Below are 72,089 nucleotides of genomic sequence, written 5' to 3'. Positions count from 1 at the left end.
TCTTGCCAGAAGTCTCACAGCTTAGATTCGTTCTGTCCCAATAGCAAAACCACTGAGAGCTACATTAAGATTTTTATAAAGCCATCTTGTAGAATTACACACCCTGGGTCTTCACCAGCACTAAATGGAAAACAGGACACTTGTTGAAATCAGTGCTCCCCGGCTTAGCTCAGTACACCTGGACACAAGTATGCGGGTGGGGGTGGGGCTCACGCCTCTGCCTCTCCCACAGTGCCACAGACCCTGCAGCCTTCTCTAGGCAATCACCAAGTTACAAACCTCCGATTTAGCTACAGCCTGTACTTATGACCAGAGGCTATTACAGGTTAGGTAAATATACCTGTTCCCACTCACGTACAAATTCAATTTCAGAACAAACCTATGGAATCTATCTTGTTGGTAACACGGAGACCGCCTATATAGACAGTTACCATCAACTGAGAAAAATACAGTTTCAGCCGCAGCTACCCATTTTAAAGGCCCTTTCAGGAGAGGACCAAATTTGACTCCTCAGTGGGACAGGAGTAAGAGGAGCAGGCAAGCAGGATGACATTGTTCTCAGTATTCGCACCGTGTCCCTACCCCCCAGGAACTCTCTGCTGGCCTTCCGAGGCCCCCAGCTGGCCGGTGCCACCCTTCACTGGAGCACTACCAGAGGCAGGCTGAGGAGCTGGTTCAGGCTGGGAAGGCGCCAGGTGAACCACCCGGTTCCAAAAAAGGCAGAAGGAGATCTTTACCCCCTAACTTCTCTACCCTTAGGTGGCGGTCAACTAGCTCCCCCATTTCCTCCTGGGCGTCCATAAGCGCGTCTGGCTTAGCACAGTAGTTTCCGAAAGGAACTCAAAGGGCAAATGGGGACAGGCTATCCCACACATCCCAAGACAGTCCCAGGTAAATGGCCACAGTGCCCGGCTCTCAGAAAGCCAGACCACGAGCATGGTTCGCGGTCTCCCTCCAGTACCCCCCTACAGTGCGGGCAGACGGAAGGGCTGATGCAACCGTCCTAAATGACACGGTTCTCAGCCGCACAAGGGTCCTGCGAGCTTCCACTCCAGCTGGAGGATACTGCTTGAGACAGCGCTCAGAATTGACAAAGAGAAGCCGCCACAATTTGGCTCAGGCCGGGGCTGGGAGGAGCTGCGTTCCCCGGGAGCTCCGGGCAGTCGGCGCCCGACCTCCGCAAGCGCCTTCCCTGAGGCAGTGGCGCGGGAGGCAAAGGTCGGTCTCCCCCAGTGGAGGTTTCCGGCTTAACCACGAGACTGGGTTTTCGCTCTGAGCGAACTTTTCGGTCACTTGGAATTGTGTGAAGATTGCAGATGAGTAGCCAGGCTGCTGTGCGGGACCTCTCTCGAAGGCCCTTTGGCTGGAGCCACACAATCGCGCCGCCCTCGGCCCGCTTCCTTCTCCTCCCGCGCGGTGTACGGACCGGGTCCAGCTCCCGGCTGTGCCACAGCGTCCCTGTCCCCAGCGCGCCACTCAGAATCCCTCCCGAGCGGCCGGACTGCAATTCCCGAGTTTGTCCTGGCCACCTGCTCCCGCCCCAGAGACAGCGCGGGACCTCGGTGCGTCTGGACCGCGGAATGCCCTGCAGGACCCGGTTCGCCAGGGACCACCACGGCTGGGCACCCTCACCGGGTCCTATGGCCTCCAGCGGTCCGGGTCCCTTCCCGCGCCAACTCTCCTAGGCTTGGCGGTCCCGGGGCGCTGGGCGCAGCCGGGCGGGCTCACCTGTGTTAGGACCGAGGAGCTGCGGGGCGGGCGGCGAGGTAGCTCCGCGGTGGTGGCTGGGCCTGGGCGGCCTCAGCTCTCGCTGCCGGGCGCTGCGGGTTCTCAACACCTGTCTCCAGTGGGGGCGCCTTTTAACCGCGAGCTGCACCCCGCCTCTTCCCCGGAGCTACTCAGTTACGGAGGGGGCGGCTCCTTGTCGCCCCACCACCCCTAGCGCCGCGGGCGGGGCCCTCCCAGCCTCCCAGGTTCCTAGATCTTCCCCGACCTTGGGAACCCGGAGCGATATCCCCTCCCTCGCCGAGGCCTCCGGGAGCCCCACGCCCCCGACCCTCCAGAGTCCATCGGCGGTCCCGGGCGAGCGGGGAGAGGCTGAGCGTCTCAACTCGAGGAGAATTCCGATCCCCGGCTTCAGCGCCTCGCGTCTTGGAGAGTGGCTGGGTTTAAAGGGTAGTCGCAGGTTTTGCTGTCTCGTCCGAGTTAGGCAGTAGTGCACTGAGAGTTCTGCTTAATTTTTTTTTTTTAAATTAGAAAAACACGTTCATCCGGCGATGTGAAGATTGCTGCTGTAGCTGAGGCTGCAGCGCTGGCGAGGATGTAGCTGCGGAGCGCCTGGTGCTGGGCGCCGGGCGCCGGGCGCAGGTGCAGCTCACTCTGGGATTTGGGCGTAGAGTGGCCAAGGAAGTCCCAACTTCTTTCTACCCTCTAAACTTTACTAGCCAACTCGACAAGCCCCTCCGCGGATTTCCAATCTGATTCTGTCACTTTCAGCAACGTTCCCAGGGCTACTGTGGGGGTGGGGGAGGCCGTCGGGCTTTTGCAGAGGCTGGTGGCAGCGTCTCTGCAGGCCTTGGACTGCGCGGCAGAGGTCTGCAGTGGGGAGGGCGCCTTCCTCCTGCCTGCCCGCTTCTTAGTGTTTGCACAACTGGGGTACTGCGAGGAGGTTTGGGGTCGGGGAGGTGGAGACCTAGATTATTCAGAAAGGAAAGTACAGTGAAGTTTGCGACCCCTCCTCCCACAGTGCGCACACCGCACACCGCGAAAGGAGACTTGGAGCGGACTTTTGGAAAGACGGCGGGTCGCAAGTTCCGCGCAGCTTAGCTCTTTCTCAGGGAAGCTTGATCTCGGGCTACCGGGGTCGGATATTTTGATGTCTTGAGATACAAGTGACAGAACGTGGATATGCCCAGAGCAAGTGGATGAGGAATTAAAATATCAAGAGCCGGCAGCGTTTGGAGGCAGAGTGTTCGGCCTGGGTGCCTGCACCTGCTTGCTTGGTGAGTCCCGCAACCAGGAGCCAGTGCGGGGGGCTGCAGCTGCTCGCTCTCACCCTCAGGCTTTACTCAAGTCAGTTTTACGTTAAGTGAAGACAATGATTCAGCCTGAACGACAGATCTGGCCTCAAAGACGGATTTCCCATGATTGCCACCTGTAGCGTGAAGGCGCTGGCTTTTCCCGGTAAAACTGGCTCCCTAGCAACAGGGCCGCCAACCGAGCTGTCCCTGTGTGGGCAACGTGAGCTTTGTCTCGTGGCTACCTCTCCACCTTCCAGCTCTAAGTCTCAGTCCGACAGGGAGTGTCTGCTCCATGAAAAGACAAAGCCCCACGGTCTGCCGGGAGCCCCAAGTGACCCATCCAGGAGCTGCTGAGTCGGCAGGTTACAGACTGCGCACCTCCCTCAGCTGGGGCAGAGGCGACTGCGGGTGGGGCTGCTGGCCGGCTCTTTCTGTTTCTCAGGGGAGTTTGTTGGAGCCCCTGCTTGGGTCGAAAGGAAGCATAGTAGGAAGCTGGCAGGTACGGACGGTTTGGAGATTGAAAGTTGACTCACTCTCTCTTCTCCATTGAAAAATTTCACCTTAGGTTTTAATGCCTGTATCTCAACTTTCTTTTTCTCATTTTCCCTGACTTGGTTCTCCCAGTTTGCATAATTATCATGTGTTGTTGGCTAATGGTTTTATCACAGCCATTCTGTATCTTCAGGATTTAAAGTTAAAACTCCCACAGCTCTTAGGTCTTCACTCAAAATTCAGCTCTTGATTTTATTGTCTTTTGTATGATATCTGCTTTTTTTCTATGTGCTGATGTTTTCTTCCCAGATTGGGGGTTCCTCTGGGACTATATATATATATATTTTTTTTTCTTTTTTGCAGTTTTTTGCCCAAGGTTGGGTTTGAACCCGCCACCTCTGGCATATAGGGACGGCGCCCTACTCCTTTGAGCTACAGGCGCCGCCCTGGGACAATAATTTTTATATATGTATTTTTTGTATCCTCCAGAGTAGATAGAGGAGACTGAGGAGAGGTGGAGGAAAGGGTGGGAAAAGTTTGAATATTTGAAGTTACTTACAGAGGGGCTCAGATGTGAATTTAATTAGCTGATTACAGCACATATTTTTAACATAAAATTTTTTCTTTAAATTAATTAAAAAGTAAACCCCATAATTATTTTGTAAACAACACAGTCACATTGCTGCATTTTTTTCTATTAAAAGCAATACTATTAACAGAAATGTAAACGTTGGAAATAAAGCATGATTTTCTCACCCAGCTTTCTCTAGCCTTCTTCTTTTGACATACCAGCCCCCAGAGAAGCTCGGCCCCAACCTGCACCCCAGCTGACCCAGCTCCACAGTGAGCACACAGCAGGAGGTCAGGACATCCCTGCTGCCTGACTGGGACACCTTCGTCTCACTAACCTGTGGGGACTGACCAGTTTGAGGATCAGTTTTCATTTGGGTTGGGGGAAAAAAAAAACAAAACAACCCTCTGGCATCTTGCCAGGTTGCTCTTGAATGAAGAGTGGGCACTTATCAGGTAGCTATTGATGATTAACTGATGAGGGCCTGTTAGAGACACACCTTGTCACTTCAAGTGTCAGAGCTATGTATGAGTAATATTTATCACACATGCCTAGTACCAAGGAGGTAAATTCCAGGTGATTATAACTGAGCTGGACTTTTTTGTAAACATCGAAGGTGATGCACTCCTAAGATAAGGTGAGCATGCTAATGTTTCAAGCTATGTGACATTTTGATTTTGACAGTTGTTTTAGAAATAAGCCAAAACAAAAGAAATTGCCTTTGTGCAAGAAATCAATGGGAGACAAATCATGTTTCTTAACATTTTTTGTGAGTTACTGCTTGCCTTTTCAATTCCCACTGGGAAGGATGCTCTGATTGTGTATTAAAAATGTCTCAGTTAAATTTCAGACTCACAAATCATATGTAAGTGATGGCAGAAAATGTTGCAAGATGAGAAGAGACTTGTAAGAGAATGGAGCTCCCGTCCTACCAGTTGTCAATTTTAGGGCAAGTCAGAGCCATTGAATGTCTCTTCGGGAGCCATTAGCTATTGACCACACCCCTTTTCTTGGCTTTGCCATAGAAATATTAACCATAATATTAACTGGCAAAAAAGAAAGAGAAAATTGAGCCATCCTCAAAATAGCACTTGGAAACTGAAGCACCCCTCCCCCCATCTTTGACTAATTAATAACAAACTTACATGTGACACTGTAATTTGAGTGCAGGAGGGGCCTCTCTGGAATCATTTATGGGTAATTATTACAGTGAACACCATTTCACAACAGTTTCTCTCTGCATCATTAAATCAAACCCTTACTTATGTTTTCTGAAAATTAATATCAAATCATTTAGTAGAAAAATTAAGTTGTTACATTCAAAGAGTGAAAAAGAAAAAGAGTTCAGCCTTCAATACATTCATTGTTTTTCTTCACTTCTGAAATTAGACATTCATAAAGATTCCAATTTTTAACTTATGACTGAAAGTGTTATTGACTTTTAAATTTTCCTCATTCTATTTTTATTTTCCACACATAATATTTTGAGGAAATTCAAATTGCTCACTGTGTCTCAAAGCGGAAGTAAAGTCAGTCAGCCAATATCCTTGGCTTGTCAATACGTCCATGAAGGTCTTTTACGTTTATTTAAGCAGACTATGAAGAAATTACAAAGATATTTCCAAATGTATTTGTTTCAAAAACACATTTTGGTCAGAAATTAATCCAGAGTTATAACTCCATACAATACTTACTGGTAAAAAATATTTTACTTACATTGAATATAAAAAGTAAATTCTGTAAGTTACAGTGGTTTGTCAAAATGGAATTTCCATGTCATTCCCAAAGGCAAAAGTGATTTCTACATTCTAGTTCCCATTACAACAATATTGTGTTGTCTATTATCTTGAAGGGCTTTTGGAACAATAGTAAAAAAATTACAGACATTATAGAATTGACAAAGGGCCATAGAGCAAGGACTCCCTGGCTGTGTTGCATTGGATAGACTACTTCAGCTCTGCAGCCTTTTATGAAGTAATGGTTGAGAATATCTCAAATTTAAAATTTTTATTTTCTAGAAATCTCTTATTGCATGGTCATTTTTAGCTCCTGGTTCCCATCATAGGGGTATTCTGTAGCTTGTAATGCCCCTCTTTGGGGACTGGATGTGAAGTCCTTGACTTTAGAATTCAGAATTGGGCTAACGTGTTAGATACTCATTTAAACTGTTCCTCAAACCACTTTCAATTTACGGAAAGAAGTTTTCTGTGTTCTCTGATTTAATCTCCTTTAAAAATAAAATTTCTGCCACGGGGAAAAAAAAGGCACTTACAATACCCAGAGTTCACAGTAGATGGCACTAAAGAGACTGGACGGGAAGCTGTGTGCAGTTACGGGGAAAAAAACGGCCCTGACCTCAATCGTGGGCTGCGAAATAAATGTCTTTCTTTTTCTTTTTATGAATTGGAATGGATTAGAAAAGAGAATATCAGAATTCCTTGCTCTCAGCAAGTGTAAGTAATGCGTCAGGACACGGTTGTTTTACGTGTGTGCTTTCATACTCTTGAGCATCCTGGACCCAGTGTAAGGGGTGCTCCTTCTCACAGAAGAGACAGAAAGTGTCTGTTCTATTCCATTTCCAGGGCAACAAAACAGACACAGACTCCAGGTGAAATGGTGCTCCTAAGAGGGGAGACATCTCCCAGTCTCTGCTGTGCTTGAAGCTCACAGCCCAGTGAGCTCAGAAACCCCAATTTGGAGAGATTTATTTGTGGGTGGGCTTGTGCGAGAAACTTATGTCAGGTTGGAAGAGGAAATACCTCCACAGACTTTTTTTTTTTTTTTTTTTAACTAGGGCTCCTCTTATCCAAGAAGCAGTAGCAACATCTGGTTAGATCTTTAACTTAATAAAATTATTTGGCTACAAGGGGATATGAATACTGCTTTGGTGTCTAGTATGATTGAAGGTCATGGATCAGCCATTTTTTTTTTTTTTTGGATCAGCCATTTTAATAGATTATGCATTTAATGTCAAAGGAGGCAATAACATAATGCCCTTTAAAGCCCTTATTGGCTTTGAAATGAATCCATGGTGGTGGGGAATTTAGAGGATGAGGCCATTGTTGTTAACGATGTGGGGAGGTGAGGCTGACAATAGGTGAAGGTGGGATTGGTCAGTCCTCAGGATCTTGATCTTATCATATCAATTACCATCTGGTGGGAAACATTCACTTATTCTTGAAAGCCATGTGACATTGCATGTAGGTTATTATGTTGATAGGCTTTGAAAAGACACAGCCTTTCCTTCCAACTTACAGTGGTCGCCTTTTATCCTTGGGGGATACCTAGACCTCAAGTGGATGCTGCAAAGCTTGGATAGTACTGAACCTTGTATACACTATGTTTTTTCCTATACAAACATACCTATGATAAAGTTTGATTAACAAATTAGGTCCAGAAAGAGATTAACAACAGCAACAATAAAATAGAGTGAATGTGCTCTTTTTCTCTCTCAAAGTACTGTAATATTTTCTTTTTTAAAAAATTTTCTATATACATTTACATGTGTTTATTTGGTTTCTACTTTTTGCCTTCACAACATTAAAAAGGCTTAAAATTTAATAACGATAACAATGTTTAAGATAAGGACTAGCAACAAAAACCTCGTAAAGAATGAACAAAGATAAATACATTCAGAAAAGGAATCAGACAATTGCTACATTGAAATATTAATCAATAATAATAATGCAAAAAAAGCAACACTCACATTGTCAGATAAAAGTATGTCTATCATAGACTGCTTTGACCCTCAGGTTCAGTAAGGAATCATCAGTTAACTTCCCTTTTTTCCCCCAAAGTCTCAAAAAATAGACAACTAATATTTATAAATAAAAATAGAAGATAATTTCAAAAAACAGATCATGCCAAATCTTACAGATAATACAAAAATAAGAAATACTTCAAAATCATTCTACTTCATCTGGATATACCTGACATTAAAATTGGAAAAAGTATATTATTATAAAGGGAAATTACAAACATATTTCACTTATAAATGAGGATGCAATATCCTAAACAACATATTAACAAGTTGAATTAAAAATTATTGTTCAAGGGGTGGTGCCTGTGGCTCAAGGGCGCTGGCCCCATATGCCGGAGGTGGCAGGTTCAAACCCAGCCCCGGCCAAAAACTGCAAAAAAATTATTGTTCAAATAATGTACTTTGATGAAAATTAAATCCAATTTATGTGAGAATTAGTCACTATTTTCCTTTTCTTTTCTTTTTTCCCCCTTACCCCTCTTTCCTCTATCTGCTCTCCCCTTCCCCCACCCCCACCGTGTCATTAATTGTCCTGATATCAAAGTTAAATACATAGGATTCATGCTTCTCCATTCCTGTGATGCTTCACTAAGAATAATGTGTTCCACCTCCATCCAGGTTAATAGAACTGCTGCAAAATCTCCAATTTTTAAATGGCTGAATAGTATTCCATGGTATATATATGCCACAACTTGCCAATCCATTCCTGGGTTGAGGGGTATTTAGGCTGTTTTCACATTTTAGCAATTGTAAATTGAGCTGTGATAAATAGTACAGTACAAGTGTCTTTATAATAAAAGTTTTTTTTTTTTTCCTTCTGGGTAGATGCCCAGTAATGGGATTACAGGATCAAATGGGAGTTCTAGGTTGAATTCTTTGAGGTTTCTCCATACTTTCTTCTGAAAGGTTGTATTAATTTGTAGTCCCGCAAGCAGTGTAAAAGTGTTCCCTTCTCTCCACATCCACGCCAGCATATGCAGTTTTTTGAGATTTTGTGATATGGGCCATTCTCGCTGGGATTAAATGGTATCTCAGGGTGGTTTTAATTTGCATTTCTCTAATAATTAGGGATGATGAGCATTTTTTCATATGTTTGCTAGCCATTCGTCTGTCTTCTTTAGAGAAGGTTCTATTCATCTCTCTTCCCCTATTGATGTATGGGATTGTTGGTTTTTTTTTTAATGTGGATTAATTTAAGTTCTCTATAGATCCTAGTTATTAAGCTTTTGTCTGATTCAAAATATGCAAATATCCTTTCCCATCGCGTAGGTTGTCTATTTGCTTTGGTTGTTGTCTCCTTAGCTGTACAGAAGCTTTTTAGTTTAATTAAATCCCATTTGTTTATTTTTGTTGTTGCAATTGCCAGGGCAGGCTTCTTCATGAAGTCTTTCTGCAGGCCGATATCCTCCAGTGTTTTTCCTATGCTTTCTTTGAGGATTTTTATCATTTTATGCCTCAAGTATAAGTCCTTTATCCATCTTAAATCAATTTTTGTGAGAGGAGAAAGGTGCGGGTCCAGTTTCAGTCTTTTACATGTGGATATCCAGTTCTCCCAGCACCATTTATTGACTAGGGAGTCTCTCCCCCAGTGTACATTCTTGTTTGGTTTATCGAAGATTAGGTGGTTGTAAGTTGTTGGTTTCGTTTCCTGCTTTTCTCTATTCGATTCCACATGTCTATGTCTCTTTGTGCCAGTACCATACTGTCTTGACCACTATGGCTTTGCAGTACAGCCTAAAATTTGGTATGCCGTTGCCCCGGCTTTGTTTTTATTACTAAGAACTACCTTAGCTATACGGTTTTTTTTCTGGTTCCATACAAAACGCAGAATCATTTTTTCCTAGCCTTGAAAATAGGATGTTGGTATTTTAATAGGGATGACATTGAATTGGTAGATTGCTCTGGTAAGTATACACATTTTAACAATGTTGATTCTTCCTAGCCATGAGCATGGTATGTTCTTCCATTTGTTAAAGTCCTCTGCTATTTCCTTTCTTAGGGTTTCATAATTTTCTTTATAGAGGTCCTTCACCTCTTTTGTTAGGTTTATTCCTAAGTATTTCATTTTCTTTGGGGCTATGGTGAAGGGAGTTGTGTCCTTAATTAGCCTCTCATCTTAGCTGTTGTTGGCATATACAAAGGCAACTGACTTGTGGACATTGATTTTATATCCTGAGACATTACTGTATTTTTTGATGACTTCCAAGAGTCTTGTGGTTGAGTCTTAGGGGTTCTCTAAGTATAAGATCATGTCGTCAGCAAAGAGGGAGCGTTTGACCTCCTCTGCTCCCATTTGGATGCCCTTTATTTTCTTGTCTTGCCTAATTGACGTAGTGCTATTTAGCACTATTTTGTATAGTAATGGTGACAGAGGACAACATTGTCTTGTTCCAGTTCTAAGTGGAAAAACTTTCAGTTTAACTCCATTCAGCAAAATATTAGCGGTAGGTTTGTCATAGATAGCTTCAATCAGTTTAAGAAATGTGTCACCTATGCCTATACTCTTCAGTGTTCTAATTAGAAAAGGATGCTGGATTTTATCAAATGCTTTTTCTGCATCTATTGAGAGGATCTTATGGGCTTTGTTTTTGCTTCTGTTGATATGGTGAATAACATTCATAGATTTACATATATTAAACCAGCCTTATATCCCTGGGATGAAACCTACTTGATTATGATGTATGATTTTTTTGATGATAAGCTGTAATCTATTGGCTAGGATTTTGTTGAGAATTTTTGCATCTATATTCATTAGTGAAATTGGTCTGAAGTTCTCCTTTTTAGTTGGATCTTTTCCTGGTTTTGGTATGAGGGTGATGTTTGTTTCATAAAACATGTTGGGGAAGATTACTTCCTCCTCAATTTTTTTGGAATAATTTCTGCAATATAGGAATAAGCTCTTCCTTGAAGGTTTGATAGAATTCTGGTGTGAAGCCATCTGGACCAGGGCATTTTTGGGGGAGGCGAGATTTTTTATTGTTTCTTTAATCTCAGTGCTTGAAATTGGTCTGTTCAAGAGATCTATTTCATCTGAGCTAAGTCTAGGGGGAGTGTGTGATTCCAAATATTGATCCATTTCCTTCACATTGTCAAATTTCTGGGCATAGAGTTTTTGGTAGTATTCAGAGATAATTTCTTTTTTTCCCTTTTTTTATAATTATTAAATCATAGCTGTGTACATTAATGCAATCATGGGGCACCATACACTGCTTTTATAGACCATTTGACACATTTTCATCACACTGGTTAACATAGCCTTCCTGGCATTTTCTTAGTTATTGTGTTAAGACATTTATATTCTACGTTTACTAAATTTCACATGTATCCTTGTAAGATGCACTGCAGGTGTAATCCTACCAATCACCCTCCCTCTACCTATCCTCCCCCCTCCCTCCCCTCCCTCTCCTCCTTCCCCATATTCTTAGGTTATAACTGGGTTATAGCTTTCATGTGAAAGCCATAAATTAGTTTCATAGTAGGGCTGAGTACATTGGATACTTCTTCTTCCATTCTTGAGATACTTTACTAAGAAGAATATGTTCCAGCTCCATCCATGTAAACATGAAAGAGGTAAAATCTCCATCTTTCTTTAAGGCTGCATAATATTCCATGGTGTACATATAACACAATTGATTAATCCATTCGTGGATCTATGGGCACTTGGGCTTTTTCCATGACTTAACAACTATGAATTGGACTGCAATAAACATTCTGGTACAAATACCTTTGTTATAATGTGATTTTTGATCTTCTGGGTATATACCTAGTAGAGGAATTATAGGATTGAATGGCAGATCTATTTTTAGATCTCTAAGTGTTCTCCAAACATCTTTCCAAAAGGAATGTATTAATTTGTATTCCCACCAGCAGTGTAGAAGTGTTCCCTTTTCTCCACATCCATGCCAACATCTCTGGTCTTGAGATTTTGTGATATGGGCTAATCTTACTGGAGTTAGATGATATCTCAAAGTAGTTTTGATTTGCATTTCTCTGATGATTAAAGATGATGAGCATTTGTTCATATGTCTGTAGGCCGTGTGCCTGTCTTCTTCAGAGAAGTTTCTCTTCAAGTCCCTTGCCCGGCCTGCAACGGGATCACTTGTTCTTTTCTTGCTTATATGTTTGAGTTCTCTGTGGATTCTTGTTATTAAACCTTTGTTGGAGACATAACCTGCAAATATCTTCTCCCATTCTGAGGGCTGTCTGCTTGCTTTGCTTACCGTGTTCTTGGCTGTGCAGAAGCTTTTTAGTTTGATCAGGTGCCAGTAGTGTATTTTTGAAGCTCCTTCAATTGCCTGGCGGGGTGGGTCCTCCTCATAAAATACTCATCCAGATTTCTTCAAGGGTTTTCCCTGTACTCTCTTCTAGTATTTTTATAGTTTCATGTCTTAAGTTTAAATCTTTGATCTGGTGAGAGTCTATCTTAGTTATTGGTGAAAGGTGTGGGTCCAGTTTCTGTCTTCTACAGGTTGCCAGCCAGTCACCCAGCACCATTTGTTAAGTAGAAAATCTTTTTCCCACTGAATGGTTTTAATTGGCTTGTCAAAGATCAAATAACAGTAAGTAGCTAGATTCATCTCTTGGTTCTCTATTCTGTTCCAGACATCTCCTTCTCTGTTTTTGTGCCGGTACCATGCTCTTTTGATCACTTTCAATGTATAGTACAGTCTGAGGTCTTGTAGCATGATTCCTCCTGCTTTGTTTTTATTTCTGAGTAATGTCTTGGCTATTCGAGGTTCTTTCTGATTCCATATAAAATGAAGTATTATTTTTTCAAGATCTTTAAAGTATGACAGTGGAGCTTTAATAGGGATTGCATTAAAATTGTATATTGCTTTGGGTAGTATGGACATTTTAACAATGTTGATTCTTCCCAGCCATGAGCATGGTATGTTTTTCCATCTGTTGACATCTTTGGCTATTTCTTTTCTTAGAGTTTCATAGTTCTCTTTGTAGAGATCTTTCACGTCCTTTGTTAGATAAACTCCCAAATATTTCATCTTCTTTGGCACTACTGTGAAAGGAATAAAATCCTTAACTGTTTTTTCAGCTTGACTTTTGTTGGTATATATAAAGGCTACCGATTTATGAATGTTGATTTTTGTAACCTGAGACACTGCTGTATTCCTTGATCACTTCTAAGAGCTTTGTAGTAGAATCCCTTGTGTTTTCCAGATATACGATCATATCATCTGCGAAGAGCGAAAGTTTGATCTCTTCTGAACCTATATGCATACTCTTGATCGCCTTTTCTTCCCTAATTGTGATGGCTAAAACTTCCATTGCAATGTTAAAGAGCAGTGGAGACAATGGGCAGCCTTATCTGGTTCCTGATCTGAGTGGAAATGATTTCAATTTAACTCCATTCAATACGATTTGGCTGTGGATTTGCTGTAGATGGCCTCCATGAGTTTAAGAAATGTCCCTTCTATACCAATTTTCTTAAGTGTTCTGATCATGAAGGGATGCTGGATATTATCAAAAGCTTTTTCTGCATCAATTGAGAGAATCATGTCGTCATTGTTTTTTAATTTGTTTATGTGCTGAATTATATTTGTAGATTTACATGTATTGAACCAGCCTTGAGACCCTGGGATAAAACCCACTTGGTCATGATGTATAATTTCTTTGATGTGTTGCTGGATTCTGTTTGTTAGGATCTTGTTGAATATTTTTGCATCTATATTCATTAGTGATATTGGTCTATAATTTTCTTTTCTTGTTGGGTCTTTTCCTGATTTGGGGATCAGGGTGATGTTTGCTTCATAGAACATGTTGGGCAGTGTTCCTTCTTTTTCTACATTTTGGAACAGGTTGAGTAATATAGGTACTAGTTCCTCTTTAAAGGTTTGGTAGAATTCTGACGTGAAGCCATCTGGTCCCAGGCTTTTCTTTTTAGGGAGATTTTTATGGTTAATGCTATTTTGGAACTTGATATTAGCCTGTTCAACACTTTCACTTGATTTCTGGCTAAGTCTTGGAAAGTGATGTGCTTCCAAGTATTGGTCAATTTCCAAGTATTGGTCAATTTCCTTCCAAATGTTGGTCAATTTCCAAGTATTGGTCAATTTCTGAGAATAAAGAAATAGGAAAATCTATTCTATTACAACCTGGTTTCTTGTAATATTCATTAAGGATTTTTTGAATTTCTGAGGACTCTGTTATTATTTTATCTTTGTCGTTTCTGATTGATGAAATTAGAGATTTTATACTTTTTTTCCTGGTTAGGTTACCCAAAGGTTTGTCTATTTTTTTGACCTTTTCAAAAAATCAGCTTTTTAATTTATTGATCTGTTGTATAATTCTTTTGTTTTCAATTTCATTTAATTGTGGTCTAATTTTGGTTATTTCTTGTCTTCTACTGGGTTTGGGGATGGAATGTTGTTCCTTTTCCAGTTGCTTGAGATGTCCCATTAAGTTGTTAACTTCCTTTCTTTCTGTTCTCTTGAGGAAGGCTTGCAGTGCTATAAATTTCCCTCTTCGGACTGCCTTTGAGGTATCCCAGAGGTTCTGATAATTCGTGTCTTCATTGTCATTTTGTTCCAAAGATTTGGCAATTTCCTTCTTAATCTCATCTCTGACACAGCTATCATTCAGCATAAGGTTATTTAACTTTCATGTTTTTGTATGAGTATGCAGATTCCTGCTGTTACTGAGTTCAACTTTTATTCCATGGTGGTCCGAGAAGATGCAAGGCATAATTTTTATTCTTTTAAATTTACTGAGGTTAGACTTGTGACCTAAGATGTGATTGATTTTGGAGTATGTTCCATGGGCTGATGAGAAGTATGTGTATTCAGTTTTATTGGGATGAAATGTTCTGTAGATGTCTGCTAAATCCAAATGTTGGATGGTTAGGTTTAAATCTAAGATTTCTTTGCTCAGCTTCTTATTGGAGGATGTATCCAACATTGCCAAAGGAGTGTTGAAACCTGTGACTATTATGGAGCTGGAGGAAATCAAATTGCTCATGTCTCTTAGAGTTTCTCTTATAAATTGAGGCACATTCTGGTTGGGTGCATAAATATTAATAATTGAAATCTATCATATTGAGTATTACCCTTAACAAATATGAAGTGACCATTCTTATCCTTCCTTACTTTTGTTGGTTTAAAGCCTATTGTGTCTTCAAATAGAATTGCAACACCTGCTTTTTTCTGATTACCCTTTGCCTGAAATATGGACAATCATCCTTTCACCCTGATTCTATATTTATCTTTTAAGGTAAGATGTGATTCTTGTATGCAGCAAATATCTAGCCTAAGTTTTTGTATCCAGTCAGCTAACCTGTGCCTCTTTAGAGGATAGTTTAAGCCATTCACATTAATGGAGAGTATTGATAAGTCTGGTAACATTTTGGGTATCAAGTTTTTTGAAAGTCCAGTGGACATTTTTAATCCTTTTGCCACTGTGGAAATTGGAGTTTGATCAAAAGTTTCTGAGTGAGTATACTTTTGTGATAGATGATTCGGATGGTCTTTATGGAGGATAGGTCTGCGAATATCCTGAAGAGCTGGTTTGGTTATGGCAAATTTCTTCAACATATGAATGTCATTGAAGTATTTAATTTCTCCATTATAAATGAAACTCAGTTTAGCTGGATACAGCATCTGGGGTTGAAAGGTATTTTGTTTTAGGAGATTAAAAGTCGATGATCACCCTCTTCTGGCTTGAAAAGTTTCAGCAGAGAGATCTGCATTCATTCTAATATTCTTCCCTTTGTAGGTAATGGATTTCTTACATCTAGTTGCTTTCAGAATTTTCTCCTTCTTATTAACTTTAGTGAAATTAATTATGATATGCCTGGGGGATGTCTTATTTGGATTGAGTCCTGCTGGGGTTCTGAAACTGTCTGCTATCTGAATTTCAGAATCTCTTGGCATGTCTGGAACATTCTCTTTCATAATTTCATGGAGAAGGGCCTCTGTGCCTTGCGAGTCCACTTCATCACTTTCAGGGATTCCAGTGAGGTGGATATTAGCTTTCTTCAAATTATCTCATAGCTCTCTGAGAGAATGATCTCTCTATTTCTCTTCCTCTTTGAGAGTTTGGGAGTGTTCAAAAGCTTTGTCTCCAATGTCAGATATCCTTTCTTCTGCTTACTCCACTCTGTTATGGAGGGATTCTACTGTATTTTTCAGATCTTTGAGGGCTGCAAATTCTTGCTTCAGTGCGTCAAAATCTTTGGTGGTTTTGTCTTTAAATTCGTTAAATTCTTGAGACAACTTTTGAATTGCTCCTCGAATTTCTCATTCCAAATTTCCTCCATTCTATTAATCTTGTTTGCAGTCCAAATTCTGAATTTGATTTCTGACATCTCGGCCAAGCTGTTTATGAATGGGGTCTTCAGTTATATCTGCCATATCTTTCCTTGAGGCGGGGGAGGGTTCATCTATTCTGGTTATTTACGTTACCAGAGTTTTTCTGCTGATTCCATCCCGTGATTATTTTACACAGTTTGACTTTTCCCCTGGAACTTTGTGGAGGACCTGTACAGTGCTATGGCCTGAGAAACTGGGGACCTGTTTGGTGTAGCGGGGCTAAGTGGTTCTGTCTTGTTTTCAGCTGGTCTCTGTCTGACCCTAGTGAATTAGTTACTCTGGGTTGAAGTCTCAGCTGTGGAGAAATACCAGCAATTAAGTCACCCTGCCCCCCACAGGCAAAAATTGGAAAAGGAAAATCAAACCTTCCTACAATCACACACCCAGGGCACCACTTGGATAGTCCTTGGGTGATTGGCTCAGTTCAAAAGGTCCAAATGAATTGTCCCAGTCAGCATCTGTCTCAGGTGGGAGAGTTTAAAAGGTCTTTGGCAACTGGATTGCAGGGTTCTGCTGACAACTCAAATATGACTTGCTCCAGTGCTCTGTGAAGTCAGGAGGACCCACCCAGCAAATAGATTAGTCTGGGAAAGTTGATGCCTCCTTCCCTACCTTCCTCCTCTGTCACACCCAGTCACTGATAGCCCCGCAGGGCTGTGACTCAGTTGCCTCCAATGATCAGATACTCCAGGGGTTTGCACCTGCATGAATCACAAGGAAATCTATATCTGCTCAGCCAGGCTGCTGCTCTCTGCCTCTATCCAGTAGGGGGAGGTGGGGCCTGACAACCTCAGATGCTTGATTGAGGCTGAGGGGGGTGTTCCCTCAGTTCCAGCCCTGCCCCTGATTAATGTTACTGACAGAACAGAATAACTATGTGGCAATTTGTTTCTGTCCCTGCTAAATTCCCCTGCAGAAGAGAAGCTGTTTTGAGTTGCCATAACCTGCACCTCAGGCCCTATCTTTGCTCCTGCAGGTTTGTATTTGCAGCCTGGTTAGCTGTCAGTTCTAGCCTCCTGCTTTCCTTTGTCAATAGGCTGATGATCCCCTGAGGGCCGGGTGTGTCTTAGGCTCAGTAAAGTGGTCCTCTGGGTCAGCCCTGCCCTGGGAATTTCCTGGCTCTGCACCTGCGTTTTCTAGTCCCCACGCTCCAAACAGGCCAGTACCGCCTCAGTCAAACCCTTTATTCACGGGGCCTGTGTTTCAGTCCAAGATCTGGTCCGTGGTGGTTGCCACCTGAGAAGATGCCTAGCCTTCTCTGGTTGCCCAGGGGACAGGGGGTGTGGCTTTGGAATATCTGGGGGTGAACCCTATTGTTGCCAAAAAATGGGTGGTGCTCTGTGCCTCGGGACACCGCCACTCTGGCATGGTTCCCTCTTAGCCAACCATCCTCTTCTCACTCCCATGCCACAGAATCAGCACTGACCAACTACGGACCAGACCCTCTCCACACCCCTCAAGAAATAACCCAAGAATCTGGATTCCTGGGGGACAGGCCTCCAGACCTCAGAGTGAGAGTGGAGGGGAGTGCTGGAAGCTCAGAATTGCAGGTAGAGAATATATACAGTTTTAGACAGTTTTATGCCTGGCAGGAGAACGCTGTGGCACCCTAGTAGGGGAGATAGGTCCAGTTTTTAGAGGGTCTCTCCTGTGGAGTGTAGTGGGAGGACCTTTGAACTCTGCTCATTTGTTCATGGGGCACTCCAAGCCGTTCTCATGGGGGAGGGGACTGCCATTTCCTTGGTGATGAATTTTGTACCTTTTGTTTGTATCCTTGGGGTTGCAGCTCGCCTCAGCAGGGTTCATGTGTGTTCTTCAAACTTCTCTCTTGGTGCAGCTCTAATCCACCAGGTTACTTGCTAAATTTCTGTCCTTTAACTCTCCTTCTGGATGGGAGCCTCTGTGGAAAGCTGGCTTCAGTCAGCCCCTTGTCTCTGCCCCTTGCCATTCTTTCATTTTAATGAGTAAATTATTTTCAGTTCTTGAGGTCAGGAGCTAAGGTTGGAGGGGACATCTGGTGATGACCTTCTTGCTGGTAAGGACTTTCTGCAGAGTCCTAGGGCAGCACAGAACAGCACATGGTGAAGAAGCCCTCCCTCTTCCCTTCTTGAATTTAATTGTGTTTTTCCTCTCATGTGGGCCTGCAGAAAGTATTTTTAATCCCATTCTTCAAAGTGGAACTTGAATTTTTTTTTTTTTTTTTATTGTTGGGGATTCATTGAGGGTAAAATAAGCCAGGTTACACTGATTGCAATTGTTAGGTAAAGTCCCTCTTGCAATCATGTCTTGCCCCCATAAAGTGTGACACACACCAAGGCCCCACCCACCTCCCTCCTTCCCTCTTTCTGTTTCCACCCCCGTAACCATAATTGTCATTAATTGTCCTCATATCAAAATTGAGTACATAGGATTCATGCTTCTCCATTCTTGTGATGCTTTACTAAGAATAATGCCTTCCATGTCCATCCAGGTTAATATGAAGGATGTAAAGTCCCCATTTTTTTTAATGGCTGAATAGTATTCCATGGTATACATATAGCACAGCTTGTTAATCCATTCCTGGGTTGGTGGGCATTTAGGCTGTTTCCACATTTTGGCGATTGTAAATTGAGCTGCAATAAACAGTCTAGTACAAGTGTCCTTATGATAAAAGGGTTTCTTTCCTTCTGGGTAGATGCCCAGTAATGGGATTGCAGGATCAAATGGGAGGTTGAGCTTGAGTGCTTTGAGGTTTCTCCATACTTCCTTCCAGAAAGGTTGTACTAGTTTGCAGTCCCACCAGCAGTGTAAAAGTGTTCCCTTCTCTCCACATCCACACCAGCATCTGCAGTTTTGAGATTTTGTGATGTGGGCCATTCTCGCTGGGGTTAGATGATATCTCAGGGTTGTTTTGATTTGCATTTCTCTAATATATAGAGATGATGAACATTTTTTCATGTCTTTGTTAGCCATTCGTCTGTCATCTTTAGAGAAAGTTCTATTCATGTCTCTTGCCCATTGATATAAGGGATTGTTGGCTTTTTTCATGTGGATTAATTTGAGTTCTCCATAGATCCTAGTTATCAAGCTTTTGTCTGATTGAAAATATGCAAATATCCTCTCCCATTGTGTAGGTTGTCTCTTTGCTTTGGTTATTGTCTCCTTAGCTGTACAGAAGCTTTTCAGTTTAATGAAGTCCCATTTGTTTATTTTTGTTGTTGTTGCAATTGCCATGGCAGTCTTCTTCATGAAGTCTTTCCCCAGCCCAATATCTTCCAGTGTTTTTCCTATGCTTTCTTTGAGGATTTTTATGTTTCATGCCTTAAATTTAAGTCCTTTATCCATTTTGAATCAATTTTTGTGAGTGGGGAAAGGTGTGGGTCCAGTTTCAGTCTTTTACATGTAGACATCCAGTTCTTCCAACATCATTTATTGAATAGGGAGTCTTTCCCCCAAGGTATGCTCTTGTTTGGTTTATCAAAGATTAGGTGGTTGTAAAATGTTAGCTTCATTTCTTGGTTTTCAATTCGTTTCCAAGTATCTATGTCTCTGTTTTTGTGCCAGTACCATGCTGTCTTGAGCACTATGGCTTTGTCGTACAGACGAAAATCTGGTATGCTGATGCCCCCAGCTTTATTTTTGTTACAGAGAACTGCCTTAGCTATACGGGTTTTTTTCCGGTTCCATACAAAATGCAGAATCATTTTTTCCAAATTTTGAAAGTACGATGTTGGTATTTTGATAGGAATGGCATTGAATAGGTAGATTGCTTTGGGAAGTATAGACATTTTAAAAATGTTGATTCTTCCCATCCATGAGCATGGTATGTTCTTCCATTTGTTAATATCCTCTGCTATTTCCTTTCTGAGGATTTCATAGTTTTCTTTATGGAGGTCCTTCACCTCCTTCGTTAGGTATATTCCTAGGTATTTCATTTTCTTTGAAACTATGGTGAAGGGAGTTGTGTCCTTAATTAGCTTCTCATCTTGACTGTTATTAGTGTACACAAAGGCTACTGACTTGTGGACATTGATTTTATATCCTGAAACATTACTGTATTTTTTGATGACTTCTAGGAGTCTTGTGGTTGAGTCTTTGGGGTTCTCTAAGTATAAGATCATGTCATCCGCAAAGAGGGAGAGTTTGACCTCCTCTGCTCCCATTTGGATTCCCTTTATTTCCTTGTCTTGCCTAATTGTATTGGCTAGAACTTCCAGCACTACGTTGAATAGTAAAGGTGACAGAGGACAACCTTGTCTAGTTCCAGTTCTAAGAGGAAAAGCTTTCAGTTTTACTCCATTCAGTAAAATATTGGCTGTGGGTTTGTCATAGACAGCTTCAATCAGTTTTAGAAATGTGCCACCTATCCCTATACTCTTCATTGTTCTAATTAGAAAAGGATGCTGGATTTTATCAAATGCTTTTTCTGCATCTATTGAGAGGATCGTGTGATGTTTATTTTTGCCTCTATTAATGTGGTGGATAACATTTATAGACTTGTGTATGTTAAACCAGCCTTGCATCCCTGGGATAAAGCCTACTTGATCATGATGAATGGCTTTTTTGATGATAAGCTGTAATCTATTGGCTAGGATTTTGTTGAGAATTTCTGCGTCTATGTTCATGAGTGAGATTGGTCTGAAATTCTCCTTTTTGTTTGGGTCCTTTCCTGGTTTTGGTATCAGGGTGATCTTTGCTTCATAGAATGTGTTGGGGAAGATTCCTTCTTCCTCAATTTTTTGGAATAATTTCTGCAGTACAGGAATAAACTCTTTTTGAAGGTTTGATAGAACTCTGGAGTGAAGCCATCTGGACAAGGGCATTTTTTGGTTGGAAGATTTTTTATTGTTTCTTTGATCTCAGTCCTTGAAATTGGTCTGTTCAGGAGCTCTATTTCTTCCTGGCTGAGTCTGGGGAGAGGGTGTGATTCCAAATATTGATCCATTTCCTTCACATTGTCAAATTTCTGGGTATAGAGTTTCTGGTAGTATTCAGAGATGATCTCTTGTATCTCTGTGGGATCAGTTGTTATTTCCCCTTTATCATTTCTGATTGAGGTTACTAGAGATTTTACTTTTCTATTCCTCGTTAGTCTGGCCAATGGTTTATCTATTTTATTTATTTTTCAAAAAACCAACTCCTTGTTTCATTAATTTTCTGAATGATTCTTTTGTTTTCAATTTCATTGATCTCTGATTTGATTTTGGATATTTCTTTTCTTCTACTGAGTTTAGGCTTAGATTGTTCTTCTTTTTCCAATTCCGTAAGATGGCTTGTGAGATTGCTGATGTGCTCTCTTTCTGTTTTTCGAATGTAGGCATCTAAAGTGATGAATTTCCCTCTTCAAACTGCTTTTGCAGTATCCCACAGGTTTTGGTAGCTTGTGTCTTCATTGTTGTTATGCTCAAGGAAGTTAATGATTTCCTGTTTTATTTCTTCCTGCACCCATCTGTTATTCAACAGAAGATTGTTTAATTTCCATGCCTTTGGGTGGGGTCGAGCATTTTTGTTAGAGTTGAGTTCCACCTTTAGTGCCTTATGGTCTGAGAAGATACAAGGCAAAATTTCAATTCTTTTGATTCTGTTGATATTTGTTTTGTGTCCCAGGACATGATCAATTTTGGAGAATGTTCCATGGGGTGATGAGAAGAATGTATATTCTTTATCTTTGGTATGGAGTGTTCTATATGCGTCTATCAAGCACAGTTATTCTAGGGTCTCATTTAAATCTCTTATATCTCTGTTTAATTTCTGTTTAGAGAATCTGTCCAGCTCTGTAAGAGGAGTGTTAAGGTCCCCTGTTATTATGGTATTATCAGATATCATATTGCTCAGACTGAGTAAGGTCTGTTTCAAAAATCTGGGAGCATTTAAATTGGGTGCATAGATATTTAGAATTGAAACGTCTTCTTGTTGTATTTTTCCCTTGACCAATATAAAATGACCATCTTTGTCTTTTTTGACTTTAGTTGCTTTAAATCCACATGCATCTGAAAATAAGATTGCAAGTCCTCTTTTCTTCTGAATTCCATTTGCCTGAAAAATTGTCTTCCAACCCTTGACTCAGAGCTTGAATTTGTCTTTTGAAGCCAGGTGTGTTTCTTGCAGACAGCAAATGGATGGCTTGTGTTTTTTAATCCAGTCAACCAATCTATGTCTCTTCAGTGGGGAATTCAAGCCATTAACATTTATTGAGATAATTGATAAGTGTGGTAGTATTCTATTCGTCTTATTTTGTGAGAGTCCATTGCTTAGTTTTATCTTTTGCATCAGTGTGGAGGTTAGGTTCTGTCCTTTAGTTTCTGAGTTCTTACTTTGCTGCTGATCCATTGTGGTGGTCAGTGTGCAGAACAGGTTGAAGTATTTCCTGTAGAGCTGGTCTTGTTGTGGCGAATTTCCTCAATGTTTGTATATCCGTAAATGATTTGATTTCTCCGTCAATTTTGAAGCTTAGCTTAGCAGGGTACAGAATTCTGGGCTGGAAATTGTTCTGTTTAAGTAGATTAAAGGTAGATGACCATTGTCTTCTTGCTTGGAAAGGTTCATTAGAGAAGTCTGCAGTCACTCTGATGGATTGGCCCCATCAGAGGCCAACTGGTGCTTACTCCTGGCTGCTTGCAGAATCTTTTCTTTTGTCTTGCCTTTGGACAGGTTCATCACAATGTGTCTTGGAGAAGCTCGGTTAGAGTTGAGGTGACCTGGGGTCCGATAGCACTCTGAAAGCAGTGTGTCAGAATCTTTGGTGATATTTGGGAAATTTTCTTTTATAATATTCTCTAGTATGGCTTCCATTCCTCTGGGGCATTCTTCTTCCCCTTCTGGAATTCCTATAACTCGTATGTTGGAACGCTTCATAAAGTCCCATAATTCTGACAGTGAATGTTCTGCTTTCTCTCTCTTCTTTTCTGCCTGTTTTACTATCTGAGTTATCTCAAAAACTTTGTCTTCTACCTCTGAAATTCTTTATTCTGCATGGTCTAACCTGTTGCTGATACCTTCCATTGCATCTTTAAGTTCCCTGATTGACTGTTTCATTTCCTTCAGCTCTGCTATATCCTTTTTATATTCTTCATATCGTTCATCTCTTATTTGATTCTGTTTTTGAATTTCCTTTTGGTTATTTTCCACTTTATTAGCCGTTTCCTTCATTGTTTCCATCATTTCTTTCATTGTTTTCAACATGTGTATTCTAAATTCCCTTTCTGTCATTCCTAACATTTCTGTATAGGTGGAATCCTCTGCAGTAGCTACCTCATGGTCCCTTGGCGGGGTTGTTCTGGACTGGTTCTTCATGTTGCCTGGAGTTTTCTGCTGATTCTTCCTCATGAGTGATTTCTTTTATGTGTTTCCTTGCCCTAATTTTCCTTTCACTTCCTCTTGCTCTTTAAATTCTCGTGCCTGTGGACTAAGGGTTACAGGACCTGAAGGGTGAGAAGGTTGAAGGGCAAAAAAGGGATGAAAGAAAGGACGACCAAGTGATAAGAAAAATAAAGAAAAATAGAGAAAGGAGAGGGGGTGGTTAAAAGGAATATTGACAAAAAGAAGAGAGGCACAGAAAGAGGGAGACAGAGCGATATAGGTGTACAGTAGGGTACTTTGATACAACCTTAAAAAAAAGAACACCTTCTTGGGGTGCCCAGTTGGTTGGTTCCCTTGAGGTCAGCAGCTCTTTGCTAACCTGATCAGACACAGTACCCCACCTCCACCAAATAGAGAGGAAAGGCAACAATGCTGTAAATCAAACCAAAACAAGCAAACAGAAAACTTTACGGGATAAAATTGGCTGGAAAAACCAAATAATAGCGGTAGAGACACTAACAAAAATGAAGTTCTAATTATTGAAATAGGCAGCAATGGGAAATTATAATTAAACTAGAAAAATTGAGAAAGAAAAAGGATCTGTATGGAAAAGGTGGAACTTAAAAAACAAAACAACAATCAACAACATCAAAATAAACAAAAAAAACAACCAAACCAAAAAAAAAAAAAAAACACAACCGAAAACAAAGCAGTATGTATATGTTATTGAATATTGTCTGGGCAACACATGGTCTTCTGGGGTATGAGATGTTAATCACAGTTCTGATACGACTGGAGGCTGATAGTTTCTCAAACCCCAGCAGGTAGACACCCTAAATCTCTCTTCAGCCCACTTAAAAGGCACTTTGAACTTGTTCACTTGCTGAGCAGAAGCTTTCCCAGGGAAGTGCTTGTTGCTGGAATCACTGCTGACGTGGCTATCCACTTACCCTGTGTGCCAAAACTGGTCTCCCTCTGCCCCCTAGGGCAGGGCTGGAAAGCGGCTCAGACCCCGCCCTTAGGCTACTTGGTCGCTTGGTTACCAGCCGCCACTCAATTCCAGCTCTGCGACCCTGAGGGCGGAGCTTGCCGGGGCAGATGGCTCACAATGGCTGCCTGTGACCCAGAGCCAAACACCATTAGCTCCGTCTGGCTCAGCGGCTCAGACTGGGGCCCTAGACAAAGGCCAAAGTTCTCCGCACTCCTGCTCAGGCTCTCCCCAAGGCAGTTCAGCTGAGTGCCAAGTCCAAAGACACCAAAACAGTTCACCGGTAAGGCCTTTCTGGTTTGCAGTCTCGCTGCTACTGAACTTACAGTTGCGGGCGGGTTTAGACAGATTGAACACACGCGACCACTTGCCGGTTTTCCGCTGTTTTAGTCCTCCTCCTGGGGTCCAGAAGTCTCTCGCTGACTCCCTGTATCCTCTCAGGGGTGATGATTGGCATATCCCACCAGCCAGAGATTCCTGGAGTCCTATATCCCCAGAGTCACGGTGCCCAGATGGAAGGAAGCTGTTACTTGGCTGCCATCTTGCTCCGCCTCCTGGAACTTGAATCTTAAGATTCAAGAAACTACTAAAAAACCACAATAAAGTAACACTTTAATTTCTTTTGTGTCTTTTTGGAATCTGTGTATGATTTTAACCTGCGTAAACATTAATAACTTTTCTTCCCCTTTTTGCTCAAAAGGAAGAATATTTGACAAACTGTTCTACATGTTTCTCTTCTTATAAAAAGATTGCAGGGGTCTTTTTATGTTAAGTAAATAGTTCCTCATTCTTTCACATGGTTTTTTAGTACTTCATGTGATTACATAATTCACTTGAAAATTCTTTCTGGTGGGCATTTGGACCAATCTTTTGCTATTACAAATAACACTGTGGCTTCTGCTTCCTATTAAAATATAGAATGCAAAATATCATTACACCCATGGAAACAATCGTAAGAAAACTGATAAAATAAAAACTATAGTATAAAACGAAACTGTGAAAATTATGAAAATTAACAAAGACCACTGGACAGAATAAGCTTTGATGAACTTATTGATAGGAAATGAGAGGGAGCAGAGAGTCACAGCTCCCCCACAGCTGCTGGGAAGAAGCCGACTTGTCTGTGAGACATGGAGAAGTAGGCCTCAGCAGATGAAGAGACTTTGCAGAGTTGAGGAAAAACAGCCAAAACTTTGATAACAGTGTGGGATTTAGATGGATTAGAAATTAGAAGTGCCCCAAATGCCACAATAAATTGTTTAGCTCAACAACCAGCCCCTCAAATGCCAGGATCTTATTGCAAATGTAGCAGTAGAAGGATGGCTGGAAGACAGAGTGAAGCAATTTCACATGCTTGAATTTCAGAGCTATAGTGGAGTTGGATGTAAGGCATGTCAAAATAATGTGAAATCTGTGTCTTATCCTCCTTTCAGCTCATACACCAGAAAGACCAAAGAGACCACTGACTTCATAGTGGAGGTTAGGCTAAGGGGTAAAAGGAAATGTACTCAATTTAATTAACACTACAGCGCAGTCTCATCTTGATGTAACTCTTTTTTTTTTCTTTTTTCTTTTTCTTTTCTATTGTTTGAGATTCATTGAGGGTACAAGAAACCAGGTTACACTAATTGCATTTGTTAGGTAGACACCCTCTTACAATTGTGTCTTGCCCCCAAAAGGTGTGTCACACACCAAGACCCCACCCACCTCCCTCCTTCCCTCTCTCTTCTGCTCTGACTTAACTCTTTTTTTTTTTTTTTTTGTAGAGACAGAGTCTCACTTTATGGCCCTCGGTAGAGTGCCATGGCCTCACACAGCTCACAGCAACCTCCAACTCCTGGGCTTAAGCGATTCTCTTGCCTCAGCCTCCCGAGTAGCTGGGACTACAGGCGCCTGCCACAACGCCCGGCTATTTTTTGGTTGCAATTTGGCCAGGGACGGGTTTGAGCCCACCACCCTCATTATATGGGGCTGGCGCCTTACCGACTGAGCCATAGGCGCTGCCCTGACTTAACTCTTGATGAAATCTGGAAGATCAGATTCTCTTGCTAGCCACCTGGTGAAGAGAAAAGTACTTATGCTCACTGGGAAAAAAAAAAACAAAAACAAATAAAACCCTCCTGAAGATTCTTCCATATCCAATGTCCAGCTTCAGTAAACAGTTATAACATGTGTGTAGAAACAGGAAAATGAAACCCATCATCATGAGAGAAGAAAACACAGTCAAGAAAATTAGACTAACAGGCATATTGAAAATGAAAGAGAGGGGAAAAACATAAAGCAAATTCAAATCATAGAGAAGCTGAAGTGACTATACTATATACAACACACTTCAAAACAAGGAAATTACCAGAATTAAAGAGACATTTCAAATGATAAAAGGGCCATTTCATCCAGAAGACATCAATCTTAAATGTATGTCTACTAAATAACAAAGATCCAAAATATGCAAAGGTAGATAAAAACCAAACAAACAAAATACATGAAGGCAAACTTGAAAGCACCAAAGGAAAAATGACAAATTCACGTTCATAGTTATAGTAACTGAATCATTGATAAAAGAACACATACACAAAAGTCAGTGAGAATATGGCATGGAAGATCTAACCAATACTGCCAACTGACTTGAGTTCATTTACAATTGTAGAATGCTGTATCCAGGAACTGCATAATATGCATTCTTTTCAAGTGTATTTGGAATGTTTGTGGAGAAAAAACACACTGAACTCTGAAATGAGTCTCAATAAATTCCCAAGAATAGAAATCACACAATGTATATTCTATGGCCATTGCAGAATTAAATTAGATACTTACATATCTATAAAATGTCAAATGTTTAGAAATTAAACAAATAACTTATGAGTAAAAGAATTATAAGAGACATTTAAAATCTTTTAAATGGACAAAAATGAAACCACGATTATCAAAATTTAGAGGATGTACTTGAAGTAGTGCTAACAGAAATTTATTATTTAAATGCATATATTAGAAGAAAAACTAAAATTGATTATCTACATTTTCATCTTATGAAGTTTCTAAAAAGAACAAATGAAACTCAATATAAATGTAGAAGGGAAAATAACAAAGACTTGGAAAAAAATCAATGAATGGGAAGGTAAATAATAAAGAAAATCAAAGCCAAAGCTTAATACATTTTACCTTCATGACCTCATCTAAACTTAATTTTCTCCCAAATCTTCCAATTCCAAATATTACCACTTTGTGTGGAGGGGGGTGGGGGGAGGTGCAGGGCAGGACCTCAAAGTATGAATTTTGGAGGGACACAATTCAGCCCATAACATTTCTAGCAACACTAAATAAGAAAAAAAGAGGGAGAGACGTAAAACATTGTTAGGCATGAAAGAGAGGCAATCACTTCACCTCCCACAGACATTTAAAATATTAATAGAAAATGTTAATAACATTGTATAATACATATAATAGATATAATAACCCTGTCAATACATTTAATAGCTTTATTGAAGTGGACAAATTCAAATTTCTTGAAAAACAAATTATAAAATGGATAAAATATTAAAAAATTGGCGATGAAGTTGTACTGGCTCCGGGGAGAGGCTGGTGGTGGGCCGGGGACCACAATGAAGACAGCCGGGGGACCCTGCCCCCAGCCCCCAACAACAACAGTACTGCATGCAGCCCCCCACGCCCAGCGCCCAGTGCCACCGCCAGCCACGCGCGTGGATGCGTTCCGGGGGTCCCGGAGGCCTCATGGGTAAAAACAAAAAAAAAATTATCTCGTAAGAAATTTGAATTTGTTACCAAAACTCCTTCCCACAGAGAAAATTCCAGAGCCAGAGAGCTTCGCTGGTAAATTCTATTAATATTTACATAATAAATAATACAAATAATACTTTAATCATTAGCCTTGTACATATATCATTATATACCTATGCAGTTACTTCTGCAGGACAGTGTCTCCAAACTAGATTTTCAGGGTTAAAAGGTATGTATTAAAACATTTGTATTGATTGGATCAAGATGGCGGCCGAGTAACAGCTTCCTTGCATCTGGACACTGTGAGTCTGGGGAGATAGGACTCCAGGCATCTCTGGCTGTTGGGATCTACCTATCATCACCCCTGTGAGCATACAGGGAGTCAGCGAGAGACTTCTGTACCCCAAGAGGAGGACTAAAACAGTGGAAAAACAGCAAGTGTTTGCGTGTGTTCAATCCGTCTAAACCCGCCCGCAACTGTAAGTTCAGTAGCAGTGAGACCACAAACCAGAAAGGCCTTACCTGTGAACTGTTTTGGTGTCTTTGGACTTGGCACTCAGTTGAGCTGCCTTGGGGAGAGCCTGAGCAGGAGTGCGGAGAACTTTGGCCATTGTCTGGGGCCCCAGTCTGGGCCACTGAGCCACACGGAGCTGATGGTGTTTGGCTGTGGGCCACAGGGAGCCATTGTGAGTGATCTGCCCTGGCAAGCTCCACCCTCAGGGTCGCAGAGCTAGAATCCGGGTGGGAGCTGGTAACCTAGCAACCGAGTAGCCTAAGGGTGGGGACTGAGACGCCTTGCAGACCTAACCCTCAGGGGCAGAGTGAGACCGGTTTTGGCACACAGGGTAAGTGGATAGCCACTTCAGCAGTGATTCCAGCGACAAGCACTTTCCTGGGAAAGCTTCTGCTCAGCAAGTTTACAAGTTGAAAGTGCCTTTTAAGTGGGCTGAAGAGAGATTTAGGGTGTCTACCTGCTGGGGTTTGAGAAATCAGCAGCCTCCAGTCTTATCAGAACTGTGATTAACATCTCATACCCCAGAAGACCATGTGTTGCCCAGACAATATTCAACAACATATACATACTGCTTTGTTTTTGGTTGTGTGTTTTTTTTTGGTTTTGGTTGTTTTTCTGTCTATTTTGATGTTGTTGATGTTGTTTTGTTTTTTAATTTCAACCTTTTCCATACAGATCTTTTTTCTTTCTCAATTTTTCTAGCATAATTATAATTTCCCATTGCTGCCTTTTTCAATAACTAGAACTTCATTTTTGCTAGTGTTTCTACCACTATTTTTTTTTTTTCACCCAATTTTATCCCATAAAGTTTTCTGTTTGCTTGTTTTGGTTTGATTTATAGCATTTTTGTCTTTCTTCTCTACTTGGTGGAGGTGGGATACTGTATCTGACCAGGTTAGCGAAGAGCTGCTGACCTGAAAGGAATCACCCAACTGGGCCCCCCAGAAGGTGGGTTTTCTTTAAAGTTGTGTCAAAGTACCCTATTGTACACCTATATTACTCTCTCTCCCCCTTTCTGTGCCTCTCTTGTTTTTGTCAATATTCCTTTTACCCATCCCCTCTCCTTTCTCTAGTTTTTTTTTTTTTTTCTTTTCTCTTATCACTCAGTCCTCCTTTCTTTCATCCCTTTCTCGCTCTTCAACCTTCTCACCCTTCTGGTCCTGTACCATAAGGACTCATTGAACCCTTAGTCCACAGGCACAAGAACTTAAAGAGCAAGAGAAAGTGAAAGGAAAATTAGGGCAAGGAAACAGATAAAAGAAATCACTCATGAGGAAGAATCAGCAGAAAACTCCAGGCAACATGAAGAACCAGTCCAGAACAACCCCGCCAAGGGACCATGAGGTAGCTACTGCAGAGGATTCCACCTATAAAGAAATGCTAGGAATGACAGAAAGGGAATTTAGAATACGCATGATGAAAAGAATGAAAGAAATGATGGAAACAATGAAGGAAAATAACCAAAAGGCAATACAAAAACAGAATCAAATAAGAGATGAACGATATGAAGAATATAAAATGGATATAGCAGAGCTGAAGGAACTGAAATAGTCAATTAGGGAACTTAAAGATGCAATGGAAAGTATCAGCAACAGGTTAGACTATGCAGAAGAAAGAATTTCAGAGGTAGAAGACAAAGTTCTAGAGATAATTCGGATAGTAAAAGAGGCAGAAAAGAAGAGAGAGAAAGCAGAATGTTCACTGTCAGAATTATGGGACTTTATGAAGCATTCCAACATACGAGTTATAGGAATCCCAGAAGGGGAAGAAGAATGCCCCAGAGGAATGGAAGCCATACTAGAGAACATTATAAAAGAAAAGTTCCCAAATATCACCAAAGATTCTGATACAATGCTTTCCAGGTCGCCTCAACTCTAACCGAGCTTCTCCAAGACACATTGTGATGAACCTGTCCAAAGTCAAGACAAAAGAAAAGATTCTGCAAGCAGCCAGGAGTAAGCGTGAGTTGACCTACAGGGGCAAATCCATCAGAGTGACCACAGACTTCTCTAATAAAACTTTCTAAGCAAGAAGACAATGGTCATCTACCTTTAATCTACTTAAACAGAACAATTTCCAGCCCAGAATTCTGTACCCTGCTAAGCTAACCTTAAAAATTGATGGAGAAATCAAATCATTTGCAGATATAAAAACATTGAGGAAATTTGCCACAACAAGACCAGCTCTACAGGAAATACTTCAACCTGTTCTGCACACTGACCACCACAATGGATCAGCAGCAAAGTAAGAACTCAGAAATTAAATGACAGAACCTAACCTCCACACTGATGCAAAAGATAAAACTAAGCAATGGACTCTCACAAAATAAGATGAATAGAATACTACCACACTTATCAATTATCTCAATAAATGTTAATGGCTTGAATTCCCCACTGAAGAGACATAGATTGGTTGACTGGATTAAAAAACACAAGCCATCCATTTGCTGTCTGCAAGAAACACACCTGGCTTCAAAAGACAAATTCAAGCTCCGAGTCAAGGGTTGGAAGACAATTTTTCAGGCAAATGGAATTCAGGAGAAAAGAGGACTTGCAATCTTATTTTCAGATGCATGTGGATTTAAAGCAACTAAAGTCAAAAAAGACAAAGATGGTCACTTTATATTGGTCAAGGGAAAAATACAACAAGAAGACGTTTCAATTCTAAATATTTATGCACCCAATTTAAGTGCTCCCAGATTCTTGAAACAGACCTTACTCAATCTGAGCAATATGATATCTGATAATACCATAATGACAGGGGACTTTAACACTCCTCTTATAGAGCTGGACAGATCCTCTAAACAGAAATTAAACAAAGATACAAGAGATTTAAATGAGACCCTAGAATAACTGTGCTTGATAGACGCATATAGAACACTCCATCCCAAAGATAAAGAATATACATTCTTCTCATCACCCCCTGGAACATTCTCCAAAATTGATCATATCCTGGGACACAAAACAAATATCAACAGAATCAAAAAATTGAAATTTTACCTTGTATCTTCTCAGACCATAAGGCACTAAAGGTGGAACTCAACTCTAACAAAAATGCTCGACCCCACCCAAAGGCATGGAAATTAAACAATCTTCTGTTGAATAACAGATGGGTGCAGGAAGAAATGAAACAGGAAATCATTAACTTCCTTGAACATAACAACAATGAGGACACAAGCTACCAAAACCTGTTGGATACTGCAAAAGAGTTTTGAGAGGAAAATTCATCACTTTGGATGCCTACATTCGAAAAACAGAAAGAGAGCGCATCAACAATCTCACAAGCCATCTTATGGAATTGGAAAAAGAAGAACAATTTAAGCCTAAACTCAGTAGAAGAAAAGAAATATCCAAAATCAAATCATAGATCAATGAAATTGAAAACAAAAGAACCATTCAGAAAATTAATGAAACAGGGAGTTGGCTTTTTGAAAAAATAAATAAAATAGATAAACCATTGGCCAGAGTAATGAGGAATAGAAAAGTAAAATCTCTAGTAACCTCAGTCAGAAATGATAAAGGGGAAATAACAACTGATCCCACAGAGATACAAGAGATCATCTCTGAATATAACCAGAAACTCTATGCCCAGAAATTTGACAATGTGAAGGAAGTGGATCAATATTTGGAATCACACCCTCTCCCTAGACTTAGCAAGGAAGAAATAGACCTCCCAAACAGACCAATTTCAAGGACTGAGATCAAAGAAACGATAAAAAATCTTCCAACCAAAAAATGCCCTTGTCCAGATGGCTTCACTCCAGATTCTATCAAACCTTCAAGGAAGAGCTTATTCCTGTACTGCAGAAATTATTCCAAAAAATTGAGGAAGAAGGAATCTTCCCCAACACATTCTATGAAGCAAACATCACCCTGATACCAAAACCAGGAAAAGACCCAAACAAAAAGGAGAATTTCAGACCAATCTCACTCATGAACATACATGCAAAAATTCTCGACAAAATCCTAGCCAATAGATTACAGCTTATCATCAAAAAAGTCATTCATCATGATCAAGTAGGCTTCATCCCAGGGATGCAAGGCTGGTTTAACATACACAAGTCCATAAACGTTATTCACCATATTAACAGAGGCAAAAATAAAGATCTCATGATCCTCTCAATAGATGCAGAAAAAGCATTTGATAAAATCCAGCATCCTTTTCTAATTAGAACACTGAAGAGTATAGGCATAGGAGGCACATTTCTAAAACTGATTGAATCTATCTATGACAAATCCACAGCCAATATTTTACTGAATGGAGTAAAACTGAAAGCTTTTCCTCTTAGAACTGGAAGCAGACAAGGTTGTCCTCTGTCACCTTTACTATTTAACGTAGTGCTGGAAGTTCTAGCCAATACAATTAGGCAAGACAAGGAAATAAAGGGAATCCAAATGGGAGCAGAGGAGGTCAAACTCTCCCTCCTTGCTGACGACATGATCTTGTACTTAGAGAACCCCAAAGACTCAACCACAAGACTCCTAGAAGTCATCAAAAAATACAGTAATGTTTCAGGATATAAAATCAATGTCCACAAGTCAGTAGCCTTTGTATACACCAATAACAGTCAAGATGAGAAGCTAATTAAGGACACAACTCCCTTCACCATAGTTTCAAAGAAAATGAAATACCTAGGAATATACCTAACGAAGGAGGTGAAGGACCTCTATAAAGAAAATTATGAAATCCTCAGAAAGGAAATAGCAGAGGATATTAACAAATGGAAGAACATACCATGCTCATGGATGGGAAGAATCAACATTGTTAAAATGTCTATACTTCCCAAAGCAATCTACCTATTCAATGCCATTCCTATCAAAATACCAACATTGTACTTTCAAGATTTGGAGAAAATGATTCTGCATTTTGTTTGGAACTGGAAAAAACCCCGTATAGCTAAGGTTGTTCTTAGTAATAAAAATAAAGCTGGGGGCATCAGCATACCAGATTTTAGTCTGTACTACAAAGGCATAGTGGTCAAGACAGCATGGTACTGGCACAAAAACAGAGACATAGACACTTGGAATCGAATTGAAAACCAAGAAATGAAACTGACATCTTACAACCACCTAATCTTCGATAAACCAAACAAGAACATATCTTGGGGGAAAGACTCCCTATTCAATAAATGGTGTTAGGAGAACTGGATGTCTGCATGTAAAAGACTGAAACTGGACCCACACCTTTCCCCACTCACAAAAATTGACTGAAGATGTATAAAGGACTTAAATTTAAGGCATGAAACAATAAAAATCCTCCAAGAATGCATAGGAAAAACACTGGAAGATATTGGCCTGGGGAAAGACTTCATGAAGAAGACTGCCATGGCAATTGCAACAACAACAAAAATAAACAAATGGGACTTCATTAAACTGAAAAGCTTCTGTACAACTAAGGAGACAATAACCAAAGCAAAGAGACAACCTACACAATGGGAAAGGATATTTGCATATTTTCAATCAGACAAAAGCTTGATAACTAGGATCTATAGAGAACTCAAACTAACCCACATGAAAAAAGCCAACAATCTCATATATCAATGGGCAGGAGACATGAATAGAACCTTCTCTAAAGATGGCAGACGAATGGCTAACAAAGACATGAAAAAATGTTCATCATCTCTATATATTAGAGAAATGCAAATCAAAACAACCCTGAGATATCATCTAACCCCAGTGAGAATGGCCCACATCACAAAATCTCAAAACTGCAGATGCTGTTGTGGATGTGGAGAGAAGGGAACACTTTTACACTGCTGGTGGGACTGCAAACTAGTACAACCTTTCTGGAAGGAAGTATGGAGAAACCTCAAAGCACTCAAGCTCGACCTCCCATTTGATCCTGCAATCCCATTAGCATCTACTCAGAAGGAAAAAAATCCTTTTATCATAAGGACACTTCTACTAGACTGTTTATTGCAGCTCAATTTACAATCGCCAAAAGGTGGAAACGGCCTAAATGCCCACCAACCCAGGAATGGATTAACAAGCTGTGCTATATATATACCATGGAATACTATTCAGCTATTAAAAAAAATGGAGACTTGGGCGGCACCTGTGGCTCTGTCGGTAGGGCACCGGCCCCATATACCGAAGGTGGCGGGTTCAAATCTGGCCCCGGCCAAACTGCAACCAAAAAATAGCCGGGCGTTGTGGTGGGCGCCTGTAGTCCCAGCTACTTGGGAGGCTGAGGCAAGAGAATCCCTTAAGCCCAGGAGTTGGAGGTTGCTGTGAGCTGTGTGAGGCCACAGCACTCTACCCAGGGCCATAAGGTGAGACTCTGTCTCTACAAAAAAAAAAAAAAAATCAGCCGGGCATTGTGGCAGGTTCCTGTAGTCCCAGCTACTGGGGAGGCTGAGGCAAGAGAATCTCCTACGCCCTGGAGTTGGAGGTTGCTGTGAGCTGAGACTCCATGGCACTCTACCCAGGGCGATAAGGTAAGACTCTGTCTCTACAAAAAAAAAAAAAAAAAGGAGACTTTACATCCTTCCTATTAACCTGGATGGAAGTGGAAGACATTATTCTTGGTAAAGCATCACAAGAATGGAGAAGCATGAGTCCTATGTACTCAATTTTGATATGAGGATAATTAATGACAATTAAGGTTATGGGGGGGGAGGAAAAGCAGAAAGAGGGATGGAGGGAGGGGGGTGGGGCCTTGGTGTGTGTCACACTTTATGGGGGCAAGACATGATTGCAAGAGGGGCTTTACCTAACAATTGCAATCAGCGTAACCTGGCTTATTGTACCCTCAATGAATCCCCAACAATAAAAATTAAAAAAAAAACAAAAATAATTTGTATTAATAATTTTAATAGATAATAGCCAAATTGCCTTCTATGGTCATAGAGCCAATTTACATTCCTATTAGCAATGAAAGCCTGTTTTATACAACTTTGTTAATGGATTTATAATAGTTTTAAAATTTTATTAAAAATTGCACTGCTAGTTATTAAATATTTTGATGCTAGTAGAGGATTTTTCTCACTGACCAATTAATTATTAGGTCTTTTATTTTCAGAAAATGTATGTCTTCTTTTTACTTCCTTGTACCCTTTCTTTTTTTCCTTGTTAATTACTGTTGCAAAACTTTAAGATGGCAAGGTGGGATAAGTATGTGAAGTCCTTGGAAATAAGTAAGTGAGAGATATTTTTGGAGCCCTACATTAGAAATCACATCTCTACCAATCTCTTCCCTGAGAATATGTTTTATGAAAATCCTCTGACTAGTAGAACTGTTGGTAATTTTGAGTTTTATTTCACTTATAGGAACAGAGTAACATAGAAGAAGGAAAGAAGAGAGACAAAGATATATTTGATAATCATTTTTTCAATACTCAGGAAAACTTTTTAAGAATATATGCATGTCAAGCAGTGCCTACGGCTCAAGGAGTAGGGCGCCGAACCCATATACTGGACGTGGCAGGTTCAAACCCGGCCCCCGCCAAAAACTGCCAAAAAAAAAAAAAAATAGAATATATGCATGTCTTGAATTTAAAGAGGTTTAGAAACTAACCAGTGTTCATTCAGGTGACTTTGATTCCTGGCAACCTATCAGTAGGACTTGCCCTAAAATTTCTCCTTCCCACCTAAAATATAATAATTCTCAATAAAATATCAGGTTAAAAAACATGACAAATAATAGTAAGTTGAGAATGGATCAGAATGCGAAGACTAGAGGCTCATGCTGGTGTTAACTTCCTCCTTAGGATTTATTTTTGCTTCTGGAAGTTTGGTTAGGGGAAGTGCCATTAATCCAATTAAAGATTAAATTGATTCAAAGTTTAGCTTCAGTCTTAGTGTCTTATTTCCAGGTACTCTTTCTCTCACCAATGTTTTTTGATGTCAAAATGAAAGATTGGGGTATTTATTTCTAGTTTTTGTTTGGTTTTTTGTCTGATTTTTATTTTACAAGTTGACAAATATCTTTTTTTTTTTTTCCTTTTTTTTTTGTTATTATTGGGGATTCATTGGGGGTACAACAAGCCAGGTTACACTGATTGTATTTGTTAGGTAAAGTCCATCTTGCAATTATTTCTTGCCCCCAGAAGGTGTTACACACACCAAGGCCCCACTCCTTTCCCTCCTTCCCTCTCTCTGCTTTTCCTCCCCCCCCATGACCTTAATTGTCATTAATTGTTCTCATATCAAAATTGAGTACATAGGATTCATGCTTCTCCATTCTTGTGATGCTATACTAAGAATAATGTCTTCCACTTCCATCCAGGTTAATACGAAGGATGTAAAGTCTCCATTTTTTTAAATAGCTGAATAGTATTCCATGGTATACATATAGCACAGCTTGTTAATCCATTCCTGGGTTGGTGGGCATTTAGGCTGTTTCCACATTTTGGCGATTGTAAATTGAGCTGCAATAAAAGTCTAGTACAAGTGTCCTTATGATAAAAGGATTTTTTTCCTTCTGGGTAGATGCCCAGTAATGGGATTGCAGGATCAAATGGGAGGTCTAGCTTGAGTGCTTTGAGGTTTCTCCATACTTCTTTCCAGAAAGGTTGTACTAGTTTGCAGTCCTACCAGCAGTGTAAAAGTGTTCCCTTCTCTCCACATCCACGCCAGCATCTGCAGTTTTGAGATTTTGTGATGTGGACCATTCTCACTGGGGTTAGATGGTATCTCAGGGTGGTTTTTGATTTGCATTTCTCTAATAGATAGGGATGATGAACATTTTTTCATATGTTTGTTAGCCATTCGTCTGACAAGTTGACAAATATCTTATCTCTTTGCTCTTCCTTTCTCTGTGGGACCTTGGCCCTTCAAGTCCTTGCTACTTTGGTAGCTCTCGGATGCTTTCAAACAGATGTTATGTTTATGCTGTTCTATTTCTCTCATTTGTTTTCAGCAGTAGTGTTTAACTTAGATAAACTAGCCCACTGTCATTGAACCAGAAACAATCTGCTTGTTATTTAAAATTATACAGCAGATATGTTAAAAATTCGCATCATGCTTTCTAAATGTTTTGATTTTCTTTATATATACTTTGACAAAATTTTAGAAATTTTTATTATTTCAGATGATCTGCTATATGAAACTTACTTAGGATAGTCTTCTAAGTTTTTTTCTCTTTAATGAGTATAAAATCTCTTTTACTGGGTTGTGAGGCTTGATAAAAATATTGGTATTTTGATAAAATATATATTCCTATTTTCAGCTCTTAATGATCTGACTTTTGAGCATCATTTTTATCCAATGATTATGTTATTAGTAATCATAAGGCATTGCTTTCTTTGAAACAATAAAACTGCATTTTACTTCTGAAATACAAATTACTATTGATTCTTGCACAATATCAGAAATGTTCTAGGTCATTCTGATTTCTTTTGGAATACTAGGGGATATTCTAAACTGCTTTTTTTCTCTTACAGATTCTGAAGATTGATGCTTTTGATACTTAAAAGAAACATTAAAAATTATCCAAATTCTGTTCCTGAGGGTTTATTTTTAATATTTTGTTGTAGGTTTCTGAGTTTATAAACATAAGCAACTGCTCCTTTACTACTCACACAAGAATGACAACTTATTAATGATGAATCAAAAAGAAAAAGTACGTAATGTGAAGAGAATGACAGATTGGTGATCCTCTACACCACAAAGCACTGCATGAGAGCACCCAGCACAGCCAGGCTGTCCCCAGTGACACGGGCTAGGCTGAAAGAGTTGCAGGGCTTCTCAGATGTCACTCACTCATTTGTCAATAGTCTTCGTGATATTGTAGGACAATTAGCTTGAACTATGAGTTTATACTAGCATTTGCAGTATATTCATTAATTTTACTTCTCTCTTGTTATAGTTACTATTACATTATTTCCAACTACTTTGGAAGCAATTTGATAATTCCACAGGTAGCATGGCTATACCTGCAGTTAAAAACACCCCACTATTTAGTGATGGAGTATTTTAATGCACAGAAAATTTCTTTTTTTTTTTTTTTTTCAGAAAATTTCTTTTAAGGATAAATTGATTCTCTTTTATAAGTTTTTAAAATGGCAAGTAAGAGATAATCAACAAATAACCCTAGACAGTACAAAATCAGGTAAAATAAAAAGCAAAAGTCATCCCTCTTCTCTTCCTATGAATGGTTTGGTATGTGACCATCCACTCTTTCCTCTGTGCTTTCTCTCACACAACCTCAAGTTTGTGTGTGTGTGTGTGCTTGCCCTGCACAAACGGGGGCAGGTCATGTGCTCTGTCATGTCACGCACTGCAGAGTTACCTGGTTCTGCTTAAAGCCACCTACCATTCCATAGCATAATTCAGCTATAATTCGTTTAACTGTTTCCCCATCGATTCTGAGAGAATTCTGATGGTGGAAACAGTGTGGACTGGGCTCTCCTACTTGGGATTTGTTGCTGGCAGATCTTGTACAGAGACAGCCTGGCCTGCACACCCTGCAGTCTACACCAGTCTAATGTCTGTTCTTCTTCACATAAGCGAGTCAGTGTTTTGCAAATATTAATACTAGCTAACATCCCTGGGTTTTTCTTTAATAATGGATGTATACATTGCTTCCATTGTTTTACTGTTAGAAATAGTTTTGCAAACCCATCCTTATTTTGTTATTTTTCTACACTTGAGTGTTTCTGTAGGATAAATTTCCAAAAGTGGAATTACTGGATCAAAAAACATGTTTTCACTTGTGGTAATTCCGTGGGTGTGAACTTTGGAGGAGAAATTTCTGTGCTGACTGAGGAGACAGGTAGTAGGTGGAGCAGGTGCTCCAGGAAGGGGGAAGGGGACCTTTGGCATCCTCCAGGTCAAACCCTGAAGGTCACCTCCCACCTGGCCGTCGTCCACCTCTCCACTAGGCCTGAGTGCTAAGATGTGGTGTTGAGGGCAGGACTTCAGACAGCATCTGGAGAAAGGCATTGGAGAGCAGCCGAGCCTCTGTCCATGCCCCTTCCATTCCCCTGTCCCTCAGGCTGTGTGACAGGGAAGAGTCAGTGACACCAGAATTTGACTCCGTCCCTTATCACCTCGGTGGCCGTAGGAGGAGCACCTCAGCCATCTCAACGAGCTTCCTCAGCGGCAAGACTGGGGCCAACACCACCTGGGCTAGAACACTCAGTGCCCGGCCCACGCGGGGCTGGCGGGGCTGGCGGGGCCTGCGGGCGAGTATGATCCCCAAACTGGAGAGATTCTCTGCGTGACGGAGGAAGGCATCATAGGGACAAGACCAGCTGGAGCAGGAGGCTCCCTGTCTCCACCTCTACAGAGGGTGTGCGTGCAGTGACCCCCTCCGCTGAGGTGCACGGGCGCCGCCAGCACCCTCGCCCTGGGCCCCCGCAAACCTGGGCTCTGCCACTCGGCCAGAGCAAGTCAGGACACTTTCCCGTGTGATGGGCTTAGCTCCTGACTTTTTGTCTGTATCAGAGAAGATAAGTGAGAACATTCTGAAAGAAAGGAGAAAGAAGATAGGCACAGAGAACAAAGCTAAGGAGCTGGCAGAGAAAGGAGTGAGGTCTGTAGCACCAAAGGGAGCAGACACCGATCCGCTGTGGAGGATAAAGACGGAAAGTGGATCCTAAAAAGCATTTATCAGAAGCCTTTAATGTGGTTTCCTTTGTGAGAAGAGGGACGGGCTGACCATAGGGTGCTTGAAAGGACGACTTATCTGACCCCTGGGGACCTGGCGCTGGTGAGTCCTGAGCTGGGCTCGCAGACGCTCAGGGCGGGACGGTGGCACCGAACGCGGGCCCCGGGCCTCTGCGCCATCCCCGTATGAACAAGTTGCTGAAAGGACAAACTCCTATTTTGATTCCACAGGGCTGAAGAGAGTCAGTTTACAGTGTTTATACACTACTTTTTGTCAGCCTGTGGCTGAACGTGACACGTTGCAGATGCTTGTCCAGAGTGGAGCTATTTCCAAGTGGTATTGTCTTGGTATTTTCAAGACAGCTGCGTGAAATGGCATATGTCTGGGAGTGTTTCTGAAGGCCAGCGGGAGGTGAGGATCTATTGAGTAACTTGTGAAAATGCAGATTCCCAGGCCAGCCCCAGACCAACTGCACTAGATCCTCTGGGGTGGGCCTGGGAGGAACATAGGCAATTACCTCAGCGGGTGATTCGTAGGCACACTGACATATGACAAATTTGCCTGCTCTATGGGAACCTGGAATGAGGCTGAGTGTATAAAAATCAAGTCCAAAGTTTGTTAAAGTTCAGATTTCTGGGCTGTTAGACCAGAAATTCTGGGTTAGTAGATTTGGGGAGTCATGGATGGAAGTTTCTATGAATTTAGTCTTCACGATCTTGTATCTGGACCTAAGTGTTTGCTGTGGACTGAATGGTCAGGAAGTCCCCAAAGATCACATGTTGAAATCCTAACTCCAATGTGGAGGTGTTAGGAGGTGGGGTTTTGGGAGGCCATTAGGTGGAATGGCCTAGGTACCTTATAAAGAGATCCTGGAGAGCTCCCTGCCTCTCCTGTATGTGAAGACACAGCAAAAAGGCCCCACCTGTGAGCCAGGAAGCAGCCCTCACCAGACACTGAATTTCCTGATGTCTTCTCATGGACTTCTGGCCTCCAGAACCGTGAGAAATAAATTTCTGTTGTTAATAAGTCACGTCTGTGGTATTCTGTACAGAAGCCCGGGAAGACTAAGACAGCACTATTCTGAGAGATGTGCTACAGGAGAAACTTAAGATCTTGACCCCATAGTATTACCTCCAATTGAGGGCTGTCTGTCTTCTGCTTGCCTGAGAATGTTGTGTATGGGGAGGAAACAATGTGGTAGAACTTCAAATTGCAAGCATCTGGTAAGTAGGTTAGAAGTTATGGCACATTTTTAGTCAAGAGAATCTCTCTGATATTAGTGCTGAAGTCAAATATTAGTCCTTGATGAGTTCTGGCTGGGTGAGCCCCTTCTATGAACAGAGTCTAAAAAACTATTCATTGATCTCTCTTGGGGCTGAAAGTTGAGCAGGTGCAATCAATTCTCCTCTGGATTTATGCCTTCCCTTTTCTAAACATTGAATAGTTGAATAGATACTGATTACAAGTCAGAACAGACCATCTCAGGTTGGATTAATATGTTTTGAATGGGAAACTAATCTCTTAAGTTACTAAGAGATGAATGAGGGCAATGTGGTATAAAAAGAGATAATTTTTTATAGCTTAGTGCTAGCCATAATTTAAAATACCACATTAATCTTGCATCCATAAATTTAAAAGTTAGGTTAGAAAAAAGCTAGACATAAATTATTTTGGTCTCTCTAATAAATCATACCTGGAAATAATTTAGATTAACAAGGATAATTCCTTCATGTTTCTGAGGCCGATTAATGAAAGTATCTCTGCTGTCTGTAGCACGTGTATTATCTCTAAAAAGATTCTTGACTATAGTTTCACAGTTAATTTAATTATTCATCTTGTTGAGTTTTTCCCACTGCACTCTGCCATCTGAACGGTCTCAAGGCATTCTGTTACTTCATCAACTTTTTTCCCCGTTCAAATGACCTGAAAAGGCCTTGGCCAGGCCACTGTGTTCCTCCATCAGCATTCACCTACGTACTCCTTGTGGGTGGGAGAAACCATGGCAACCACAGTTCTGGCACTCAGGGAAATTGCTCACAGGGCTCTAGAAAGCTACCCGTGGGTCTCCTACAGTAAGAAAGCCAAGGAGCCTTCTTCCTTTCTCCACAGCCATGCCACACATTCAGGAGGAAAAGGATTGACATTCCAACCCAGTTGGTTCAACATCCATTTATTGGTGCTCACTATGTGAAGGACTATACTGGGGCCAGGGCAAAGGGGATGAGATAGGCTCTCCCCTGTCCTGGAAATAGTGGGAGAACTTTAGAAAACACAAACACCCTTAGAGTGACCTTGAGGAGGAGGGTAAGGGGAACATGGAACTGCATGATGCAAACAAAATTCTAAAAATCATTTAAGCAAAATACAGAAATCCAGGAAAAAGAAAACAGAAGTGAAAAACAGGCATAACAAAGGAAAACAAAAAATAAAACAGCAGACTTACACATTAAAATATCAACAGCTACATTAAATGCAATTGGTTTAAATACACCAATTAAAAGAGATCAACAGAATGAACTAGAAATCATGATGCAACTATGTGTTGTCTGCAAGAAACTCACTTCAAATTTAATGATATGGGTGGTGCCTGTGGCTCCGTGAGTAGGGCACCGGCCCCATATACCGGAGGTGGTGGGTTCAAAACTGGCCCCAGCCAAAAACTGCAAAAGAAAACAAATTTAATGATATAAGCAGGATGACAATAAAAGGATGGAAAAAATATATCACACAATCATTAATCAAAAGAAAGTGGCTGAGGTGCATCTTACAAGGGTACATGTGAAATTTAGTAAATTTAGAATATAATTGTCTTAACACAATAACTAAGAAAATGCCAGGAAGGCTATGTTAACCAGTGTGATGAAAATGTGTCAAACTGTTTATAAAACCAGTGTATGGTGCCCCATGATCGCATTAATGTACACAGCTATGATTTAATATTAATAAAAAAATTAAAAAAAAACAAAAGAAAGTGGCGATGGCTATATTGGTATTGGATAAAGTAGACTTCAAAGCAAAAAATATTACCAAAGACAGAAAGAGACAAAATATAATTCCAGAACTGTCAATTCACTAAAAGACAACAATCCTAAATGTGTATGTGCCAAACAACAGAGCAGAAACATACATGTAATGTGATGAAAAAACTAATAGAACTGAGAGGAGAAACAGACATATTCACAAGTATAGTTGGACACATCACCACCTCTTCTCAACCACTGGTAGAAAATGTAGACAGAAACCAGCAAGGACATGAAAGAATTTAGTAACCCCATCAACCAACAGAACCTGACTGACATTTGCAGAGCACTTTACCTAAAAACAGTAGAATATACATTCTCTGCAAGTGCCCAAGGAACATGCCAAGATGAACCATATTCTGGACTATTTTAAAATGTATTCTTGGTTTGTTTTAATCAGGTATGATAAGACATGAAAACATGGAAATGACTGTTCTGAAAGAAGAGGTTTTGACTCACAGCTCTCTAGAAGTAGGAGGCACAGTGTGTCATGCAGGGCTGCACGGAGAAGCCCCAGAGGCAATCAGGGGCAGAGCATTGAGGGGGAAATGTAGGCAAGAGTCTTTAGTGTGGTTTCTATAGGAAAGGCTTAGCAGGCTTAAGACTGGCCAATTTGAACAATATTTGTGGGCTCTGAGGTTTTAGGAGCATTTAGGCATTGTCCCCAGTGGTCTAATACCACTTGTGATTAGGGCAGGTGGCTAGAGGCCTGGAATGTGAGAGGCCTGAGAGGAATGTGACTGATAAAGGGGGTAGCTTGGGTCTGGGGTTTGGGTTTGTTTGCATGTAATTGTTGCACTCCCAGGGGAGTTGTTTGCTATTTCTAGGGATTAGCTGGCCCTGGGAAGGGAAGTCTCCTCAGTCTAGCAAGGCCACAGATGTTAACCTCAGAATAAAAAGACATGCTTAAAACATACGCCACGAAACAAACCTCAACACACTTCAAAGACTAGAAATAATAAAGAGTGTATTCTGATCATGATGAAATCAAACTAGCAAACAAGGACAGAAAGATTAAAAGAAAATGTCTGAACACTTGGAAGCTAAAACATACTTCTAAATAAATCATGGGCCAATACATTTACCAAATGAAAATTAAAAATACAACATATCAAAATTTGTTAATACAGCCGAAGGAGTATTGATAGGCACATGTACGGCACACTGAATATATGCATGAGTAGAGAAGATTCAAATTAATAATCTAAGTTCTTACTCCAAGAATATAGAGAAAGAAGAGAAAAATAAACCAAGTACAAAAGGAAGAAAATAATAAAGATAAGAGCAGAAATTAGTTATGCTGAGAACTAAAAAAGATTGGAGGCAATTAATGAAACAAAGAGCTGGCTCTTTGAAAAGATCAATAAAATTGATGAACCTCCAGGGAGGCTGACAAAGGAGAAAAAAAGATCAGGAATGAAACAAGATGTATCGCTACAGACCTTATGGAGATCAAAGTAATAATAAGGAAATACTAAGAACACATATAATTTTTGCAACTTAGACAAAATGGAATATTTTCTCAAAACCCACAAACTACCATAACTCAACCAATATAAAATAGATGATGTGAATAGCCCTATTAGTATTATATTAAGGAAATTGAATTTATAATTAAAATTCCCTCAAAAAAATAAATATCCAGGCTCAGAGAGTTTTGCTGGAGAATTCTATTAAATGTTTAAAGAATTACTACCAATTCTATTCAATGATGTTTTCCAGAAAGTAGAAGAAGGGGCAACATTTCCCAGTTAATTTTGTGACTCTAGTGTTACACTGACACCAAAACTGGACAAAGACAGCACACAAAAAAGAGAACTACAGACCAATTGTAGTTGTAGTAATTGTATGTAAAATTATTCATAAAATAGTAACATATAGAGTAATATACAAAGAGAAATATATACCTTGACCAAGTGAGTTTCATTGCAAGGATGCAAGGGTGGTTCATTATTACAAAATTTAATGTAATCCGCTGTGTTAACAGGCTAAAGAAGAAGATCACACGAACCTATCAATTAATGCAAAAAAATTTTTGACAAAATTCAACACCCATTCATGATATAAAACTCTGAAAAAGATAAGAGTAGAGACAAACTTCCTGAACTTAATAAAGAGCATCTACAAAAAATATTATAGCTAAGATTATATTTAATGATAAAAGACTGGGTCCTAGTACCGTAAGACTGAGCTCCACTTAGAATCAGGAACAAAACAAGGATCTCTGCTTTTATCATTCCTATTATTCACAGTGCAGGAAGTTCTAGCCAGTGTGATATGGCAAGAAAAGGAAATAAAAGGCATAAGCACAGGAAAAGAAGAAATAAAAACTATTCCTACTTGTAGATGATATAATTGTCTATACAGAGAACCCCAAGAAATCTATAAAAATCTCTTAGAGCTAGTAAAGGAATTCACCAAGATTGCAGGATATAAACAAGCAAACAAAAATGAAATTTATTTCTCTATACCACTAATACGGATAGTGACTTAAAATACAATACTATTTTCAATCACTCCAAGAAAATGAAATACTTAAATGTAAATTAACAGAACATTATTTACATGAGTTGTATGCTGAAAACTACACAATGCCAATGAAAGAAATTGAAGAAGAGATGGGTGATGCAGCAGCAGCAACGCAGGAGGTTTGATTGACCCAGCCTGGCAGGTTGGAGAGTTCCCGTGGCTGTTAATGCACGCTTTGGGACCAGGAGGACTCTGGTCCTGGATTCTTAGCTGCTGCCTGTCTTTGACCTTTGGCTAATGGGTACTTGACGTTTTATGCTCCTGAGCCCAGGATGAGAAGGAGCTTAGCTCCCAGCCAGCTGGCCAAGAGAAATTCGGAAGCCAGATCCTCAGATGATGAAGACCGGCAGCCTGGGTTAGTTACTCCTAAGAAACGGAGATCAGGCAGTGAGACCCAGATCCAGGAATGTTTCCTACCCCCTTTCTGGAAACCCTTGAGTCAGCTAACCAGTCAACCACCGTGTCTGGACAGCTGTCAACATGAAGCATTCGAAGCATTTTATCAAGGCCTTTTAAAGTGCCTATTCCAAATTATGAAGGTCCTCTGGGCTCTCGAGCATTGGGCCTGAAAAGAGCTGGGGTCCACAGGGCCCTCCCTGACCCACTGGAGGATGGTGTCTTGGTTCTGTATGAGCCTCCCCTGCTGAGTGCCCATGACCAGCTGAAGCTTGATAAGGAAAATCTCCCTGTCCATGTAGTTGATCCTATTCTGGGTTGTTGATCCTGTTCTGGGTAAGGTTTTGCGGCCTTATCAGAGAGAGGGAGTGAAGTTCCTGTGGGAGTGTGTCACCAGTTAGCGCATCCCTGGCAGCCATGGCTACATCATGCCTGATGAGATGGGCGTGGGAAAGACACTGCAGTGCATCACGTTGATGTGGACGCTCTTGCACCTGAGTCCAGAGTGCAAGCCAGAAATAGTCAGGCGGTGGTGGTGTCTTCCTCCAGCCTGGTGAAGAACTGGTACAATGAGGTTGGAAAATGGCTTGGTGGAAGAATCCAACCTCTGGACATCTATTGGGGATCTAAGGATGAGATAGACCAAAAGCTGGAAGGCTTCATGAACCAGCATAGAGCCAGAGTGCCTTCTCTCATCCTCATCATTTCCTATGAGACCTTCCGCCTTCATGTTGGAGTCCTCCAGAAAGGAAGTTGTTGGTCTGGTCATCTGTGATGAGGGACACAGGCTGAGAGTCAGACTTACCAGGCTCTGGATAGCTTGAATACCAGTGGGCAGGTGCTCATCTTTGGGACTCCCATTCAGAATGACCTACTTGAGTATTTCAGCTTGGTACATTTTGTTAATTCAGGCATCCTAGGGACTGCCCATGAGTTCAAGAAGCATTTTGAACTGCCAATTTTGAAGGGTTGAGATGCAGCTGCCAGTGAGGCAGACAGGCAGCTAGGAGAGGAATGACTGCGGGAGGTCACCAGCATTGTGAATAGGTGCCTGATACGGAGGACATCTGATATTCTTTCTAAATACCTGCCTGTGAAGATTGAGGAGGTGGTTTGTTGTAGGCTGACACCACTTCAGACTGAGTTATACAAGAGGTTTCTGAGACAAGCTAAGCCAGCAGAAGAATTGTGTGAGGGCAAGATCAGTGTGTCTTCCGTTTCTTCTATCACCTCGCTAAAGAAGCTTCGTAATCATCCAGCTCTAATCTATGACAAATGTGTGGAAGAGGAGGCTGGCTTTGAGGGTGCCTTGGAAATATTCCCCCCTGGTTATAGCTCTAAGGGCCTAGAGCCCCAGCTGTCAGGTAAGATGCTGGTCCTTGATTATATTCTGGCAGTGGCCCGAAGCCGCAGCAGTGACAAAGTTGTGCTGGTGTCCAATTACCCTCAGAGAAGCTCTGCCAGGCTTGAAGGTACTTATATGTCCGCCTGGATGGCACAATGTCCATTAAGAAGCGAGCCAAGGTTGTAGAATGCTTCAATAGTCCATCGAGCCCTGACTTTGTCTACATGCTGAGCAGCAAAGCTGGAGGCTGTGGCCTTAACCTCATTGGGGCTAACTGGCTAGTCATGTTTGACCCTGACTGGAACCCAGGCAATGATGAACAAGGCATGGCCGGGTTCTGGCATGATAGTCAAAAGAAGACCTAGTATATCTACTGCCTGCTGTCTGCAGGAACTGTCGAGGAGAAGATCTTCCAGCGTCAAAGCCACAAGAAGGCACGGAGCAGCTGTATGGTAGATGAGGAGCAGGATGTAGAGCAGCACTTCTCTCTGGGCAAGTTGAAGGAGCTGTTTATCCTGGAGGAGGCTAGCCTCAGTGATACATATGACAGGTTACATTGCTGCCGTTGTCAATGGCCACCAGGTCTTTCCACCCCCTAATGGTTCTGACTGTACTTCAGACCTCACTCAGTGGAACCATTGCACTGATAAGCGTGGGCTCCAGGATGAGGTACTCCAAGCTGCCTGGGATGCTACCTCCATGGCCATCACCTTCGTCTTCCACCAGCATTCCCATGAGGAGCAGCGGGGGCTCTGTTGATAACCAGCTGGTTTGGATATAGCTGTTAGAGGAAGGAGATAGGGAAAAGGGGCTCCTTACCTCACAGGGCCCTACTGAATTTTGTTCTCTGGGAAAACAATCATCAAGAAGGGCTGCATGATGTTTGCCCAAAATTGAGTTTATAAGAAAAACGTTTTTGATTAAAAAAAAGAAAGGAATCAAGGTATGAAAGGGACCGGAAGGAATTAAAGAAGATATAAATAGAGAAAGTGTGTTTATGGATAGGAAGATCCAACAGAGTAAAGATGCCAGTTCCCCCCAAATTGATATATGGGTTCAATGCCATGCCTATCAAAATCCTAGCAAAAATTTTCATGAACATAGGCAATATTATTCTAAAATAGTCCCATATAATGGATCTACTCAAGTAATAGAAAGGCAACGGTACTAGAATTGCAAAAACAATAAAGTGGGCAGACTCACTTTTAGCAGATTTCTAGATTTACTATAAGCTGCAATAATCAAGACTGGTTGGTTTTGGTGGAGCAACAGACTGGAAGGTTAACAGATCGGAACAGAGAATCCAGAAAGAGACCCACAAGCCAAGTGTAATTGGCTTCTGGCAAAGATACAAAAGCAATTCAGTGAAGGAAATGTCGCTTTTCTTGTCAAAAGATGCTAGAGCAACTTGATATTTGTCTACAGGCAAAAAGTAAAAAAATAAATAAATTAAAATAAATAAATCCCAACTGAAGTCTCAGACCTTATATAAAAATTAACTCAAAAATGGGTGGCGCCTGTGGCTCAATAGAGTAGAGGGCACTGGCCCCATATGCTGGAGGTGGTGGGTTCAAACCCAGCCCCGGCCAAAAACTGCAAAAAAAAAAAAAAAAAAATAACTGAAAATGGACCATAGATGTAACAGTAAAGTGCAAACTTTTGGAAAAAACTTTTGGAAAACAATACAAAAGAAAATCTTCGAGATCTGGAGCTAGGCAAAGAGTTCTTACACTTGATGCCAAAAACACAACCTATTAAAGAAAACATGATAAACTGTACTTTATTAAAATGAAAAACCTTTTCTCTGCGAAGTGCCTGTTAAGAAAATGAAAAGCTACAGAGGTGTGTTTAATTTGTATTAAAGCCACCAAGTAAAAAAAAAAAAAAAAAAAATGTATATATATATATTCGCAAAGCATGTATTTGTCCAAACTAGTGCCTAGAACAGGGGTCCTCAAACTTTTTAAACAGGGGGCCAGTTCACTGTCCCTCAGACCGTTGGAGGGCCGGAATATAGTTAAAAAAAAAAACAACTATGAACAAATTCCTATGCACACTGCACATATCTTATTTTGAAGTAAAAAACAAAACGGGAACAAATACAATCACACTGCCGCATGTGGCCCGGGGGCTGTATTTTGAGGACCCCTGGCCTAGAATATGTGGTTTAAAGAACTCTCAAAACTCAACAGTAGAAAGACAAACAATCCCCTCCGAACATAGACAAAAGACAGGAAGAGGATGTAGAGATGACAAATAAGCACAGGAAAAGATGTTCAACTTCAGTTAACTGTAATTAGGGTAATTCAAGTTAAGCACATCTATCAGAATGTCTCAGATAAAACGTAGTACCACAGAGAAATGAAAACTGTTATTCACCAAAAGATCTGTAATGTCTTGTGTATGTATGACGTCTGTATGACATCTGGGAATGTCATATTATCCACATAAGTCAAAAATGAGAAGTAGCCAATATATAAGCAAGTTGGGGTGGAGGGAGGGTAATGGGTGGGGCCACACCTACTGTGCATCTTAGAATGGGTACAGGTGAAATTTACTAAACGCAGAATACAAATGTCTTTATACAATAACTAAGAAAATGCTATGAAGGCTACATTAAACAGTTTGATGTAAATATTTCAGATTGTATATGAAACCAGCACATTGTACCCCTTGATTGCACTAATGTACACAGCTATGATTTAATAATAAAAAAAAAAAGACTACATACTGGATGTGACAACATTATAGAAATAATGAGCAGATTAGTAGTGGCTAAGAGTTAGGCAGGGGCTGTTGGGGTGGCATGGGAAGGAGCTGGGTGTGGAAAACATGAGGGGTCCTTGTGGTGATGGAAATGTTCTCTGGACAGTGGCAATGGCAGTTTCCTGGTTGTGGTCTTAAACTATAGTTCTGTAAGACATTACCACTGGGAAACTGTGCAAAGAGCACACAAAATTCTCTGCGTCATTTGTTTTGTCTCTTTTTTTTTTTTTTTGGTAAAGACAGGGTTTCCCTCTGTCATCCAGGCTGGGGTGCAGTGGTATGATCATAGCTTACTGTAACTCCCAACTCCTGGGCGCAAGTGATTCTCCTGCCTCAGCCTCCCAAGTAGCTGGGATTATAGGCACATGTTATTATGCTCTGCTAATTTTAAAAATTTTTGTAAAGATGGGCTCTTGCTATATTGCCCACTCCTGGCCTCAAGCAATCCTCTTGCTTCTGCCTCCCAAAGTGTTGGGATTACAGTTGTGAGCCACCATGCCCAGCCTCTGCATTGTCTCTTATGCCTGCATGTGAACCTATAATATCCCCAAATAACAAGCTTAATTTTTTTTTTTTTAAAGAGAAAGAAACATTTATAGGACAGTTGGGGAATTATGAACACTGGCTTTAGCTTTATTATGATGGTGGCATTGAGTTTTTGTTTTAAAAGATGAGTCTATAAATATGAGAGAGAAGCAGGTGGGGGCTGGTTGGAAAAGTGAGTAGCTGTGAGCAGATGAATGTGGTGATAGGCATGTGCGATACTTAGCAGCAGACAATAACACGCATGGAGCTGGAACAGGCAGAACAACAGGGTGGTGAAGTTATTGACTTTGGAGCTAGTCAGGCCTGATGTGAATCTTGGCTCTGCTACTTATTAGCTGTGTGACCTTGGGTAAGTTATTTAACCTCTCTGAGCCTCAGTGTCCTAATCCATAAAATGGAGCTAATATGTTATAGGGTAACTGTACAGACAAGCCAGATTGCCAAGGGAGAGTGTAGGGTGAGGGGTAACTTCACGAAGGGAGGAAAGAAGAGAGGGAGAGAAGCCAGAGCAGGAGACAGACATGCAGGTGGAGGTGGGGCAGGAGACCTGAGGTTGAACCAAGCAGTATCTCAGAATCCAGAAAAAGATTTTTAAAAGAGTGATAGGAAGATGATACCTGGGAAGAAGCCATCAGATTCAATGTTCAGAACGTCACTGGTGCTGATAGAGGCTGGGGTTCAGGGGGCCCCAGATCCAGAGGGGAGCTGGAGAACAAGGAGGTGGCGTCCTCCATTCTTGGAACATGATGATAGCCCAAGACAGGTTAGAGGCCAGAAAGAAACAAAAGTGGAAGAAGTTGAAAATAACAGAGAAAGGCGGGCTGTTTCCATATTTTGGCTGTTTGTGAATAGTGCTGCATTGAACATGAGTGTGCAAATATCTCCTTGAGATCCTGACTTCAATTCTTTTGGGTATATACACCTCAAAGTGTGATTGCTAGATCATATGGTCATTCTGTTTAATATTTTGAGGAACTTCCATGCTATTTTTCATAGTGGCTGCACCATTTAACATTCTCACCAACACTACGCAAGGGCTCCACTTTCTCCCTATCCTCATAACCACTCATCTTCTGGTTTTGTTTGCTTTGTTTTGTTTTTAACAATAGTCATCCTAGCAGGTGGAAGGTGATAGCTTACTGCAGATGAATGAATAAAGAAAATGTGGCACATCTATATAATGAAATATCATCCAACCTTAAAGAAGGAAATGCTGCCATTTGCAATAAAATGGATGAACTTGGAGGATGCTGTGCTAAGTGAAATGAGCCAGTCACAGAAATACAAACGCGCACGATTCCATTTACACTACATATGTGGTATCTACAACAGTTGAACTCATGGAAGCAAGGAATTCATAGTGGTTTCCAGGGCTGTGGGTGAGGGCAGGTTTGGAGAAATGGGGAATTACTATTTAGTGGGTCTAAAGTTTTAGTTTTGCTGGTAAGTGTAGTTGTGTTATGTAGCCTCCTGCCTGCCACTAACAGCACATACTGTGCACTTCAAAATGTGTTACAAGGCTAGATCACATGTTAAATGATTTTGTGACAAAAAACAAAGGGACACAGGAAACTTTTGGAGGTGATAGATATGTGTATCACCTTGATCGTGGTGATGGTATTGTGGGTGTTTTCCAGGTTCAAACTCATCAAATTGGACATATTAGATATGTACATTTCTATGTAGATCACTTATACATTGATAAAGCTGCTTAAAAAAGGAGAGAAAGAAGGGAAAATTGTGGATTCCTGAAGGAACCCCCATCCACTGGCTGTTACCACGCCTGGGCCAAGAGCCCCTGGCATTTCCCTTCCTGTTTATGGGGTTCACATGATAGCCATTCGAACAGCTTCTTGAAAAAAGAAAGTAACATTGCAGGAGAACTAGGAATGATGAATGCTGATGAGATTTCTTTTTAGGGATGGTGAAGCATCCACTGGTGGAGAATTGTGATTTTGTGTTAAAACATCCTTAGTTTTTATAGGTGGGTACTAAAATACTTGAGTTTGTAATATGTCTGGGATTTGCTTTAGACTGTGAAGAAAATGAAAGCCACACTTTTGTTTTTCTGGAGATGCTGAAGGAGGTCCTTTGGGACCAGCATGCCATACCAAGTTGTCACATGTGTGCACTATTCACTGCATTGCCCCTGTAGCCAGAAGTCGAGTTCATTGTGTCATTACTCCCAAGGTGACCAGTCTTCGCTGGACTCACCCACATCCACATAAAGGCGCCTGTGGAAATGCCTGGGGAGAGAGTGGGTTCCCTATCTATGGATGGGAAGCTGCGGGAGGTGCTCTGTCCCAATCTATGGATGGGAAGCTGCGGGCGGTGCTCTGTCACCACGGACTGGACCAAAGGACTCAGGTAATGGGTTATTTGCGGTGAGCTTTGCCTGAAGGCTGCTTCAGACCTCCCGAACCTCCTATCAAGGCTGAACTGACCCAGCAGACATCTTCCTAGTGTCCTACAAGCAGCCCACCCTTCTCGAAGCCGAGCACCTGGCAGACTGCTACTAAGCTCAGCCCGTGCTCATTTGTGGTGAGGATGCAAGAACTCCATTGATGTCCTAGGCCTTCCACACACAGTGACTGGTGGCCTCCCCAACAAGGTCAACCTGACCAACAAGTCACACACTAGGGATGTGATGGAGGATAGAGCAGAAACTACAATGCACACGAAGGCTTCGGCAGGGACTGAGCTTTATTGAGGCAATCACACTCACATTTCAGTTGTTCACAATGATTGGCAACTAGGCTAGTTTAAAAAAGCTTCCCCCTTCCATACTGCCCCTCTACATTCAGGAAGCAGTAAAAATATATAGTACAGGGAACACGTTCCACCTTAAGAGTGTCATGACAGTTCATAAATTTACCAACAGACAATGCGAAACAATTATTTACCCTTTCTAAGCTCAAAATTTAGATACTTGTGGTATAATTTTAAAACTAACATTGTATGTTTTCCAGTCATTATAAAAATACTTTATATAAATTCAAAGTCGGAACTAAAAACATTCAATCCTATAAAAATATCTTTTACCCATAAAAGTACCAATTTCTAGATAATTGTTCCTTATCAACAATGGTTACTAAAGTTTCAGGAAGTACCCACAATGTCAGACAGTCCACATAAAACCAACATGTCAAAGTGACTTCAAGGCTTAGTGTCAATCAGTCCTTTGTTTTCAGAGATGGACCGCATATTTGATTATGCTGCATCTGAACGGCACGAGTAGTCTACAAAAAGTTAATGCAAGTATCTATTTACCACGAAAGTCATTTATAAAGACAAACTCTTCGTCCTAGGGAAGGAAATTTCACATTGGCACTGCCTTCTGGAGAAGAAAAATGTTTTGCTGTGACTCAGCTACATGTTACCTGGAAATGTTTAACTTGGAAAACCTGTGATTGCATTTTGGCCATTATCTGAAATCAGCTCATTCATTTCATTTTGCTTACTCTCTTTTAGGGCATGGTTGGGGTGATTTTTCTGCGTTTGTGCTTTTTTTGATCTCCTGAAACATACTTTCAGCAGCAGATAACACAATTCGGCCACATTAAGCAGCATACAGATCACAGATGCAGAGATCATAAAAATGGTAAACACAGTTTTCTCTGTTGGCCTGGAAATAAAGCAGTCAACGAGGTTGGGGCAGGGCTCAATCCCACATTTCAACACCCAGGGCAGGTGGTACCCATTGTAAAGGAAGTAAAACACGTACATAAAGGAGGCCTCGAAGATGATTCGGAAAAAGATGCTGCTGGTGTACGTCCACCACAGTGACCCCTCTATCCGAACCTTCTGCTTTTTAATGTCCTCTATATCTTTGAATTCATTCCTCTTCTCCCCTCGCCTGAATTTTCGGGCAGTTTCATGCCTGTAGTAGGCCACGTGCATGGCCACCAGCAGCGCTGGGGTGGACACGAAGATCAGCTGCAGGGCCCACAGCCGAATGTGGGACACTGGGAAAAAGTGGTCGTAGCACACGTTTTTGCATCCAGGTTGCAGAGTGTTGCAGACAAAGTCTTCCTGCTCATCACCCCATACTTCTTGGGCAGCCACCACAAGGATCATGACACGGAAAATAAAGATGACTGTGATCCACACCTTCCCAATGCTGGTGGAGTGTTTGTTTACACCCCCAATGAACGTGTGCAGGGTCCCCCAATCCATAGTGCCTGTTCACTCCTAAATAGACAAAAGCGAGCACAGGTTAGTAAGTGGAAAGTGCCTTTGAAACAACACAGTGGCACAGTGATATTACAGACTCAAGCAAATTTCTTTTAAAGTAGGTTGTGATATTTTGCAACTTCACCTCCTCAGTTAGTAGGAGGAGGTTTCCTGATAAGGAATATCTACCGTAACAACATTCTAATGTTTTTCTCTAGAAATAACTTTTTTTGAAGGTGGGGGGATTAAGATCATCTTGATTCAACTGAATTTAGATTCTGTATTAGGCTGCTGTTTGCCATTCACCCAGGAGCACAGGTGAACAGATTCATTCCCAAAGTCCCATGTACTCACTAAGTAAATAACATCTTGTCAGACTGGCTCTACCCAGGGCTCACAGAGCTTCTGCAGTAGACTTTATTTATGAAATGGCTTATTCAAGAAAAAAAAAAAAACTCATTCATGGGAATGACATAATCTGGTTTACTAAAAAGGGAAAAGAAAAATACTTATTAGTTTACTTTATACAATATATTTATACTTATTTCTAGCTTGAATAACATCATCTGCTGTAATCATGTGCTCTTAGGAAATCTAATATTGTTGGCTACTGAAAGAGCCTCTTCCAAGAGAATCACAAGCTTTTTATAAAATTGCTCTGTTGTTCTCCAAGTAATCAGGCTCGAGACTGGCTCGGCCTCACCAGCAGGTCCCATTACCACCAGGGGCCACCGACAAAGGGAAACCACTGCCACTGTACCCAGGGCCTCCCTCCCTGTTAACATACTGACTTAGTCCTGAGAGAAAAAGCCCTTCTTTAAAGCTGGAGGAACTTTTGCTACAATTTAAACAGCTGCCTTCTTTTTTGACACTGCCACAGAAAACTAAAGAATTGTTCAGTGTTCTTCTTCAAAAAAAGGAATAAATCATGGACCCTTTGAGAATCTTCGGAAAGTGAAAGAAGCTCTCCTCAGAAGACCACACTCAGGCAAGTTCATATACTATCAGGGCATGAGGGAATCACCAAACTCTTTTTGTCCACTGATTGTAGAGAGACTTTCTTGTCCCTGAATGGGTGAGGGACATCAGCCTTCCCCTCCTACCCCTCAGGCCACACAGCAGTCAGGAAACAGAGGCAGCCTCACCCTGGCCTGGAGGTTCCTGCACTGCCCTGCACTGGGCCTTTATGTGCCCATCAAACCAGTGCCTTCTGTAGACTTAATGAAGTCAGCAGGCCTGTACCATAAAGGCCAACTCTCATTTTAGTTGGTTTTCTGAGAAATTCATTTTTGGCCAATAAACAACTCCTAATTTCACCCTTTCCCTAGTACCTGGTAACGACCATTCTACTTTCTATGCCTACGATTTTCTTTTCTTTTTTCTTTCTCTCTTTCTCCATTCCTCCCTCCCTTCCTTCCTCTCTCTCTCTTTCGACAGAGTCTCAAGCTGGGGTAGAGTGCCATGCCGTCATAGCTCACAGCAACCTCAAACTCCTGGGCCCAAGCAATTCTCTTGCCTCAGTCTCCCAAGTAGCTGGGATTACAGGTGCCCACCACAACACCCGGCCATTTTTTTGTTGCAGTTGTCATTGTTGTTCTAGCTGGCCCGGGCTGGGCTGGAACCTGCCAGCGTGTGTGGCCAGCGCCCTACCCACTGAGCTACTTTCTATGCCTACGATTTTTTTCTTTTCTTATTTTTTCTTTCTTTCTTTTTTTTTTTAGAATATATAAGTTTATTTTATATTAGAGAGATGGAAAAGAGTGGGGGGAAAGGTGAGAAAGGAAGACAAGAGAGCAGGGAGTGAGAGGGAAAGATGGGGAGAGAGAAAAGAAGCAGAGAATCTGTGCCCATGGTTTTCACTGTGCTGGGGACCTCAAATGTATACTGTATTTGGATTTTTATGACTGGCTTATTTCATTTAGCATCATGTCCTTAAGTTTCACCCATGGTATACTGTGTGTCAGAATTTCCTTCCTTTTGAAGGCTAAATAATATTTTATCACATAGATGGACACATTTCACCTGTCCATTCCTCCATTAAAAGGAGTGGGTTGCTTCCACCTTTTGGCTATTGTGAATAATGCTGCTATGAACACTGTTGTGCAAATATTGTTTTGAGACCCTGTTTTCAATTCTTTTTGGTATACATCCAGAAGTGAGATTGCTGAACTTAATGGAAATTCTATTTTTATTTTTTTGAGGATTTCCACGGAAGATCAGAATAACCATTTTTCAGAATGAAAGAAGGGCCCAATGCCTTGAGAAAGGCAGCTGATCTTGATTTTGGAAATAATATAAAGTTTATATGTGTCAAGTGGGGAACTTTCTATTGTGCCCTCAGCAAAATTCTGAAACATCATTATTAAACTTTGCTAAAGAGTTCGGTATTAATAGCCATCATGATGACAAAGACACAGAGTGTCTTAGTTATAAAAACATTGGTTGGTCAGGCGATGTGGCTCATGCCTGTAATCCCAGCACTCTGGGAGGCCAAGGGAGGTGGATCCCTTGAGCTCAGGAGTTTGAGACCAGCCTGAGCAAGAGTGAAACACTGTCTCTACAAAAAAATAGAGGTGGCAGCAAGCACATGTAGTCCTAGCTACTCAGGAGGCTGAGGCAGGGAGGACTGCTTGAGCCCAAGAATCTGAAGTTGCTGTGAGCTAGGCTGATGCCGTAGCATTCTACCCAGGATGCCAGAGTGACACTATAACCCTCTCTTCCTGGCCACAAAACCCCAACAAAACAAAACAACAAAATAATTTGTTGACACCTCTCCTATCATCAGCAAATTAGTTGTATATTCATGGTTCGTTAAATAATTCCACTCATTAGGAGTTATTCTTACTTAAGGAATATATGTATCAGCAGGATATCGGTGCCAAACCACAGGTTGCAAAAAAGAAACTCAAGGTCAGGCTATGTGAAGAGACACAGTGGCCAGCTCCATGGGCAGCCACATCTGTAGCATTGTGCTCATGTTTCAAGAAAGACACTGGCTGGCTAGGACGTGCCTACAGGAGTGTGAACAGGTGTGGGGTCTGGAGGTTACTCACAGCTGAGGGAACAACAGCAAACTTCCACTTGAGGAAGAGTACGGGGTGCAGGACCCACTGTCAGGTGTGTAGTGAAAGGAGTCACTCAATTCCTGTGGAACCAGGACTGAGACCCACTGTGAGAGCTGAGCATTAACAAAAAGCCAGAATTTTGCTTCAAAAACAAACTGAGAAAACTGAAATAGGTCACTTTTAAAGATGTGGTTTCTCATCCCTGAAAGCCTTTAATCAGAGGCTGGTGAGTGGCTGCCAGGGGTGACACAGAGGGGACTCCCCAGGAGAAGTGGTTCCAGGGGCCCATAATTACATGTATTTATTAACTCTGCCCTTTCATGCACCACTTATTCCACAGCCTAAAGAGACTTTCAATGCCCACAGCAAATGCACCTTTGCTTTAAAAAACTCACATTAAATAATATGAATTATGAAATCAATTTTAGTTCCTGATGAAAAGACATAATACATTTTCTTAATTGTTAATGTTCTATTCCAGAAGCATTTGAGAATGTGAGGGGTGGGAGGAAGGAAGGCATACATACCTCCTGATGTTTAAACATATTTTACAGCAGCTGTTCCTCTGAGGGGTCAGCCTTGTGTGTTTATAAAATGAAGATGTTTTCTCATTTGCCAATAAACAATCATCAAGTTTTATCAAATAAAAGTTTCCCGTTTTCTCAATCACTTCAGAGTCCATGGAATTGAAACTTTCCCACAGCCAAGAAGGTTGTGTTCTCTTAGGCCTGCAGCACGTAGTCTGTCTGAATAGGTCCCCTATTACTTGTGCTTCTAGGAAGTAAATGGATCAAGGTGTAAAACCTCAGTGTGGCCTAAATAAATTCTGAGAGGCTAAAGTCACAGAAGAGGTCAAGAGGTCACAATTTCCCCCCAAGAATGCTGGCCCTAGCTTTCTAGAAACAAGGAGCCATGGAGGACAGGGGTGACAGTGGAAGATTCAGCAAAATGTAAAGAGGACACTCGTCCCTAATCCTCAGTAGGCAGAGGTACAGTGGCCAGTGTGTGGACAGACTGCAGAGGGCCCGGAGGAAGGACAGAGCAAGAGAGCACTAGCCCTCTCCCTGGTACACACTCCTAACCCCGGGTGTGATCCTTCACCATGCTTCAGGCGAAGAAGATGTGAAGGCTATTTCAATTTGGAGAACTGTCAAATTATTCTCTAAAACAACTGTATCCACTGGAACATAAAATAAAATACAGGTACTTCTTTCATGATTCCAGAGGGCTGGAGCCAAGGGGAGGAACTTTTTCAAAACAAAGTAAAAGATTAACTCTTTCTTGTAAACCAGAGAGCTTTATTTTAATTGGTGCCTTCCTGTGCTCTCTCTCTCTTTTTAACCTAACCTAACCTGAGAATCTGACTCTCTTAAAAGGAAAGAATAGATGTGCCGAGGTTCTGTAGTCTTCCACTTATAAGAACGTGGTTACATTTAAACTTAAGAAGGTAAATTGAATTTGGTTTTGTAGCATATTGTACTATGTAGTGAAGAATAACACATCACATTCTTTATACTAAAGCTCCAGTCTGAAATAACCAAAAAATAAGGAAATCACTGACTTTACTTTTGAGGATACACACAGTATTATGATCAAGAATTGTTCTTCCCTTTTAAAATTAAAATAATTTAGGTCTATTGGCATTCTACTACTGTAATGTAATTTCTCAATTGTTTTAAAACTTCTTATTTAAGAATTAAATCACAACTAGCTTATTTAACAATGCCATTTTAGATTCACTGATGACGGAGCCAAAACTGAAGCCTAAGAGTTACAGTGTTATCCTCAGCATTCACCAAGAGGTGGAAAGGATCTTTTTCTAGATAGCCCTGTCTCCCTTCAAATCACACTCTGGAAGTCATTCAGTGAATATTTGACAGATCTGGGAAAAGAACACATACCTCACAGCTTCCACGTTAGCTTTGGATAGTCAAGGAGCCTGTACAGATGTAAGGAAAACATCAAAGCAAGACAAGCAAACCTGAGTCTCTTTCCACGGACTCGCAGCTTCAGGCAGGAAGAGGGAGGGCAAGGCCCCTGTTGGAGGAGTCAGACTTCCTTCCACACCACTGGATGCCTGGAAGCCAGCAGGGCACAGCGACCATGCAGACATAAAGCTTTGCTATTTCTGGGCGTCAATGAGGATGTCACCTGTGGAAAGAAAAACAGTTGTTGCCAAATTCCTTCAACTCTTCTACCACATGTCTATTGAATGAACTTCATGAGTGGCTTTTCTTCACCCCCCAGAACCGTTAGGGAGTTAAGTTCAGAAGTCTTCTGAATAATACCCAACCCCAAATCTCAAGCTCATTCATTGAGCATTAAAAAAAAGGAGTGAGGATAGTTTGAGACACTAGGTACACCCTGATCCGAATCAGCAATTAAAAAAAACCCAAAAAACTCAAACTCTTTCTTTTACCAAGAAGAATCTGTATTTTTTTGTCTCTAGAAATCTCAGGTCATCTAAGAGACAACTCAATAGTTGATTTTTAAATTTAATGACAAAAAAAAATCAACAACTGTCCTTTCAAAGTAATGACTAGTGATAACAATGGATTTAGGATTTATGTACTTCTTCAAAATTTATGATGAAAGTGAAACATTTTCCTGTTTATGGAATCTAAGTATAAACATGGACAATTCATGGAATTATATATATTTCTTTATTTGAGAATTCAAAGAGTTAAAAAAATAATTCCCATTAAGTTCAACTTTCTTGCTCTGGCTCTTTCTAGCAGCATCTGTTCATTTAGATAAACCTGAAAATTTAAGTTCATCTGGATTTAAATTGTCCTAGGAATAAAAATGGAAAAGGCCCTCTAGGGCCCACTTCCTTGCTCATGAATCAAGTAAGTAAAGAGAAATCTTAACTTAAAAAATGTATCCAGTGGAAGGACTGTGCCCCAAGGATCAAAAAGCTTATGTCAAAAATTACATTCCCACAATTTTATCCTATTTAACATTTAACTAATGTATACAAACTGGCCCTTGCTCCTGGAATATTCAGATTGGATAAAGAGGCATGATAAGGATGTGCTAGTTAGAATTTTCCTTTCACTCTATTGAAATTGTTTACCCAGTTCTTTTTCTTCTTAACTCCATCTTATAATTCAGAAAAATAAGTAAAAGAGAATAAAGTCTCCATTGCCTACATCAGAATTTGTTTCCAGGTGATCTGGGACAGGTGGACTGTCAGTGTGATAGCAGTAAGGAGCCCTTCACAGCCCCCAGTTGTGTGACAGGCTAGAGCCTTGGTGTTCTCTCTTCAGAAGCCCCACTCCTTGGCAGGGCTCAAACAACACCCCCACAAACTCTGCCCGATCCAAACAACAGACAAAGCTCTCCACAGAAGCAGTTTGAAGCAGCATCCTGCAATTCTAAGGAAATTGCTTTGGGGCAGGACATTTTCTTCTGAGCAGTGGTTAGCTCCTGCTAGAACTGGGGCAAGAAAATCTCTCTGTAGCAGAAAGGCTACACGAGGGAAAAGAACAACAGTGCACGGTTGAAGTCAACCAGGCACTAAACTGACAATGAGATTGCACGGGGCTGAGGTTGCTGGGCCAGGGGTCCGGCTGTGGCCGCAGATCTGCACTTCCTGCAGACGTCCCAGGCCACAGGCCTCTCAGGAAGGGAGGCCAGCCCGGTCGGCAAACGCTGGACTCCGGTGGCACTGCAAGGACTGGTCTCCTTACCCACAGGAAAGATGTGTAATCGATTACTTTAAAACTATGGTCCACACTTCGTCATTGGTATTTCACAAGTTTCTGGACGTACATCCTGCAGCCTGGCTGATCAGTTCTCCCCGGGCACTTAACCATCGCAGGGTTTGGGTGAACTTAAACACCCATCCTTAACCCGGCTTTATTTTCCCCAAACCCAAGCCGGACACATCGGTGACCCACAAAAGCGAAGAAAATCCAAAACGCGGCAAATGAGATGGTGAACAGGCTTCGACTCCAGTGACTTAACACACTACACAGTACATTTATAAAACCAGTCGCGCGAGTCCGAGGGGCACTGTGCTGGGGTAAAAGTCAAACCTGTCCATCCTCGTTCCTCCGCGCGCAGACGCGCTGGCGCGGGAGGGTGCGGAGGGGACCGCGCAGGGTACCGCGGCCCGCGTGGGTCCCGACACCCGCGACTCTGCCCGGCGGCCCCAGGGCCCACCTGGGGCGGTCGCCGGCGGCTCGTGCACCCGACTGGGGCGAACGGGGCGAGGGAGGGGACAAGCCGAGGACCTCACCTGCTCGGCTTCTCGGAGCCGCCGACGGGGCTGAGAAGGCACGGCCAGCTCGCGTCCCCGGGCCGCCGTCCTGTGGCGCTTACCTGCTCGGCGGACGGCGCGAGGCTCCGGGCACGGGGCAGGGCGGCGGGTCGGTCTCGGGCGGGCGGGCTGAACGCCGGCTCGGGGAGAAGGTCGGGCTCCAGCCCGCAGAGCCTTTTAACCCGCCCCACTCCGCCTCTCCTGACGCGGCGCGGGCGGGCTGCGGGAGGCGCGCGGGGCGCAGGGCGCAGGGCGCAGGGCGGGGTCTCCTTTGGGATGGAGCCGGAGCGCGGAGCGGAGACTGAGTATGGGGCGGCGGGCAGGCGCAGGGCGTCCGGATCTGGGGGCGCCTGCCGGGTCCCCGGGGCAGCCCACCGCAGCGAGACTTCCGACGGGGCCGCACCCCTGGGAGCAGGATTAGGGGCAGGCTGTGTTTCTGTCGGGACACTTCCTGTCCTTGCTGAACGCTTTGTTCTCTTATAGCCTCCCCGCAGATGCCAGAGCAGGCCCTCTCCTAGCCAGCAACCTGGAGGTTCTTTCTAAATCAATGACCTCTTTCTTAGAGGAGTTGGGGGTGGGGGTTGTTTTGTTGGTCACCCCTATCCTTTGAAACCTCCCAGGGAAGGGGAGCGGGCGCCCCACAGACAGACCCTCGTTATCAGACCCAGCTTGGAACGCTCTGGGCCAGCTCCGGCTGGTGGAGTGGAAACGTTGGAAGCTGTTTGGAGACTTGCCTTTCAGGTTCAAACCCGACCTACATCAGACTAGCTTATTCCACAAAATTGGTTGGTAATTAAATGTCCCAACCTAAACCATAGACTGCTTGTTGGGTCATACAACACAGTTTCTCATGAAACAGGATTGATGGTGGTTCTTAAGATGTCGTGAAAGCTGAGCCACCTTTGAAATAGTTTGAGAACCAGATTCTGGGAGAAATTGTCCTTGAGTTAAGTTTAGAACACTTTGGGGTGGCTCCTGGAATGACCTTGAACCTCCGGGGTCGAGAGTCACAAAAGACTCTTGAGGTTCTTTCAATGGACATCCTGGTTGTCGGGAGGGCTCTGCCTCTCCTGCTCCCACAGTCTGACCACCTTGGCTCCCCTGGATGATGAGGGACAAAATTCCAGCCACGCTCATTTGTTTGCATAGGAAAATAATTTTTCTAAGTGATTTGTAAAGCTCTTTGGAGATTATAAACAATTTAAGCCTTTGTTTTCTTTTTTTTGCATGTCCACAGTAATAGATGGAGTACATTGCAGATAGTAGGTGCTGGTCCATGCTTGTATGTATTGCTTGGCAAAGCTGAACCAGCATAGCAGGTAATCCTGGAAATGGCTCTTGCTTTTCCTAAAGCATAAACCAGGTTCTGACTCCTGAAGCTGGATACTGTGCAAACACATCTGCTTTCCTGTTTGGGTTATCTATTATTATACAAGTGCCATGGCACAGCCCTCTAGTTTGACATTGTGTCTTAACATTTAACCCCATCATTCAGTTTTCACATCTCATCAGGTGATCTTTTGCAGCAGAAATTAAATGCGGATGGTATGTAGCTAGAGACATTCATTTGAAAACAGAAACAGTTGCTTTTTCTTGAGTTGCTCTAATGGAATCCCACAGACTGGGTATTTTAATAAGAAAAGACATTTATTTCTCACAGTTCTTGAGAGTGAGAAGTCTGAAAGTAAGGTGCTGATGTCTGGCACATCTTGCTGTGTCACCCCATGGTAGAAGACAGAGCCTGGGGGGAGGGGCAGGAGCCCAGAGAGGAGAAAGCCCACACTCATGCCTTTCTCAGAGAGAGTCAGCCTTAATCCATTCAAGAGGGCAAAGCCTCATGCCTAATCACCTTTTAAAAGTCCCACCCCTCAACTAGGGTGCACTGAAGATTAAGTTTCCATACATGAACTTTGTGGGACACATTCAGACCACAGCATTCCTTAGTTAAACCTTTTATGCTGGTGATAGGGAACCGCTGAACATAGGAAGCCATCTGGAGTAGCAATTGGATTGTATGACTTGGCGTGCCAAGTAGGAAACACATCAGGAGATGATTATAACCCTAATGTCCACTTAACAGTGTCACGACGTTCTGAAAACAAGATTTTGTAGTTCTGGTTGTAATCAGTGACATAAAATTCATTTGATTATTATTTTCTCTCTGTATCTTAATAGTGATTTCTAAGACCATAAATTTAATCAGCACAGAACGTATCAGGTGTGGAGCTCCCTTTGCAATATCAGGAGACTTGAAGGGATGCTGGGTGAGAGGCTCTTTTGAAAATCTATAAATTCTCTGGGAGACCTCTTGTGCCTTTACATCAAGAACAGAGAGGGCTCTGGTCTATCTGCTCATGGAAGGACTCACATTTGAGTGCTGCCAGCCTGGAACTCTACCTGGCCTGGCTCTAGGTGCCTGGAAGGGAGGGAAGTGTTTGTTCCTTTGAAATGAAAACTAACGTTTGTCTATTCATTCAACAAAAAAGCAGAATGTCTCTCTAGTGGGCTTTGTCTGGGGTTTTTCTTATGATTAGACAGGGGTTATGTGTTTTGTGTGGAAGACCATGGAGGTAAAGAGCCATTTCTGTCGCACCCCATGAAAGGCACAGACTACGGTCAACATGACCTGCTTCTGTTGATGTTTGTCTTGGTCATCTGGCTGAGGCAGTGTCTGTCAGGGTGCTCCACCCTAAGGTGACTCTCTTGCTGTCTGTGGAAGGAAGTCAGGCAGCACAGCTCACAGGGCTGGGCAGCTATGTAATCATATCTTGTTCTGCACGTGAGATTCATCCCTTTTCACAATTTACTGATGTATTCAACATTTATGTGTGTTAGCAAGGACTCGTGGGTATTTATTTTATGCTTTGGTTTATAATCCAATACTACATTCTTGATCTTATCATTCAAATTGCTTCAGCTTTGGCCATCAGGAGCACTTTCATTTGTTTTCTCTTTCCCTTTGATGCACACCCACATATACGTGTGGGCTTGTGTGTAACATTTGCATTATGGTTCTGCAAAATATACTCTAGATCAACTTGTATATTCCTGCCCAGCCCTAGAATTGTCTGTTTCTCTGGGTAGCTGTGTCATGCCTTTGTGGCCATGGCTGCTCACTCACTGTTCCTCTTCTCATAGGCTGTGGACTCCTTGTGGGCAGAACCACAGCTACATCATCCAGTTTTTTTTGCCCTGAATAGCACCAACGCCATGCTTAATGTGTTCTGAGGATTAGCAAGTGTTTGTTGAATGAATGAATGCATTAGAGGAGTATTTGTTGAGTGGATCATTCAAAGAAGAGTGTGGCAGGTGAAAACAAAAGGAAAAGGTAGTCCAAACGTGCTTAAAATCAGTCAGGTGCTTCATATTTAACAGACTGGAAGGTATAGAGGAAGGGAGGACATTGTGCTGACCCTGAAAGGGTAGGAATCTGCCCAGGAGGCATGACAGCTGTTACAGGAAAGGGGGCTGTCAGACTCGGAAGTTCCCTCTGGCTAGGGAGGGATTGGGGGGTCCTCAGTTACATACGGAGCACAGTGTTCTGGTCCTTTGTTTTACAGGCCCAGAAAGGATGCTGAAATTATTATTTTTTGTTGTTGTTGCAGTTTTTTTTTTTGGCCGGGGCCGGATTTGAACTCACCACCTCTGGCATGTGGGGCCGGCACCCTACTCCTTGAGCCACGGGCACCACCTGATGCTGAACATTGAACCCAGCACAGATTGGATCCAAGGCCACATGCCAAGTTTCTTTTGGAGATGCACCTGGCCCCATGCACTTGGTGGGAAGGCCCATTGGGAGGCCAGTGCCTCCCACCTCCACGGCTTCTGCTGAGCCTAGAATTAGATCAGAAAAGGTGGGTGCTTCGAAGGGTTATCTCCATCAAGCAGTGGTAGTCTGAAAGATGGACTTTCTCTGTCAAGTATCTAGTCTTGATATTGTGATATCTTGCGTTCTAAGCTTCATGCAGAGCACAGCTCTTATTCAAATGCATCTTTACTTCTCACACGAATATCACCTGGATGGGTTGTAACTTTTTTTCTACTAATATTAATACTGCCTGTTTTTCTTCTTTCATTTGCTTTATTTGTTTATTTCTAAACAAACTTTAATATTTCCAGAGTTTCTTTAGTAATGTATCAGTAATTTTGTGGATTTAGATGTTACTGCAGTTTTGGTAATATTTTTATGACCTTAAGTCCACATCCTGGGTGTCTCACTATAATCCTCTTAGTTCTGACTACAGAAGAATATATGAGTGTTATACAGGATGACAGTGTCACATAGCCTACTATTTCGCAATATAAGACACGAGACATAAAAGAGAGAGCTCAATGAGAATGGAAAGATTTGGGGAAAGCATTAAGCCTGGGCAGAGGGGAGAGGGTGTCTGGGCAGGCCCAGGGAATGTCTGTGGCCATGGGAATGAATGTAGTGGCCAGCTGGCTTGCTGCTGAGAAAGGTGGGCTGGGGTGTCAGGGACATAGCAGTTAGGCAGGGCCACAGTAGGGGAGGTTTGTCAGGGAGAGCAGCCAAGACCAGTGGGGACATGGGGATAGGGAGCAGACAGCACTGGGCAGAAGCCCAACCTGGGCATTTTAATGAAGTCTGGGTCCATTACCAGCTAGTGTCATCTGTCTGCTGGCTGGGAGTTGAACATTTGTCCTTTCCAGACCTCATACTGAAATTTAATTGCCATTGTAACATTGTTAAGAGGTGGGACCTGTAAGAGGTGATTGATTCTATTATGAAAGGGCAGTTCGTGCGCTCTTGTGCCCTCTGCCCTTCTGCCGGCCACCACGTGGAGAGGAAGCTTCCTTTCCTGCAGGAGATGCAATGGTCAAGGCGTCTTTTGGAATCAGATCCACCAAACTTGCTGGTACCTTGATATTGGACTTCCCAGCTCCAGAACTGTGGGCCGAATAAATTTGTACCAGCCAGTGTGTAGTTTTCTGCTATGACAGCACAAAACCACAGAGACACTGCCTGGCAGCCCTTGTAATTCTGGGCAGCCTCCCTAGAAGTTTAGGTCTCAACCAGGTGGACGTGTCCTCCCTATTCTCTAAGCCTATCTGATCCCTCCTTCAGGAGCTGAGGACTTGACCTTACAGGAGACACCTGCAGACTGTGGACGAGGAGGGTGGGCATATGGCGGGGGATCCACGCAGAGCCCACAGGGGCAGGACCAAGCATCTTTTCAGTGGCCTTGGAACATGAGAGTCCATAAGCCTATGGAGAGATATGCCGACCACACAATCCACAGTCAGGGTTGGGCTTGAAGGCACCAGGAAATCACATTTCTCTAACACCAATAGGAGGTGCCAGCAAAGGACCCAGCTGGGCAGCCAGTGCTGTTAGCTGGCTGTGTGGTGTGGAGGAAATGTTCTCCTGAAATGCCATGGGGTGTTGGACTGAGGCTACAGATCTGGTGACCCAGTCTTATCTCCAACCCTCCCCCATTTTTTTCAATCTATCCTGAACTCTTCCCAAAGACCCCAAACCTCATAACCCCTTTTGTGACTTGCTTGTCCCACAGCCTTCCTGCCCCTGCGGTCACCTCCTCTGCTGCCCAACCCACCTGCCTCCCTCTGTCACAGCTTGTGTGGGCTTGGACTCCTCTCTCACTATGGTCTTCTGGATTTTTCAGACATTACAGGGCAGAAGTCCCCACCTGTCTTCCTACCGAGGCCCCTTCCCCACCCCCAGTGGGATGCAGGCCTCACACCTGCCAAGCTGCTGCAGCTGCCTGACTGGTGGGGTTCTCAGTTGCATCCCCATGGATTTGTGTCCACAAGTGCTGGACAGAAGGCCTGAGACCTCCCAGGTGGGACAGAAGCTGCAGGTCTAAGCACTGAGCTTTGTAGAAGGGGGCTCCAGAGCCACCCCAGAGAAGGAAGAAGGACTCAGAGAGGGAGGAGGCCAGGCCAGGGAGGGGCCAGTGTGGCAGTGCACTGACCTCCACCACTTCTCCAGTTGGGATGGCTTCCTGAAGGTGGTGTGTTAGGGCTCTCCAGAGAAACAGAGCCACTGTTCACACAGGCACACACACCATACGTGAGCACACACACAGAACAGCAAGTGCAAAGTCTATGGGGCCACCTGGAGACCCAGGGGAGAGCTGGTGATTCAGGCTGGAGTCCAAAGGCCGCCTGGGTGGTCCCTCTTCCTGAGAGGACATTGCCTTTTCTCTTGAGGCCTTCCGCTGATTGAATAAGGCCCACCCACATCGTGGGGGTGGGAGTGATCTGCTTTATTCAAAGTCTGCTGATGGAACTATTTGATTTCATTTGAAAAATGCCTTCATGTTGACAGCTAGCCTGGTTATTTGACCAAACATCAGGGCACCACAGCCTAGCCCTGTTGACAACCACAGGTGGGTCTATCCTTCTTCCCGACTGATGCTTACTAACTTCTACTGCGACGAACTTTCAGGGCACCACAACCTGCAGGCGACTTCTCCTCAACGGGCTTACAGTCCAGTGTGGGTGGCCGGCAGCCCAGCTAGTGCCGCACAGCAGCGAGGGCAGCAGACAGGGAGGTCCAAGGCAACAGGAGCCAAGACAGACCAAGAACCGGAGCAAAAGAAAAGGTTTCTGAATAAGGACTAGAATTGTTACGACCCTCATTTTATGTGGGATGCACATAAAAAAGGAATTACCACAGTATGTTACAATCATCTGCTACCAGTTATAGGTTATTTAATAAGCAATTTTGTTTATTTTTTGCTACAATGAATATGTGATGAATTTACTGTAAGAAGTAGTTAAAAAATAATCTGGAAGAGAGTAGGGATACTTGATAGTGTGATTTTATTTATTGTTTCTTTAAAAATAATGGGGAATATACATGGGTCATTAAGAAAATTTTGAAGATACACAAAAATCAAGAAACATAAAAACCACTCAGATGGAAACAGATGAAGCCCTCCCGGCAACACCAACAAGCTGAGCAAGTTGAAACTTTCACAGGTGAATCAGGACACTGTTGAATGTGTTTATTGGAAGTGAAATAACAGACCATAACACTGTCTGTCTCAAAACTTTTGGAAATGTTTGTGTATGAGTGTGCTTTTTGGAAATGAAGACATTACCTGCTAGTCAGAGCTAAGTCAGTCCCAAATGCTTCCTTTACAGCAATGTGTTTCTTACGTTGAGTTTATCTTTTCTTTTTCCTTGACCATTCTCCAAAATATATGATTTTTTTTTCAGTTGAGGGCCTTAGATAGGAGGTGAAGAATTTAGCACAGAATACTGAGTGCATCGAAAATAAATTGGTATTCCTTGTGCAGTAAATAACAAGGACAGTTTATTTATTTTTTTTAGATAGTTTATTTTGAATCTACTCCTGAGTTTCCACATTCATTTGCAGGTGACCTTTTTCAGTAACTTTTTTCTACCCTCTCTTGATGATGATGAGATATTTTCAGTTTTCAAGGTCACAGTTCTTCCCAGTGAAAGGTACTTTACTAGAGATTTATTTTTATTTTTATTTTATTTTATTTTTGAGACAGAGTCTCACTTTGTTGCCCTTAGTAGAGTGCTATGGCTTCATAGCTCACAGCAGTCTCAAACTCTTAGGCTCAAGCAATTCTCTTGCCTCAGCCTCCCAAGCAGCTGGGACTAACAGGCACCTGTCAGAATGCCCAGCTATTTTTAGAGACAGGTCTTGCTCTGGCAGAGCTAATTTCAGTTCCCACTCTGTGACCTTTCCCTGCCTGGCACCACCTTTGCCTCTGCCTGCAGGCTTCTGCTCCTCCCGACCAGACCCGTGTGCTTATCACTCAATGCTGCATGGATTCCTTCTGGGTGTGGCCGTCACTCCTCTTGTCCTTGGTGTGTGCTATGGCTCAACTATCAGCTGGTCAGCCAAGACTCTGAGGGCTTCCCATGTGGCTGGGAGTAGAGGACCTGACTCCAGCCGTGGCCCAGCTCTTACTAATACAGACCCTGGACAAGGTATCTCTGACAATGACAGGAAAGCTCCTGAGGGTCCCTGGCCCCTTGTCAGGTGCTCCCTGCAGCTCATCTCTCCTTCTCCTTCTCTTTCTTTTCCTCTGTTCCGTCCTCACACTCTTTTCTCCTTAGTGTCCTCCTGGGCACAGAGAGTATGTTTAAGCACCTCACAGAATTGTTGGGGTCTTAAAAGAGACTCTATTTCTGAAAGACCAACCTTGCTGTGTGGAATGTAATAAAATCTCCATCTCTGCCCCACTCTGTTCCTATGTGACATTTACCACTCAACAAAACAAAACTTCAGCTGCTGATGGTCTCAGTCATGTCATGTTTTCTATGCTTTGCCCCTTTCTTTCTTGTCTTGCCAGGTTGTAATTTGATGGTGCCAACACAATGTGAGTTTGGGTCTAGTCCCAGCTTGGATGGTTTTATGCTGTGGCTCGGCAGCCCCTTTTCTCCTGGGCCCCCATCACGTCACTCAGTGCCTGGGCTGCTTGGCACTGCCTTCCTTACTCCATCAGTTCAGCCTCCTGCACACTCTCCCTTGTGCCCAGGTTGTCTGTTTGAACGTGATGACATTGCAGGGAGATGTCACAATGACCCAAGACCATGGAGGGTTCAGCTGAGAACAGTCCAAGACTTGGGGTCCAAAGTTGTTCCATAGGTTTCTTTTGCCTTCACTTATGGAAACATATTTTGACAATATCTTGTTATTCCTTTTTGTTCTTTTTAGATTTGGCTGACTTAAATCAGCTGTCCATGACTTTACAGTGATACATTTTAGGAGCAAAGGCAAGTCAAAGGAGAAAAGATGGTATTTTCAACAGATAAACAACTGGGTATTCACATGCAAAAAAAAAATAAAAAGGAATCTATATACAGACTTTACATCTTTCATAAAAAATTAGCTCAAAATTGATCATAGACATAAATAAAAAATGCAAAATTTTAAACCATTTAGAAGACAACAGAGGAAATAGTCTAGGTGACTTTGGGTTTAGTGATGACTTTTTAGATACATCACTGAAAGCATGATCAATGAAAGAAGAAAGTGATAGGCTGGGCTTCATTAAAATTAAAATCTTTAGCTTTGTGAAAGACACCGTTAAGGAAATGAGAAGACAGGCCACAGACTGGGGGAAAATAGCTGTAAAACACAAAAGGACTCCTGTCCAAAATATACAAAAGACTCTGAAAACTCAACACTAAGAAAACAAACAACCCAATTAAAAAACGGGTCCAGACCTTAACAGATAGCTCCTCACGGGAGATATCCCTATGGCTAACAAGCATATGAATAGATGCTTCACATCACATGTCAGCAGGGAAATGCAAATTAAAATAACTAAAAACCACTACACACCTATTAGGAAGCCAAAACCCCAAACCCTGAAAATACAAATCCGGAAGATATAGAGCAATGGGGATTCTCAGTCATTGCTGGTAGCAACACAAAATTGTAAGCTTCTGTGGAAGACAGTGTGGTAGTTTCTTATAGTAGTAGTTCAAAGTAAAATACAGTTACCATAAGATCCATCGATACTATAAGATCCGTAAGTCAAATTTCTTGGTCTTTACCCAAATTAGTTGAGCATATGTTCACACCAAAACCTGCACACAACGTTTATAGCAGCTTTATTCATAATGGATGAAACCTGGAAGCAACTAAGATGCCCTTCAGTGGGTGGATGGATGACAAACCACAGTACATGCAGGTGATGGGATGTTACTCAGCAATAAAAAGAAATGAGCTATTAGACCACAAGAAGACATGGATGAACCTTAAAGAAAGAAGCTAGTCGGGAA

At 42.0% G+C, this 72,089-nt stretch overlaps 2 protein-coding genes and 1 pseudogene across 3 annotated transcripts in view; 1 reads left to right on the top strand and 2 right to left on the bottom strand.

Moving 5' to 3' along the window:
- Positions 1-1,817, bottom strand: part of GJB2 (gap junction protein beta 2) — a 4,987-nt gene extending 3,170 nt beyond the window's left edge. The window contains exon 1 of the mRNA XM_053563981.1: positions 1,729-1,817. The gene's annotated coding sequence lies outside the window, so the exon portion shown is untranslated. The remainder of the gene's footprint in view (positions 1-1,728) is intronic.
- Positions 1,818-46,050: 44,233 nt separating this feature from the next.
- LOC128566882 (DNA repair and recombination protein RAD54-like) lies at positions 46,051-48,278 on the top strand (annotated as a pseudogene).
- A 5,232-nt stretch (positions 48,279-53,510) lies between these two features.
- Positions 53,511-62,507, bottom strand: GJB6 (gap junction protein beta 6). 2 transcript variants are annotated; one of them, XM_053563558.1, is made up of 3 exons: positions 62,396-62,507; positions 60,051-60,220; positions 53,511-55,022 (listed from the first exon to the last, which is right to left on the bottom strand). In XM_053563558.1, exon 3 carries the CDS (start codon positions 55,005-55,007, stop codon positions 54,222-54,224), a length of 786 nt encoding a protein of 261 aa, XP_053419533.1. In that variant the 5' UTR covers positions 55,008-55,022; positions 60,051-60,220; positions 62,396-62,507; the 3' UTR covers positions 53,511-54,221. The 2 variants fall into 2 exon arrangements, with proteins under 2 accessions (XP_053419533.1, XP_053419534.1); XM_053563559.1 differs by having other exon boundaries at positions 62,313-62,491.
- Positions 62,508-72,089: the final 9,582 nt, after the last annotated feature.

This window comes from Nycticebus coucang, chromosome 15, assembly GCF_027406575.1.
Source record: "Nycticebus coucang isolate mNycCou1 chromosome 15, mNycCou1.pri, whole genome shotgun sequence".
Taxonomy (NCBI): Eukaryota; Metazoa; Chordata; class Mammalia; order Primates; family Lorisidae; genus Nycticebus; species Nycticebus coucang.
The sequence above is the reverse complement of the archived record's forward strand: the minus strand, read 5'-3'. Positions and strand labels throughout refer to the sequence as shown.

What these genes read in the sequence shown, in the direction of transcription:
- GJB6 (XM_053563558.1), bottom strand. Translation starts at nt 55,007, where the DNA reads ATGGATTGGGGGACCCTGCACACGTTCATTGGGGGTGTAAACAAACAC.